General features: G+C 35.3%; 3 protein-coding genes across 7 annotated transcripts; all 3 read left to right on the top strand.

Annotated features, from left to right (window-relative positions):
- Positions 1 to 21689: 21689 nt before the first annotated feature.
- Positions 21690 to 29137, top strand: LOC122303837 (peroxisome biogenesis protein 22-like). Of its 3 annotated transcripts, none has more exons than XM_043115815.1 (8): positions 21702 to 22065; positions 24097 to 24336; positions 24433 to 24480; positions 26461 to 26517; positions 26603 to 26704; positions 27636 to 27701; positions 28514 to 28615; positions 28739 to 29137. In XM_043115815.1, the coding sequence occupies exons 1-8, from the start codon at positions 21961 to 21963 to the stop codon at positions 28841 to 28843; spliced, it is 825 nt and encodes a 274-aa protein (XP_042971749.1). In that variant the 5' UTR covers positions 21702 to 21960; the 3' UTR covers positions 28844 to 29137. The 3 variants fall into 3 exon arrangements, with proteins under 3 accessions (XP_042971751.1, XP_042971749.1, XP_042971750.1); XM_043115816.1 differs by having other exon boundaries at positions 21709 to 22065; positions 24100 to 24336; XM_043115817.1 differs by lacking the exon at positions 26603 to 26704 and having other exon boundaries at positions 21690 to 22065.
- Positions 29138 to 34403: 5266 nt separating this feature from the next.
- Positions 34404 to 34793, top strand: LOC122304626 (uncharacterized mitochondrial protein AtMg00820-like). Its single transcript, XM_043116885.1, has one exon. It carries the CDS (start codon positions 34404 to 34406, stop codon positions 34791 to 34793), a length of 390 nt encoding a protein of 129 aa, XP_042972819.1.
- Positions 34794 to 46502: 11709 nt separating this feature from the next.
- Positions 46503 to 60901, top strand: LOC122303836 (histone-lysine N-methyltransferase ATXR2). 3 transcript variants are annotated; one of them, XM_043115813.1, is made up of 15 exons: positions 46503 to 46687; positions 46929 to 47004; positions 47585 to 47670; positions 47764 to 48131; positions 48875 to 48987; positions 54838 to 54869; positions 55028 to 55179; positions 55987 to 56074; positions 57365 to 57413; positions 57562 to 57616; positions 57727 to 57796; positions 57892 to 57961; positions 58577 to 58653; positions 60417 to 60473; positions 60598 to 60901. In XM_043115813.1, the coding sequence occupies exons 1-15, from the start codon at positions 46610 to 46612 to the stop codon at positions 60706 to 60708; spliced, it is 1482 nt and encodes a 493-aa protein (XP_042971747.1). In that variant the 5' UTR covers positions 46503 to 46609; the 3' UTR covers positions 60709 to 60901. The 3 variants fall into 3 exon arrangements, with proteins under 3 accessions (XP_042971747.1, XP_042971748.1, XP_042971746.1); XM_043115812.1 differs by having other exon boundaries at positions 46504 to 46693; XM_043115814.1 differs by lacking the exons at positions 46929 to 47004; positions 47764 to 48131 and having other exon boundaries at positions 46503 to 46693.
- The last annotated feature ends 11188 nt before the right edge of the window (positions 60902 to 72089 follow it).

Below are 72089 nucleotides of genomic sequence, written 5' to 3'. Positions count from 1 at the left end.
TTTGCTTCAGTCTAAACTCTTATCTATCTTTTCGTTTATAATTTAATCTTAAAAAAGGAAGTTTAAAGTGTTTTCTTATTTGTCTATGCAGATCGATGCAACACCCAGCTTAAGAGTCCACAGCTAGCCAAAACCAAGTAAGACTAGGATTTGGTTATCCTATTACGTACGTACGTTTTAACTTTATAAATTCAACTATTTTTTCATACAATTTTAATTAATTAGTAGGGACCATCTTCAAATTTTCCTCAAAATTAGCTAGATATATGGAAAGCAACAACATGACCATACCTATGGAATATTCCTACTATCTTGAACCCGACGATGGTTCCCATTTACCCAAGGATGAGTTGGTGGTCGACCTCGTGGTGAAACCTCAGCACACAGAATAGGAGTGTTTGAATGAATTTCGAGTGTCTCACAGGCTGTTGGAGTCCTAGGAGTTGTCAAAAACCGTCATTCCCCATCTGCTTTCCTACACGACCATCCCAAAGATGTATCACCATTGCCCTAAATTCATCCTAGTTGTTTCGGAGTATGTTAGCTCACTGCCCAGTTGCACACACCGTGTGCATGTCTAATGTGGTTTTTGACATTGCAGAAACACTCAAGTTTCTTTGGTTTACAGTTTTATAAGAGATCAGGAGTAGAGCACTAGTATTGGGGAGGAGATGAAACTTGAAGTTGAGGCCCTTTGGATTGCACCATCTGCTTACAAGAGCTAAAGGCTGGCACTGCAGCTACAACTATGTTGCCATGCTCACCCGTCTTCCATCCCAGCTGTGTTCTTAGGTGGTTTCTTCAAAGTGATAATTGTCCCTTGTGTCGCTTTTAGGTTCGACGTTGCAATTGCAAGTTCTGATCAGTAAATGATCCTCTTTAATTACTCAATCAAATTGTATTGCCCACTCCAAAGAGAAAATAGATGCAACATAAAAGTTTGTGCGAGATCCATTACATTGCCTAAAAATCTTATACAAATAGTATTAATGACTTTAAAATTCATGTGATGTACGTATCTATCTCTTCTGAATTTTTGAATCTTTATTCATCAATTTTATCTTTGTTACAAAGTTAATATTAGTTCTTTCACTTTATCTATTTTATCAATTCATCTGATTGAACAATGATGCTTTGTGTAGCATGTTTAATTAGTTAAAGAATCCAGCAACATCTAAGTCATGGAATAGTAAAAATGTGACATTCAACTATATTAGCTAAGTTTCTCAAGCCCAAGTGATAAAGGGTTAGAATTGCATAATTAAGTTGTTTAAATGAGTGATTTATTTTATCAAATAAGGATTGAACACTTGATTATGCATCAAATTCTAATATTGAATGTCAAATTAATTGATGCCAATATTTTTGCACATCAAAGTCTCATATTTGCCCTTGAAATACTTAAACTATAATATCATTTCATTTATATATTGTAGGGCATTTATGGAAGGAAAGAATGAATGGGACCTATGAGAAAAAAAAAGAAAAGTTAACTATGGTTTTATGGAATCTCATCTAATAGAGATCAAATGCACACATTCGGACACCATGCAAGGGACTCACATACACACATGCAATATACATGCAAAACACTCACTTGGGCATCACATGGACAGCACACAGCTGGACCCACAGTAGCTCACACATGCAGAAAAGTGCAAAAACCAGCAAAACATTCGGACATATGCAGAACACAATGCACATGCAACAAACCATTCACTCGGATGTGCAGCAGCTACTACAGCAATGAACCTGCAGCAAGGACAAGCACACATGCACATGCAGCAGACCATTCACTCGGATGTGCAGCAGCTACTACAGCAATGAAGCTGCAGCAAGGACAAGCACACATGCACATGCAGAACAGAAAGCATCATTCGGACAGCAGCTACTATAGCAAAACACATGGACAGCACACATGCAGAACAGAAAGCATCATTCGGACAGCAGCTACTACAGCAAAACACATGGACAGCACACATGCAGAACAGAAAGCATCAATCGGACAACATCACATGGACAACAACTCACACTTGCAGCAGACACTCGGACATGCTTTGACAGAACATGCACATGCAGCAGTAGATTTGTTCCCTCTTTTTCGAGTAGCTGGTGCAGCAGAAGATCAATAGCATCACATGGACAGCAGCCAATCACACATTCAGCAACACAGCAGACAGCAGCCACACGTGCAGCAGCAGAGAGTTTATTAACTTCTTTCTTTTGTTTTAGAAGCTGGAGCAGCAGGAGATCACATGGGATCATGGAAGGCAAGCTGTTCATTTCAGCTTTCTTGCTTCTGCACATGAAAGGTCACCACGGCATCAAATGAGCAGCTCACAAGACACACGGCTATAAAAGGAAAGAAGGCTGAAATTAAAAATAAAAAAAAAAAAAAAAAGGAAGGGAGTTCGGTAGCTTAGTTTAGGAGCTCTTAAGTTTTTTCTTTCTTTCATTTCGTAGAGTAGCTTAGCTTAGATTTTATTTTCTTTCATTTGTTTTCTTTTTCGTTTAAGCTAGGAGTTGAGTAGCTTAGTTTGTATTTTTATTTTCTTTCCTTTGTTTTAGTTTTTGTGCAGCAAGTTTATTTTTCTTGCACTTTCTTTTGTTTTTTTTTTATTCGGCTACAACAGTAGCTTAGCTTGGAGTTTATTACTTTCTTTCATTTTCATTCGGTGTTGCAGCAGTTTTATTTTTATTTCATTTTCATTTCAGACAGTATCTTTATTTTTATTCGGCTGTTTCTTCGTTTTATTTTTCATGTTTGCTCTTCATTCTATTTTCTGCAATTTACGTTTCAGTTTTTATTTTAGTATTTGTTCTCCTGCGGGCAGTGGCAACATCTTTAGGATTTATCTCATTTGGATATTTTCTCAGGTTTTGTCATGACTCAACATAGATTTATTTTTATCGCTAGAAACATAATGTGTAGCTAATTTTTGAAGCTTGGGTTGTGGAACGAAGCTTGATTTGTTTTGGATTCTAGATCGATGTAATATTATGTTGTTAATTGTTGATTTTACTACGTTACTAGTCAGATTTAAATTGAAAACAGATTATGGCTCTTGCTCTTGTTTTGTTGTTGACGTAAGGCACAACAAAAGCTTGAAAACTATCAAGGCCTCTCTCAGTTGTTTGTTAATGTGTGTTTGGCTAGTAAAGTAGAGAATCCCTTAGAAAAAAATATTGCAAAACTTGAGCATAACTTTTTATCTTCCGTTTATCAATGCCTTGACTGGATTGTTAATCGAGAAAATTATCTAGAATCTGAAATAAAGAGAGTCTCATACTCGACCCAAGTGTTCGTTAATTTGTTTGTTTTAGAAACTCTAATTTCAACTTCAATTATCTTCTTACATTGCATTTGGATTTTATTTTCATCTCTCATACTTGATTCATTTGTTACTCACAAATCTCTTATACGCTTTGATAACACATTGTCCCTGTGGAATACGATCCTGGACTTATCCTTGATACAACTTGACACTTCTACACTTGGAAGCACATTTCACCACGAGTCACCAAGCCCTCTTCTGGAATTGGCTTACATATGTTTTATACATATATGATATCCACTTTGTCTTGGACTTGTCTTCAAAACCTCCCCAAAGAACAACACTACAACTAAAAAGTTCTTTTGGGTTGAATGTGTTTTGGAACGAAATCAAAATCATCCCAAAAAATGAGTTTTAGGGATGAAATTTGATCCCAAAATACTAAAGATAATCGTTTACATTACGTTCAAATGGGTAATTTAGGGATAGAAAATGTTGTCCCTAAAGTTGATCATCATTCGAACAGGTATTCACTACAAGTAATATGACCATTTGCCGCACTTGTTTTGGTTGCAAAAAAAAAAAAGTAAAACTCTATGCAAATACTTTTTAGCGTCGGTTTTTAATCGTCAGCTGTTAAATGATATATTTGATTGTTTTTGAGTTTTGGCATCCATTTCCTAAAATGGATGCAAAAACTATGCCTTTCGCGTTGATGTTTATTGGACGCAAATTCCCAAAATGCGCTGCAAATAGTCATTTCAATTACTCATTATAATGGATGCGAATGCTCATGCATCCACAATAGCTCAAAGCAAAAAATCAAATATATCGACGCAATTAAAAGTCTTTTTTCAACCAATAGGTGGGGATGCAAATACTTAAGAATTTTCAAGTTTTTTTGCAACCAATACGTGGGGATGCAAATGATTAAGAATTTTCGAAAATATATATTCCTGACTTTTTGTAACCAATATGTGGGGATGCAAATGCTTAATTAAGACTTTATTGTATTACTTTTTGCATCAATGTTAGGTCCCTGCAAATACATAAAAACAACCACAAAATGCTTTTTGTGGCAGGCACATAGTATCTTTTGCAGCCAAAGGTATTTTGATGCTTTTTGTGTTGGAATGTCAATTTTTCGTGCTATTAATTTGTTTGTTATCACCCCCTGGCCTTTTATTGGTTTCTCTATTAGATCCAAATATTTACTAGTCAAATTGCCCCCTAATTAAACTCTGATATAATTAATGACTAATTATTATATACCTATGATGTATAAACTGGTATATACATATATATAGCATGGCTCGTTCAACTGATATACCATGCAGCCAAACTATATATAATGGTGCAAATTAACCTGGAGATAAACCAAATCAACCCAAAAGCACCATAGAAATAACTATTGAATTTAATGTGAAATTATACCTTGATTAACCCCCATTTCGCAGTCACATGATCACCATGTACACTGCATTCCCTCTATTTTCTAAGTATAGTATTCATGAAAAAAATAGACACTGCAAGCATCCCCATATACATTCACAGCAACATAAAAATCATCAAGACAAATCTAAAAATCTTCTAGAAGCTACAAATTGCTCACACATGTATGCATGTTCTGCTTTTTCATTCAGTCAAGTCAAACTCACATGTATGTATATATGTGTGTGTGTGTGTGTATATATATATATTCTAATTATATCTTAACATGCATTACATGTGATGAAAAACATCCACCAAGATTCCTAGCACTTGAAACATTCCATTACAAATACCACTCGTGATACTTAAAATGTACATATGTTATATATATGTTGCTGCAATCATCCAGTCAAGTGTCATTAGATACATTACTAAATTCCATGCTGTTACATGATTGGTATTTACAAACATAAATGTACTTGCCATGTACTGACTTAGTGGAAGGTAAACTCTAACTTCAAAGGGAATGTTGGGGAGTGGGTCACATTTCTTCAAATTTCTTCAAATTAATTCATACTACTTTCAGCATCTCTCTATCATCCTTAGTTCCACTAAACTTGGGCGTAGCATTTCAGGCCATCTACACCATCAACTTACAGCCATGCTTCTTTTAGGGCAGTAGTCAATTAATATGCAAATATAAGCAAACACATCTTCAGCATATGCTCTGTCTTACATCAACCCACTGGTGTGCCATTTCTGCATCAACATACATTACTCACATGCATTTCCCTAACAATTTATAAAACCATGCACACAATTTGTGTCCATTTTGTGGTGCTAAATTTTAGAGGTCAACCATGCACAAAATATGACAATCAACTGTATAAAGCCACATGATATAGGACTTGTATTGACTAGTTTTAATTGCAACTACTCAGTGTCAGCTGCATTCAATAGCCACATTAATATACCTAGCCCATGTTCTATTGACCCAACACCCACCACACAATAAAGTAACTAATTTTGACCGCATTGACGGGACCATATACATGTTTCTAACTCGATAATTAATCTATGCACCACGCATATTAATCAGAAACTAGCACCAACACATTTACCATCATTGTTCTCTTTCTAATAAAATGTAATTACCATGCAAGATTATATAACCTACCATTTTGTTATAGGTTTAACTCATGACTCAGAGTCTGTAAATTTTGTCTAAAATCACAGTTATTCCAACAAGCAAACCTAGCTAAACTCTAATGGCATTACCTAATTATTCCTCCCAGCTTTAACATCCAACCTCGAGTCGAACCATATATATTCAGATCACCGTGTACTTGTAAAAGTCGATCAATTTTTATATGTTCACATAGCCACTAAGGTAGCAACCAATCCCAACTGAAGCCCTTGACAACTATGATAAAAACACTCTAGTTAATAAAAGGAATCTGACTTTGCATTTAAAGTTTCTGAAAACACTAAAGTTAGATACTTACATGAGCAGCCCCAACATCTACCATAATATAATTAGTATGTGTCCCCCTATCATGATAAAGGGACATGGAATTTACACTGCTGCATGATGTACAACTATACAAAAGACAACAACCCCCATACTTGCTATATAATCGTTACACTTCTACAAAATATTATGTCTAACCTCCCACATCCATTAACAAAATCCAAAAACCTTATTACTACCAAAAAGTCCCAAAAAATATTACTTTAAAATAGAAATGCTTTAGAGCATTCTCATTATAAAATTCAACTTTAAATAAATTTAACTAATAAAATACTTAAAACACTCAATATATAATATTAATTATTAATTTAATTAGAATATAATTATTAATATTATTAATATTTAATATTATTAATTTGATTAGAATATAATTATTATTAATATTTTAATTAGTAGAACTATCAAATGTGATAAAAATAAAAATTAAAAAATTATTAAATTATTAATATTTTATTATCATATAAAGAATAAATAGATAATCCAATATGGAAGCAGGCCAATGCTCATACTCTGTTGAAGTTTAGATATATATATTTTTTTTTTATCTTGATTTTTCGCCTCTCTCTAATCTTGTATTTTCTTTTTTCAGATAAATAAGCTACTGACTTTTTTCTTTTTTATTTTTATTTTAATAATTATGTCATGTGCATTCCGGGGCTAATGCACAAGGGTCGTCCCCTATTATATCTATATATATTTATATGATAATACCAGCAATTATTTTTTCAATCAATTAGCTGAAACCAATACCTCTTCTCCTTCCCTTTGGAATTAGACAAATAGCGACGACGTAAACATGGCAATGGAATCCAAGTACTATACTGAACCCGATAATGGTTCCCCTTTATCTAAGGATGAATTGATGCTCAACTTCCATGTGGTGAAACTGCAGCACCCAGACAAGGAGAGCTTGGTTGTATTTTGAGTGCGGCGCAGACTGTTGGAGTCCAAGGAGTCCTCCAAAACCGTCGTACCCCATCTGCTTTTCAACACGAATATCTCACAATTCTTTCACGATTGTCCTGTATTTATCGATGCTATTTCGGAGTGTGTTGGTTCGCTGCCTAAGGAGACGCACTGCATGTATGTCTACAATATGGTCTTGGATATCGCTGAAACAAGTGAGTTTCATTCGATGTTTTATTTTACGTCTGAGGAGCTAAGCACTAGGGACGAGGCCATCCACCGGCTGTCGTTGGCATATCTCAATTTGGACAATCAAGTGCTAAAGAAGGTGGAACTTGAAGACCCCTTTAGATTGTGTCATCTACTTACAAGAGTTGCAGGCTAAGACTAAAGTGGCTTTGTTGCCATGCTCACACGTCTACCATCTCGGCTACATTCTTCCTGGTTTCTTCGCGATGATAATTGCTCCTTGTATCACTTCCGAGTTGTACATTGCAATCTCAATTCTTGGTACATGGATTGTCCAGAGCGCACCCTTTACCCTAGGAAAGCAGAAAAAACCACCCAAGAGGATGGAAGAGGCAGCTGCCACTTCAGGTGTCCAAGAGACACCTTCATTTTTAGTGGCCAGTAGGCATGAGAAGTGATGAATGGGGTGATGCAGACGAGTGCGACTGAGATCTAGGACAGCAGGGTCCGAGGGACCTCACTGTGTGGGTTAGGCATGGTTGTGAGGAGTGGAGATTTCCATGGTCAAGCTCTATTTTTTATCAACTAAACATAGGGGAACTATACGTGTATGGTCATAGCTGAGTGCATGGCTATAACTAAGAGCCAGACGGAACTTCACGTGGATGGTGGTCTGGGTTGGGGTGATGGTGACTACAGCATGGAACTGTCGACGCCTCTGGGTTGTAGGAGTAAATTTGTGGTGTTTGAGTCTAGTTATTTTTCCAATTTTATGTTTTGGCATTTTGATAATAAGGCTGCAGTGACCAACGGAGTGCACCATGATCAGTCGCGAGCCCTAGGCAGTCCAGATGGAGAGACGTCGCAATCTAGCTGAAGAGCAGTTGTAGTCCGTTTGGTGGTTGCAGCAGGAGATGGATAGAACGTGGGTTTCCAAAGAAGTTGAATATTGAGGGAGGGCGCTACACAGAGAGGGAGCAGCAGGAAAAAGAAAGAAAAAATAAGAAGGGGTGGTGAGATGAAACCCTAAGGGCCTTCCCACTTGTAAATTGGTTAGTGTTTTTTTGTTTGGGCTAGGCCCAAGATGTTTTCTTTCAGTCCATGCGTTTTTAGTTGTTTCTATGTATTGTGTTTTGGAGTGGTTTTTATGTATTTTCATTTATTTAGTTTGTTTGAGATAGGATTAAGAAATATTGTCTCTAGGATTTAAGGTCCGTAGAGTTTATACTTCACTCCATGGGAGGGGGAGTTGTGTGGGCTGTCTTAGACGATGGTCTAAGATAGAGTTGTGTCTCTCAAATGGTTAGTTTGGAGGACTGTCTCTCAAACTATTAGTCTGGAGGCGTTAGACAAGATTCTATCAGCCGCAAAGAAATTTGTGGGTTGGAAAACAAGAAAATGTTAGAATTTGGCTTGTATTTTTCAAGTCAAAAGTTGTAATTGTCCATTTATTAAATAAAAGAAACAATGTTTTACTTTCAAAAAGAAAGTATAGAGTGATAAATATAGCGTTAAATGCTCACGTAAGATTCATATTGATAACTCAAAAATCATATACGAGTTGCATTAAATGCTCAATCTGTTTGTTCCATCCATCTTCTTTAATTTTCTTTAAAATTGTTGTTAGTTCTTTCAGTTTAGTTGTGATCTTCTCCATTGATCTAATTGAAAAATGATTTAATGACTTGTTGCAATAAGAATTTTATTTAAATTTTATGTCTCACACACCCATCTTAATAGAGTTTAGAATAGTTCAAAACTTATCAATTAATAGATGAGTTATAATGGGATAAGAAAATTCCTAAAAGATAAGATTAAAACTCTATATCTCTAATTATAGTCAGACACAAATTCTGAGATTTTTTGATGGTCAGAAATCTATAAATAGGAATGAGAGATTTAAGGGTTCTCGCTTATAACATTATTGTACCTCTAGCCATCAAGAGATACTTAGAGGTGAAGTTGTTAAGGTGATCCTTCTCTCATAGTCAGATTAATTTTTTCATCAATCTGATAGAGAAATATACATGTTTATTTATCATTGTTTTATTATTGTAGATCATAGAAAATTAAATATCCGATTATTAATGTTCATGTTAAAATATTTAACATGTGGTATCAGAGAAAGGTTATAAATTTTTTATAATCTCGATAAAATATACAATGAATATGTGCTGTCATGTATTGTGATTTTATCATATTGCGAAAGACTAGATATATTGTTCTTTTACGATTTGAGAAAGAAATTTTATGACGGTGTTTTTCTTTTACATCTATTCTATAAAAGACCCACACAATCAAAATATGAACATGTATTTCGGTGTTATTGTTTTCTATGCTTTGCCATATTGAGTCTGTGCTTAAGGAAGAGAAACTCCCTCACATATTGATGCATCTCCTTCTAATCATACTTGGGTTTTATTTTCACTTTCCCCTGTTGTATTGTGCATTGTTGAAAATCTCTATTCATTTTTAATATTGTATTGCAATGGGAAGGGATGCTGAGGGGTGGAGAAACACCACGTAGCCACTGGCTATGGGTAGAGTAACGTGTGTGGTGGTCGATGGCTCCACATTCGGCGGTGTAAAGGAGGTTGCCGGCGGCACAGTGGGACTATGAAGTCTTGAATGGTGCCGCCCTTGCCTGTTTAAGCTCCCATTGGCTGAAGGGACGTCAGCATTTTGAGAAGGCTGAGAACCTCCTCGTCAGCGTCCCTGTAACGGCAGCAAAGGGCTCTAAAGCCCACTACTGTGGCGATTTCCTTGTAGAAACAAAAAAAAAAAAACAAACGTTAATAGAGGTGAACCTCAACGGCGGGAGGAGGCTGGGGATGCCATGTTATCTTCTCCTCGCTAGCAACATCCACCGTTGAAATGCCATGCCAGGCTAGGGAGGTGAGACGCTGCTTGTCAAGGGAACAAGAAATAATATAGTGCAGCACTATGTTTGAGGAAGAAGAACAAGTATGAACCTTTGGGTTTCTATAATGGGCTTGGGTTGTGGGCTAAGGGCTTTGGCCCAGTCCAACTGGTTTTTGCATTAGCTTCTTTTTTTTTCCTGATGTGTAAAGTGTTTGGGCTCTGGCCCAGCCTAAGAGAAAGAGTGAAATGAGCCACTGTAATGGCCCAACCCATTTAAAATTATTAAAATAAAAAGGGAAACCGAGCCCACTGTACAGGCTTGACCAGTTATTGTTAACAGATCAAACCCCTGCTTGTTCTTGAATCGGGTTTTCGACCTGACTAACTAAACCGGTTAGGTCTAGACCCGGACCAGTCAGAATACAAAATAATATTATATTATATTATTATTTTAATATTATTTTTAAAAAAAAAATTCTTGAAATAGTATTCTCTTTTATATACATGTTATTATTATTAAATACATATATGAATTGTATATTTTGGCTCTTATTATCATGCCATATATATATATATATATATATATATATATTATCAAATATGGAGAAAATGATTTACATCAAAATTAAAGAAAAGATTGGTTGCCCAAAGGTACAAGATTTTCTTAAATTTTGATAAAAAATCTTTAAATTCCATAGTAAGATGGATATGATGGAATGAACAATTTTGTGTGTTAAGATCTACTCTTAAAGGAGGGTCTTGATAACACTACTAGTTCATCCATTCAATTAAGGTTCGAGTGAACACTTTGTATGTCAGACTTTACTCTCAAAGGAGAATTCTGATGATACAGCTAGTTCATCTACAAAGTTTCAAATTGGAGGGAACACTTTCTGTGTAAGAGTTTACTCCCAAATGAGAATTCTAATTATACAACTAGTTCATCCACATAATTTAATTTTAGAGGAAACACTTTGTGTATCAGAGTTTACTCCCAAAGGAGAATTCTGATGATACAGCTAGTTCATCCATTGAATTTAAAATCAGAAGGAACATTTTGTGTGTTGGTATTCATTCCCAAAGGAAGGACCTCGACGACACTATTAGTTCATTCAAAATAGTTTAAATTTTTAATAATGCATGGTTTAAATTCTGAACTTAAAACTGGAGGAAACATTTTGTGCGTTGAGATTCACTCCCCAAAGGAGGGATCTCGATAACACTATTAGTTAATTTATAATGGTTTAAATTCCGTTATTGTTTATAAGTGTCGAACTCAAAGTATTAATGTGATCAAAATGCTTTTCTTGCAGTAAGTATATGAATATAATTACAAGTTTCATGTATAGATTAGACTCTAATATAGAGAAACATGAGCATGTCAAATTTATAAGAAGAGTTTTAGACCCTGGTTTGTCCATTTTAAATTTAATATAAATTATTATTGAGAAAGTGACAAGGATAAAAAAAAAATACAATGTTTAAGAAGGCTGAATCAATTATTCACATATTAAACTATATGAATTTGTTAGTTTTGTATATAATGGTTTACTTTAGAGGCATTATTATTTCATTAAAATAATGAGATATGAACAAGTTAGTACATGGTTGTTAGCTAGATACAAATTTATTTTTCTAATTTGTATATTTTGGAAAATGAAGAAAATGATTGTGATGAAAATATAAGAATTGTGTCAATTAAAATTTGAAAAAAATAATGACACATGAAAGTTTAGGTGCCCTAAGATTTAGACATGATTCAAAGGGAAGAGTAAACATTTTTCTATATCAATTTCAAATCAAATCTTATATATGATTATACATACTTTTTGGATTAAATTTGAGTACAAATGTTCATAATTATTTTGTGTGTATAAGTTCCAAATCAAACTCTATAAATATTGATACTTATTTTAGTTGTTGAACTCGAGCACAAATATTCAAATTTCAATTTGTTTCAAAATGTCATTTATGTTGGTTCCATTTTTCCTTCTAATAATGTTTTATTTGCCATGCCTTCATAATAATGTTTTTGTTAAAAGTTTTTTTCACTTACGAGGTATGTACTAGAACCAAACGAAAAATGATTTATAAAACTTTTTACAATTTATGACATTGAATTTGAAACAAAATTTGTGACATAAAAGTTTGAAGAATATATTCAAGAAAAGTTATAAAGATTAGTAAATAAAATATTTTCCCCATTTAGGTTTTCTAATCTCAGAATATGTGTTGATTTGTATAAAAGGAAAGTAAATTAAACATATCAATAAAACATGCCACAAGAAATAGAGAGTTGCTTGAGATAATGCATATAGACGTATGTAAACCTTGTTATCTATAATATTTGATAGATAGAAGTATTTCATTATTTTTATAGATGATTTTTATGGTATGAATGTATCTATCTGCTACATGAGAAGTCTCAAGCCATTAGTAATTTTTGAGGTACTTCTCATGGGGAGGAATTGCAGTTAGATAGAAATGTGAAAATTATTGAATTAGATTTAAATAGTATCATAAGAGTTGGGTTATAATGGTTTAGAACTTAAATCGTGTTTTTAGTAATGCAGTCTTATTGATTTATTTTAAATTATGAATTGATTTAAGGCATATACTTGTATAAGTAGTCAAATTAAAATAATACTTTATAACCCAAATGAAAGAAAGTTGAATCCTATAATAGTTATTAGATACATTATCATTATTGATTACTAAAGGAGATTCAAGTGATCTAGAATGTATTGTTTCTATTTTGAATTTGAAAAATTGAAATGTTAAATTTCTTATGGTTGGCAAATCAGTCGCAGTATGGAAACTACAGATATGATTGTCGTGAAGTGCATTCTTGTATTTTTAAAAATTATTGTAGTTTCCTTTTATAATTATCTTAATGATAATATGGAATAACAAGCAAATGATCATCCACCTCATCAGAGAAACACCACTGAAGAATTGGCCATAGAGACATTAGAACAGATAACCTCATGTAATTTTCTTGATTTGCTATTTGGTTAAGCTACATGGTGTATTTTCAAAATTTGAAGTTGACATAGAAACAAATAAAAGTTCACATATGTTTTCACAAGTTTTAGAAATAAGTGATTCTATAAAAGATTTATGCATAAAAGAGTGATTGAAATCCATTAATAAATGTAAAGTCAATAATTTCATCTAATTGCCTAAAAGTATAAAAAGTTTAATGTAGATGGGTCTTGGAAACAAAACCCTAACTATAAATGGGTATTGGAGACAAAAACCTAACTTTAAAGGCAATGTTGAATGATATAAAGTCAAATTGTAATCATGGGTTTTATTCAGAAATGAGCATTGACTAGAGAAAGATTTTCTATTTAACCTGAAAGAACTCATTAAGGATCACTATGGCATTAGTAGCTCATTATGGTCTAAAGTTACATTAAATAGATGTGAAAATAATTGTAGAGTGAAAGTCTGCAGTCTACAAGAAATGAATAAAATGATTACTTAAAAATGTAACAGCTTTTTTAAAAATTGGTATCTGAAATTTGATAATACCAAAATTGTTTTGGATTTAAGAAAAATATTTATTGTTAATATATATACCCATAGGTCAGTAGGAGTATATTTGTATTTATGGTCATGCATGTATATAACTTTTTGGCAAGTATGAGTCATCATTAGTAGTATGACATTAAAGTTATGTCTCTAAATGAAATTTATAAATAAGATATCATTTATAATTGAGATTGAATTTAATACCAAGACCATAACTATTAGGATTGTCTCAGTATAGTTGCATAAAGTTTGGAAAGATTTTGCATGAAAAATTGCTGATAAATGGATACTTTAAAAATAAATGTGACATGCTCAATATTTTATAGTGTCCTAAAATTGATTAGGCTATTAAAGAAATTCTATATATGCATTTTAAAGTTGAATATTAGTTTTTCAGTCAGCACTTTTGGTTGTTACCAAAGTAACCTAAGAATGTTTGATCCAAAAGCTATGAAAAAAGTGCTAGGTTATTTGCAAGAAATTAAAGAATATATTGTTGTCTTAAGAAGAACTAATACTCTTAAGGTAACTGGATATTTAGACTCTATTTTGTGAGCTTACCCTATGATGAAAAATACAGTTATGGTTATGTATTTTGTTATCTAGTAGAGTTACTTTATGGAAAAGTATTAGTCAAATCTCTTACTAATTCATGTGCAATAGGATCTAGAGTTTGTGGTATACTTTGATGCCACAGTATATGATATCTAACTGGAAAAATTTATTTTAGGATTTCGAATTGTCAACTTATAGCCAAGCCACTAAGAATGTATGACAAGAATTCTTCAGAACATTTTTCTCCCAATGATGAGTATTTAATGAAATTTTAAATACCTTAGTGTTAAGGAAAAAGTACAGAAACAAATATGTCCATATTAATAATGTATTAATGATTATAATTTAAAGAACATGTTGAAAAGATGGGTTCTATGCTTATACCTACAATGTGAACATGTTACAGAGAAAATTGATATGCCGAGTATTTTATTACTGAACATTAAAAGATATCTATGATGGTTGTTTCCGTTTTCTTATCTTTCCACTTTATATGTATATTAAATGATGTAGATAAATGACGATAAGATAATGTCTACAATAGACATAAATTGGAACCCAATGCATCACAATATTAGCCTTAATTGTCACTTGGGGTATGATTATAAAACAAGGAACAATTCCACGTTGATGCATTTTTAGCCTTAATTGTCCCTTGGGGTATGATTATAATACTTTGGGCTATTTTAATCTAAAAAATCCCCGTGCCATGTCAGCGAAAAAAAAAAAGATATGGAATGTACAAGGAACGACGTTGTTTCTTATTATTATTTTTTAAAACTAAGTTATAAAATAGCACTATTTATCTCACTTAACTTAAATGACGTCATTTTTTGTAAGAATAAAATAAGAATATATATATTATATCGGTTGATTTTCAAAATTATGGACCTTCAGCCAATTAGTTCTCTGTTAGCTTCAGCCGATTCTAGAATCCAGCAACCAGTTCTAGTGGTTCTTGTTCACCCATAGTAGAAAGAGTGTATCCTCTTTAGCATCTCTTCAACTCTATATTCTCTATTGTATTGAGAGCTATGGGAGGGCATAAAAGACTATAAAATCACCAAATATAGTAGATTTTACTCCCTAATGGCCCGTAGACATAAACTTTTATATCAAACAACGTAAATTTCTGTTTTTCTCGTTATTTATATTTTAAATAATTTATTTATTATTTATTTCATGGAAAATCATTTGAACACTATATCAACGTCCAAGCCATCATCGTGGGTTATTTAACTATATTGTTGAGCTTTGGCCATGTTTGAAAAATGCTTTGGGACATTCTTTGTGCTTTGGCTATTTTAATCTAAAATATGTTGGATATTTGGTCAAAACAGGCCAAAGTATATGAATTATCCTATCAAAATTTCTTTAAATTACAAAAAATTACTTAAACAAAAAGAATATATCAATTTGGTAGGTTTTTGTTGACAATAAACACTAGGGGTAACAAAAACTAGTGAACGGGTAAATCAGACTGTCCAGTACCAGGTTTGATTTGGTTCGGTACTGGTTTCATTTTTCTCAAAACTGGTCAAAATCGGTTCTGTTCCGATTTCCCTTTTTCTAACACCGGACCGAGCCAGTTCATTTATATATATTTTTTAATTTTTTATATTGTCTAAAAGATTTTTATATGATTTTTTATATTTATATAATTATATATAGAATAATTTTTATTATATGATAAATTATTAATTAATATAGTATTAAATTTTAAAATCCGATATCACTATAGTCTATTATATTAATAATTATGTTAATACTATATCACTATATATTATAATATGCTATAATATATTATCACTATATTATTATATACTATATATTATATAATATATATAAAAAAAGGATCAAATAGGATTTGAACCAGTAAAATCGGAAGTACCGGTTTAAGAGTGTAATCGGTACGATATTAGTTTTTCAAATCTTAAAATCGATATATACCAATTCGATTATGAAATATGTTCAAAATCAAATAATGAGACAATTACACTCTTAATAAACACTTTGCTGGTATATAAATCTTCGCTTTTCATAAAAAAGATAATGGCACTTTGACTCTTTTTGCAAATACAATAGATTCAATAATAAATATTGTGTTTACCCATAAAGCTTATAAGTAGCATGTTTGAGACATTCTAAATCCTATACACATTTTTTTTTTTTTTGGGAAATCTATTCAATGTTATAAACCAACTTATATGACCACCTTTAGCCGTCATAATAGCTATCATAATTGACCGTACTTAGCCATCAATTTTGACGGCCCATAATCGTCATAATTGATCGTCCTTAGCTGTTAATTATGACCGCTCGTAACCATTATAATTGACCTTCCATAGCCGTCAATTATGACGGCCAAGACCGCCTTTATACTCCTACATATATAGGTATCATTCAAGATTTTCAATATGGAATAAGAAGTGCCTCTCTCTCACGTTCAAGATCTCTCTCTCTCTCTCTCTCTCTCTCTCTCTCTCTCTCTCTCTCTCTGTTTTTCGCTCGCTCTTTCTTTTATTAGTTTCATAGCACATTATCAGCACAAGGTTTTGTTGATTCTAAAGGTAGTGGCCTTCTACTTTAAGTAAGTTTTTCAATATATTATTTGCAATCTCCAAGGTGAGTATTAAAGATTATATTCCTTATTATTACTTGATGACATTCTATATTTATTCACATAGTTTACATTTCATTTATATCTATGATGAATTAAAATTTTTATAATTTACATTTCAGTTATATCTGTGGTCAATTTTTATTCACATAGTTTATATACAAGTTCTATTTATTTTTTTATACTTGCTATGAATTATTATTGATAAGATTCATCTTATAATAAAAATGAAGTATCCCTGAAAGATCACCCTAAACCAATAATTTTATTGAGTATCTCATAATAAAAGATATATTAATTCTGTGAGATAGTTTAAAGGAGTGATACGTGTACCAAAAGCTCATTATGATTAATGCACCTGAAGTTGCATAATTAAAATTGTGTAGAGAAAAGCCACTAAAGAATATCTGTTTAAAATGAATGCCTCGAATGTATTCCTGAAATAGCAATATCGAGTGCGAAAGTTTACAAGATATTCTAAATTTATATCTTGTCTTCTAGTGGCTGAGCAAAATAATGAGTTTTTGTTAAGAAATCGTGAGTCACGTCCTACTAGTTCCACACCATTCCCTAAAATGAATGGTATTAGATTTATATTATTCCCATAAGCGAATGGTGCATTTTTCAAAGAAACCAAGAGGTTGGACGTGGTAATAAATATTTTTATAGTACTTTTATGATTTCGGGCCAGAATCTTATATTGAAAAAATTAGTAGCTTTCTCTTTGAAATGATATTATACAACTATTAAATCAAATATTATGATGCATCAAAAGTGATATGATTCAAAATATTTATATTTTTCATGATTAACTCGATCATCCGAAATCAATTATGATAAGTCGAATAATTTTTATATGGATGTCTATAAAAGAACCAGAAGATTCTTTTACTATAAAGTCTTCCCACCATAAGCGGAAAAAAAAAATTTGCTTGAAGCAAATAAAATAAAATAATTCGATATTATCTTGATTATCATAGGTGAAATTGAAGTTCAGATGATAATTAATTTATGGATGCAATAAGATAAAAACGTCTCATATTCTAGCTACTAAACTCCCAACGAGGATTGACGTCCACATAGGACAATTAAGAAATTTAGCAGTTTAATGAATATAAGACATGTCTAAAAGTGTGAGAGATATATTGATACAAAAGATAAAATATCCCAAAAGAGAAAAGTATAAAGAAAATAAATTGGTGCTCTTGAAGAGGCCGTACCCACAAAACAAGCAATCAGATCCATCTAAACTTTCTGTACAAAATTCTCTCATAATAAAAACTCCTGAAGAGTATGATCCTGAAGAGTACCTCCTTAAGAGGTTTTTCATGAAATGTCTTCCTTTAAAGAGAGACAGGTATTTGAAAATAACGAGATCTAGATACATTTCATAAATATTAGAGAAATTCTGAATAGAAATAAAACCGTTGTCGACAATGTATTTTCATATAAGATAGCACTTGACATTACCAGAAGTAATAAAAAAAGTGAGCCAAGGACCGTCGAAGAATACCGACGTAAAAATATTAGCCAAAATAGAAAGAAATAATTCTTGCAGAATTGATATCACTAGTAAAATTTGATACATATGGATTTGTAGTCCAAACATCTAAAAGGTGATGCTTGTTGTATATCAGTGGGTATTTGTATAAAGCAAATGAAAATGTAATAAATAAATCACGAGTCGATTTCTCGCAGAAATAATATTGATATGCTTTTGAAATAGATGTAATTATATTAAGGTTTTTATTAGCTTAATAGTTATTAAGAGTTTGTGTATGCATGATTAACTGTATATTTATATGGATTACTAGATATGAAATGCATGAAACATATAGTTTTGAAGTACTTATTCTATCAAGTTTCAAAAATTCTTATATGATCTAAAACAATCTAAACGCGTGTGGAACAAGCCATTTTTCACATATTTTTAATATCTATATTAACTTTTATTGCAGTTTATATAGATGATTTAAATATTATTGAGGCTCCAGAAAAACTCATGAAAACTGCACATCTTTAAACTATAAATCTGAAACCTTTTCGACTTCAAGGAGGAGATGAATGAAATTATTAGTTCTGAAATACTATCTCTTAAATGCAATTAGTATTTCAGATTCATATTACGATTTTGTAAGAAATATGCATTATTAAAGGAGAAATAAAATAGAGTACATAGAACATCTACTAGAACATAGAAACACAATATTTGTAAAATATTATTTTATTATTTTGAAACAAAATTATAGAAATTTGAGACTCTTCACCTCATTCTTTAAACGATCTTGTTTTTAAAAAATTTGTATGGCATCCCTATCTAAAGGAGTAGGCAATCATAAAGAAGAGTTAAGCAAGGATTTTAAATTCATATTCTCTTACTTTATTGCTCATATTTTCATATTGGACTACAGAAGAAGTCGCTGAATGATAAAAATTATCTCATTGAGTTTGTCAACCTCACAAGTTTTGGATTGTAGTCGCTGAGAAAATGCGACAATGGTTGATGAGTATCGAGTACAGATTCACAAGCTCATAAATAGTATCATTATCTGACTTATTAGTCAGATCATTATTGTATTACATTATAGCACCTACGGTAGAAGTAGAAACAACTAGTGAACGAGGTGTAGAATACTTCATATATTTGTCACGAGAAGATTACTAGGCCATTACAGAGTAAGAATGCAAAAAGATATTGCAGAATAAGAATGTAGACTAATTACAAAATCGTGAAGAAGATGAGATGCGAATGAAAATAAGTTAAATATTTATTTTATAGAGAAACTTATGAAAGCAAGACAAAATTATATATATTGATAGAGGATACGCTATCAGTATCTCATAGCTATCAATATCTCATAGTTATATAGGATACGCTAAACACAAATATCTCATAGTTATTTACTAGGCCGTGAAATTAAAAATAGTTTGCCCCTACTCTCTTTGAAGTTGAACTTTTTCAGATATTCACGACGAGATTAAATGCAGTTTGTCCTTATTTTCTAAGTATTTGGATTTCTTCAAATATCCTTTGCTGTTGATCCTGAAGATCACAGACATACTATTTTAGTGCCTTATTCTTCTCATTCAATTTCTTGTTCTTACGACTCTTCGCAGAGAGATTCTAATGCAATTAAGATATTTGATTATTGAGTTAGTTGACCTTATTCACTTTAGCTAATAAACTCCGAGATATGGTCATAACAGACGCAAAATATTGAGCACTAAGAAATCTTGATTCTGAACAACATCAGAATAAATCCTTCTAGAAAAATAAATCTATACTCCTATCACAAGAGCAATATCCTCAAGAGTAAAAGAAAGTACAAAGCATCTCTATTACTTTACAGCGTCTCTCGTGAAGTATCTCTTTACAAGAGACAAGAGATGTAGCATCATAACCCTGCAGTACCTGACAGCTATAGAAGAGGTGTAAAATCCTGTGATGCTTGTCTGGTTTAAAAAGGTGGCCACCGTTTTTGTTGAATATGGAGGTTGGCAGCTTAATTTTGATGACTTCTCTACTAACTATATTATTTACAAATATTTCAGAAGAGCACAACTCCATAAGAGTAGTGAATTTAATGTTAAAACGATCTTAAATCAATCTAGTGAATTTGTGTACCAAAACATTACCAACTGTATTATTTAAAGAGTTGGTACATAATATTGAGATGTATCAACCAAAGACCTTTCACTATAAAGTCTTGAAAAACTTTTATATAGACAAAACTCATTTCCTAAGTACTCTAATGATTGTTCGATCAATTGATGTGCAGAAAGACCCATTTCGTCATTATAAAGACGATGAAGAAATTTTTGGTCCTGAAGTACCTTATATCAGTACAATTGGAACCCTGATATATCTTGTAAATTGCACTCGGTTTGATATTACATTTTCAGTTAATTTACTTGCAAGATATAATTCCACACCAACTCTAAGACATCGAAATGGTATTAAACATGTCATTCGTTACTTTCGAGGTATGATTGATTTGAGATTATTTTATCAACATGGACCAAGTCCATAATTAGTTGGATATATGGATGCAGGTTATTTTTCAGATCTACACAAAGAGATCATTGCAATTCATGAGAAGAAAAGTGAAATTGATATAAAAAAGATACGGTCAAGTGATAATCTGGCAGATTTATTCACTAAAGCATTACCAACTACAACATTACCAACTACAACATTTAAGAAGATTATGCAGAACATTGGAATGCGGAAACTTAAAGACCTATTATTATGCACTTTTTATGAGAAGTAATGTCTTGAAAACTTGTACTAATTGTACTTTTTTTCTTTCGCTAAGATTTTTTTCATTGGGTTTTCTTTTGCAAGGTTTTAATGAGACAATCCTAAGGTATTTGGCGGTACACATAAATACTGTACTCTTTTTCCTTATCATTGATTTTTTTTCTCATAGAGTTTTTCCTTGGCAAGGTTTTAACGAGACATATTCTTTATATATGATCATTCAAATTAAGAGTGTTATAAATCGACTTGTATGATTACTTTTAGCCGTCATAATTGACTTTACTTAGTCATTAATTATAAAGGTTCGTAATCGTCATAATTGACCTCCCGTAACTGTCAATTATGACCGTCCGTAACCGTTATAATTGATCATCTTTAACTGTTAATTATGACGGCCAAAATTATCTCTATATTTCTATATATATATATATATATTATTCAAGATTTTCAATATAAAATAAGAAAAACCTATCTCTCACGTTTAACATCTCTCTTTTGCTCCATCTGTTTTTTTCGTTAGTTTGATACCATTCAACACATTATTAATGAGCGAAGCACGAATTGATTGAAACGACTTACATAGTAATCTTTGATTATTTTACGATCTAATCAACGTAAACACCTTCCTTCTTTTTGTCGATTGTTGACGCAATTACGCAAAGTACAACCTCTCTCTCTCTCTCTCTCTCTCTCCAATGACAGGGTAAAGCGATGGTCCTAAGAAATTAAGCCCTCTCTCAGACTTTGGCTCTTCGAAACGGCGACATTTGTTTGGTTGTGTTTGGGTTCGGCCATGGCAGATTCCTCCAAACAAGAGGTGGTCCAGCTGATCAAGCGCTTCGGGGCTTATCTCACCATCAAGATTTCCAAGCTCCTCCCGATCTCCCTCCAAAACCTGGTTCATCCTTCCTTTCCTTTTCCAATTTCTGAGCTTTTTTTTTTTTTTATCTGAGATTCCTAGCGGATCTGGTGCTCGTTTCGTGTCAAGAATACATCGTTGATGCCAAGATTTATATTGTCATCTAATGTATTTGTTACTTTATGCTCTAATTTAAGTTTCATCTTTTATTTTTGCCGTTCGGTACATGTTTGAAACTTTGAGTATTCTGGGTTTAGATAGAAAACATTGGTGTTTAAACAAACAGCTATTAACAATTATAGCTATTTCTGACGATGAAATTTCCGATATTCTAGTGTCGTAGATTGCTCGAATAAAGGGCGTGTCTTCGCAATTTATATGAATTAAATTAAATTTGGAGTAGTTTTAGTGATAATTAGAAGCTTTACGCATTGGGTATCACCTTTGAATTTAAGCTTATGAAGCCTAATGTTCATTACTTGAGGTTGGAATTAGATACAAAACAAAATTTTCTTTCCCCCTGAAATTTGTTATGTTGGCACTTCTAAACAAAAAGTTTATTATGTTGGGTGGCATCATGTTTTTAATTATTGTATCAATACAAGTTTTTTTTATTTTTATTCTCCCTTTACATTGTTGTGGCGTTTCTAACGTGAAAGGAGTAATTTTGTTGCCCCCAACCTCACCGCCCAGCGGCCCCCCCCCCCGCCCCGGGGCTGGGTGTCCAAGCATTTTTTATAGGTAAAATAATGATTTATTAGTACTAAAAAACTTATCAAAAAATTATTAATACTAAAAGAAATAGTTTCCCTGTACATAGAAAATATATAAGAATTTCACCTAAGGAAAAACAAGCTATGCTGGTTAGGACCACTATCGATTGGAAGAGAGTGTTAAGAAAGGATGTCTTGAAACCTTGTGGCTTGGCTCAATTGATAAAGGCCTTGGTCTGGTGGTATACTCCATCTAGGTCTAAAGTTTGAATCCTTTTGGGTGCAAACAATTTCTAGGGGCTATTGAACTGAGGGAATTTCTCTCTGAATTACCCCAAGGTGCACTTGCAGGAAATTTCTTGCCGTCTGCTCCCCAAGGGATTAGTTGGGACTTTGTTCTCGGACGCACAATGCCAATCAAAAAAAAGAAAGAATGTCTTGAGTTCCAATGAATTATCGCAATCTTCAATACAGCAATAATCTCTCTCTTGGTACAGACCACAGTAAGCATGAAGGGGCCATCCTCCACAATAGCGTGCACAGGTGGCATTGAAACTGCCCTTTTTGACAGTTAATAGATCCACTCGACATGGATACAAAACAATGTGAACAGTTCCACCTCCCAATCATTAGCCTCCTTGACAAATTTAACACACCAAGGACTAGAAGTTTTGGTTATTTGATAGACAAATTTTGAATTGGTCTAGTCCTTGGTGTGTTAAATTTATGATTCTCCTTGACAAATTTAACACACCAAGAAGAGACACAAATTTAACCAAAGGATCCACTTGCCTTGGTCGAGCAACCTCCCCAAGCTCTACCATACTTTTGAGTCTAAAATTGTTCTCCACAAAGTTGAAAAATTACTTTGACTGGAAAAATTACTCCTGAAAAAGTTGAAAGAATTTTCCTTTTGGTTCCCCGAGAAAGGTTTTTTATTCTTGTGGAATGCACTTTTTCTCCCAATGTGTAATATTTTTCCTAATTAAATTAATTCTTGAAAGACTACAAAAGCTACTACCTCCAAGGATTAAATCAGCTGCACAATCTGTAGTCCTTCCAAAAAGGAGGGAATTGAAGTCTATTGGACCTATAACCGTAAACTTGTAAGCTTAATGAAATGCTTTCAAAAGTATCTTGGTTACTAGCACTCTCTCAAAGGAAAGAAAGAGATACAGAAAAATGGGGATGACGTCTATGAGAAAAAATAAGCTTCGATAGGCTTTCCTTCTTAGTAATGTTACACAGCTCCTCACAATTCTTAGTTTTTATCCATGATTAGGAATTATCATAAACGGAGTTCTCCATTTTTATCTGTGATTAGGAATTATCATAAACACAACTTTCAACTATGTAGCAGGATTCACGATCTGTTGGGGCCATTGCGGGGCTTGCTGTTGCAATAGTCTTCACTTGGAGGCTTTTGAGATCACCTAGTCAACCTCAAAGAAGGCAACCCAAACGGCAAGCTGGTACACCCGGTAGTTCTGGTGCCAATACCAATTCAAATGCAAATCTGGTAGTTCCTGGTGTTTCTTCATCCTTGGAGGATTCAAGAGCACAAACTGTTGTTGACGAATTCTTTCTGTCAGGGAAGGTTAGTGACACTAGTGTAGAGTTATTTGCACCACACTTAAAATATATATTGCTCTTTGTTGAGATAATCTTAAGTTGCTATCTTCCTCCTTTTCAGCCAACTTTGGGGCAAATTGTGAGGCAGAAATTGAGTGAAGGAAGAAAGGTAATTGGCAGATGCTCTAGGATATTCTTGTAAGCTAACCAAGATCATGTTGTTTTGCTTATTACTTTATTGTTATTTACAGGAAGGGCTTAAGGATGTAGTAGTAATTCTCAAATTGCCACAAAGTTGAAACTAAAATCCTTAATAAAATATAGTTTGCTTTTTTAATTTTTGTCAATGTGACTATTGGTGATTTCTCTATGTTGAGTGAAGGTCTTCTACAATCTCAATGGTCATGCAGGACATAGCATGGATCTTCTTTGTATCAATGAAGTAAACAAATATAATAAGATAAATTCACATTGGTCACATACTATGCATGGTCTGTTCTAAAATAGCACTGGTTGCTGATAAGTTTCTGTTTCAGTCTCCAAGGTCTGATTCTTATGCTTTACAATTATTTCATACTTGGAATGATACTAAAGAATCTAACGGGGGGAAACAAGAATTATATATGAAAACTAGAATACTATCTGGAAAGATATTTAAATGCTAAATTCGACAGACTTTAGAGGCAGTTGACCAGGAATTCCACTCTGTAACAATTTGTCACAGGATGTTTCGATCGGTTCTAATGATGTTTTGATGTTTCTATTCCGGGTTTGGGTTCTGTAACCTGCTGAAGTTTTTGAAGGACGGTTCAGCTTTTGATGTTTCTATTCTGGGTCAGGTCCACAAAAATAAAGGACCTGACTGCCACAACTGTGGAGGGCATTGAGATCTTTGACACATGACCTCCTTGGCCCTGGAGATTTGACCTCCCTGGCTTTTTTGGGGCATTTCATAAGCGTTTTGTTAGAAAATTCAATGGAATGACCTATTTGATAACGGCTTAAACCTCAAGGATCCATTTGATAAGATCGAAAGATTAAGGAATCTTTTGATAATATATCAGAGAGTGATTTTGAATTTTTGATACTTTCTCTATTTAATATTAATTGAAAACCCAACAAGGTTTTGGATTATTCAGCAAAGCACAATGAATGGTTTTTATGTTTTCCTATCTAATATTTGGTTGTGGAAATAATGTGTAGATGTTAGCAAAGGGACACCCATGGACATTCAGAAGTTAAAGTAGTTCTTATTTACTTCAGACCATTCTCAACAAGATTTAACACCTACTTTTCAATAACCCAAGTTTGTAACTGAATCTAGTTTGGTCTAGTTTGGTGAACAGACTATGGTGTTAGATTGATGTTGAGAGCAAGAGTATGATGCTCTGATTGTTGAAATAATATTTACTTTTGGAAGTAGAGTGCCCATACATGTATATAGTGAGCTGCAGATTGGAATGCATGAAATGCAAAGTGGGATTCATGTCTGAACACACTAAATTTTTTTTGGATAGTTAATAAGAGAATTTTATTCCAAGTAAATAGGCATAGCCTAAGTACACAGGAAGTATACAAGAGAATACACATAAAAACAAGCTATAACAGAACACGACTAAAACAGACCATTACAAAAGTTCCCATCCCTTACAAGATTCTTCACCCAAAAACTTACAGAATCTTGTAAGGTCTTGAATCCCTTGATGCATCCATATTTTTTATTCCAGCTAAAGCTCCCATGTGAAACGTGAGTACACTTTAAAGTTAGGCTGCTCTTGTTGTTCTGGATGTGTGAAGTTTGATTTTTTCTTTCTTTTCTTTTTTTTTTTTTTTTTAATTCCATGTTGTAAAAACTAACCCAGCATTCTTTATTGTTCTGGATGCGTGAAGTTCACCCTGCTATCATTCTACCATCATTTTATATCTAGATGCCAACACCCACAAGATCAGCTTTTTCTCTATTTTAAGTGGTTGGGAGCCTCCTGTTCTACTCCCTGATTACAGTGCTTCTCAGCTCTCTACTGGTTGTTATGAAAATTAACTTCAAGCAGAGTTTTAACTGCAATAAATTCTGGTTTGCTAGTATTCAATACTTTCTGAATAATTTTTTTCTTTTTGCTTATTCACTTTGCGACTGTTATTTATGCAGGTAACCTGCCGTTTACTTGGAGTAATTCTAGAGGAAAGTAGTCCAGAGGAGATTCAGGTGGTGTAACTCTCTGTTTAGTGAACTTTGTTCTTGTAAAAGCAATCTGGAAAAGGATTGATGTTGTTTTCCATGGTCATGGCAGAAACAAGCAACCGTTAGGTCCCCTGTGCTGGAAGTACTGCTGGAAATCACAAAGTTTTGTGATCTATATCTCATGGAAACAGTTTTGGATGATGAAAGCGAAGTGCGTGGGTCCTGTTAACTATTTCATTGTGATGGTTACCCATAATTTTTCTGAGAATGTGTTGTGCCATGTGATGTGCTTAATAGTGCCAGTATGCAAGTTTTCCATTGCTTAACCATATTTACTCATTGCGCTCTTACCCTTGTACTTTTCTGCACAGTTTAGCATGTTCAGCATTTTTTAACTTAAATTTACAGTGCTGATACAATAACATAGGATTAATTTTTTCCCAAATCTAGAATATTAAAAAAGAAACATAGTATTTACTAATGTTTGTGGCTAACATTACTTGCCAAAAGAAGAAGTTGTGGCTGACACATTTTAGCTTGCTTCCCGTTTGCTTGGGGTTCATGTTCATGTTGTATGTTTATATTTCAAGGATTCTACAGTGTTATATTGCCATATTCTTTATCTTATCGAGAAATGATTTGTACAAGCCCCAAATAGATTAGCCCCATGCAAGCCCTTGTAAAAAAGTGGACCCCACCTTAAAAAAGTGTAAAAAAAACTATTATTTATTAGTGGACCCACTTTTTTTTTACGAAGGGCTTGTCTGTATGGAGCTTGTACCTAGCATTACTCTTTCTTTATCACCTAGGCTGACTTTTGGTCTGCAAATTTGTCCCATCTACGGATACAAGTATGGTCATGTTGACATACAAGAATCTAAGACCTAATTGTTTTCTTATAAAAAATAATGTAAGATCTAATAATTGGTTAATGTTTTGCGTTAAAGTCTCTAAAACTGATATTCTAGTATCAGCATGGTTGGGGTTCTGTTATGCTAGTTGCAGTTAACTTTTAGTGGCTTAAAATAAAGTTCATTCTGCCGACTGCTCTATTCCAGTGTTTTCTTGCATCTATATTATAGTTTATGATTTAGACATTAAATAATTCCGTTGTCATTTGTGCTATGAACTTTTGTCTACAGAGAAAGGTTCTTCTGGCTTTAGAAGATGCTGGGATTTTCACATCTGGTGGTTTGGTCAAAGACAAGGTAAATAAATGTGGTTTTTCTTGACATTAATGTGACCATTATCTATTGACAATCTTAGTTTAGTGCTGTGGACTTCCTGGGTATGCATTTACTATCCGTGCGTATGTCCATGCTAACTACACACCATGTATCTATGTACCAATGTACGTGCCCAATCTGTCTACCTTGATAACAAGAATGTCTTCAGCCTTCTGTGAAGTAGTGGGACACACCTTACAAAAAGAATAACGAACTGTCTCTCACTGGACAAGTTTGGCTCATTTATTTTATTTTGAATGACCTTGGCTGAAATCAGAATCTAGGAAAATTATGAGAAGGAGACCTGATACTCCAGGGCTGCTGATTGGTTTCGATTGAGATTGATTATACTTGGTGAGAAAACCCTTGGCGTGATCAACTGGGAGTATTACTGTAGAAAAACAACAGTGAGCCTAAATATGGGCATAATCTTGTCTAGAAAGATTAGAACTCTGCTACATGATCTTACGATTTGGCTTGTCAATTATATTGGCTAAGATTGCCAACAAGAGACTAGATGCGGCAATGATGTATCCTTGTTCTGGTTGTAGGAAGTTAGGAACAAAATTCGAGATCCATAGCCACTAGGGGACTCTGGAATTTTTTTCCCTTTTCTGATCGACGAAAGAACTCTGGATATAAATGAAGAAATTATGCTTTCTGATTAGCATTCACCATTTCAGATTACATGTTTCTTCTTATTTTTACTTGTACTTAAAAAGAAAAAATTCTTCTTATTGTTATTATGTTTCATATTTCTTCTAATGTCGTGATTCATGTGAAATGCATAGCAGGTTCTTTTCTGTAGTACAGAGATTGGTCGATCGTCTTTTGTACGGCAATTGGAACCCGACTGGCATATTGACTCAAATCCTGAAATCATCTCTCAGTTATCTGTACGTTATCTCCACTAGTCATCATTTTATAGTTGTTGATCTGCACTCATGTTCATAATGTTTTGGTGTCAATATACCTAGCCATCAAAATGTCTCTTCTAAATTTTATTGTCTCTGTTACAGAGATTCATCAAATATCAACTTCACATATCTCCTAACAGACCCGAACGGACTGCTCCAAATGTATTCAGCACCCCATCCTTGGAACAGTTCTTTGGATGTGTCTAAGTTCTAACTCTGAAAACCAGAAAAAGATGGTAATATATTTTGGAACTTTTGCTAGGTTGCCTTCTCTCCCCTATGGATTTTATTCATAACTTGGAGTTTCTGTTCGATAAAAGCTCGATGTTCTTTGTATCCTCATACGGCTGGTATTCAGATGAAAACTTGTATTTCCTTCCCAATGTTTTTAAGGGAGAGAAGTCTTCGTTGCTTGTAATTCGTGTAATAGATTTGGTCTACATCCGAACTTGATCATCGGAAATCTCATCAAATGGAAGGTCTTTGTAATTTTTTTTTTTTTTGGTGATAAAGGTCTTTGTATTTTAGTACAATAAACATAGGCGTTCCACAGTTATGGTTTTGCAATATTTTGTTCTTTTCTTTGTCATTGTAACCTAGGTAGAGGTAGGCCTGAAACGCAGCCTGGCACAACTGGGGTGCTTGACCTGCACACACACATTCAAGGCACCAGATCGAATCAACCTGATCTAAACAAAATGAAATTGGGTCGACGCCGTATGACCAAACCTTTACAACCAAAAAAAAAAAAAAAGAAAAAGAATTTACTTTCTACACATCGATTTACGTAATATTTCTATCATTTATCTTAGGATTTGATGAAAACAATAATATCATATTCTCGATCTCAAGAGAAGATCCAAAAAAGAAATGAAAAAGAGCTTGTGAATTGAAGATAATGAGGGTAAAGAACTGCATTTTAGCTCTTGGTCTTTTTCTTCGCCCTTGATTGTGATTTTGTGTTGTTTTTCAGGGGAGTGAGATGCATAATTCTTCTTTTTTGGGTTTTGTTGGGGCTTGAAAGTCCGTTTCATTCAAGATTTGGGTTACCTTCTTCGTTGAGTCTTCAATGGGAGAACAATGAAACGATGTTGAGAAAGAAACTAATCTAGTCCTTGGAAGTGCATTGGCCTTGGGGGATGAATCCTTGGGGTGGGTTACCCATGAGGTCAAGATTGGTGTGGAGGAGCTCCTCATAAGCATGGTTTATGATTTCAACTAGAGAGAGAGAAAATTGTATCGGGAATGAAAAGATAGAGAAACCGGCTTTTGATAGTCAGGTTCAAGTGACGACCAAACATTCATTGGATCTGATAGAGTTGAAACTGACTTTTGAGGTCAATTCGACTTTTTTAGGTTGGGTCTAATCAGGTCGCACGAGTTGATCGGCGCATCGGACTTCTTGCACAGGCCTAGGTAGAGGCAGATTGGCTAGTTTTACTTGGTTTCTTGAGCACATTGGAGGGGTTTCGGTGCTAACTTTATTAATATATTCTAATTAATTTCCCATAATAAATGTTGGCTTTATTTCTTAACCACTAATATATATATATATATATATTCTAAACCACCTAGTCTCCCATGAGATCGAAGGAATAAGATCCTCTCCAATTGCCATTGCCTAGTTTAGTGTCAAATATTTGCAGTGAAATACAACAACAACTTGCTCAATTCAATTCCAAGGGGGTAAAAATAGTGACAAGTATCTTTTAAAATCCCTTCAGCACCCTTGTATCCTATCGATACTAGTGGAATAGCCTATATATACATAATGGTAAAAGGGGCCCTCTATAATCAACTTGATCTTGTTGCTCTGAGCAACAAACATGGATGAACCATTTTAGTATGCATCCGGATGGCCCGCCTTTCGATTGAAAAATAATGTCGATGAAGACATGTAGGTGCACTATTACAAGTGGATATTGTCACTTTCCATGAATTTTCCATTTATCACTCAGCAATGGAACTTATTTCTTTTTTGGGGATTTGCGAATCAAATGATATTTTTGTTCTGATTTTTGCCTCTTCTTCTCCCTCTAAACTAAACTTTTTCTTTTCATAATGGTTAAGTTCTTCTTAGTAGTATCAATGATAAAAGTTGAACCCTAGATTCTCGTATTTCTTGAAAAAATGACTTGATTGATGGGACTTGCTATGCTACTCAGGAGATTGATATTAAAATGTTTCTTTTTAAGACGTATTGATTTGACCCCATAAGTGAGACTACCACCCCAAAGCATGTTGTCATCAAAAGCATAATCTCGTATTTCTTTTATAGAATCTCCTACTTGTCCCAGAGTAACTAGAAATATATTCTTTAACTATAAGGAATTTAGTCCAGATGTAGGATACCTATCTATAAGTTTTCACAACTCAATCATATATAATGGAATCATCAAAGATTTGACATTTTCAAACTATGTGTAACTTACTATAGGTTCAAGAAACAAAGAGAATGTGTGTACGAACAAGATATCCATCAACAAGAAGAAAGAAAATGATTGAGTAGAGGAACTTCTGAACATTTATCATTAGAATAATAATATCACATCTTTTAAATGTCATTCTTAATCATAATTATAGATCTAATGGATTTTAAGTGATTTTTAAAAGTCATTCTTAATGATAATTATAGATCTAATATGATACTCTCATCCTATCACAATATGCCATATAATTAAAATTTATTAAATAAGCATCATTTTAATTGACACGACATCTTATGATATGATGAAAGTACCACACATGTATTCTGAAAATACCTAATAGTTACTATAACAAGATTGAGAATGAAAAAAAAAAATTATCTTGTAAATAAATTTTATCAATTTATCATTAAAATATTTATTACACTACTAAAATAGAAGGAATAATAATAAGCTTAGATTTTTCTTATAACTATTTTACCATTTATTGCAAATAGCGTAAAGTTATATAAAATTGAGATTTTCTTTAAGGGTGCCATATTGAAGAACAACTCTTACCAGACTCCAAGGATGTTGACTCAAGACTTGTTGAAGTTGTTCCTATTACGTAGGAGTAGGATATGGTGATCCTGTAATCAAATATTTGAATTTTAAGTATTATAGCCATCTTGTGTAAATCAAGTATTTGAATTTTGAATACTTGACAATAGCCTAATGACAACAGTAATTTAGGCTTTCTGTTTTTCACCAGTATTGTATATAAACTCATCCATGTACATGTTTATGATATAGTGAAAAATACTTTAGTATTACCTCTATCTTGTTATTCTACATGGTATCAGCTTTAGCCACTTGACCTACGTATCTCCATGTCCTCTCCTTCCTCAACTATGTCAGACCCCTCTTTCTCTGTTATTTCCCCTCTTGTCACTCCACCAACTATTAATGTCACTAAGTTGTCCTGTGATAACTATCATGTCTGGAAAGCTCAACTTATCCCTTTCTTCCGTGGCCAAGGTCTCTTCGGGTATATTGATGGCTCCATCCGCACCCCTTCTAAATACATTGATTTCACCAACCCTGACTCTAATGAAATTTCTCTTGTACCAAACCCTGTCTATGAAAATTGGCTTCGGCAAGATGCTATTATTCTCGCTGTTCTCTTCTTTACCATTATTGAAACCATCTTGGTTCAGGTTGTCTCTAACACAACCTCTGCTAGTGTCTGGCAAGCACTTGAAACATCCTTCTCCTCTCAATCACGGGCCCGCATAATTCAGTTATGCACGGATCTTGCCAATGCCCGCAAAGGTGCTCTTTCTACTACTGACTATTTTAGGCAGATTAAATGTGCCACTTATGAACTTGCCATTGCTGGGCACTCACTTACATGTGATGAGTTCGTCACGTACCTTCTTTCCAGTCTTGGACATGACTATGACCCTTTTGTGACTACTATCTCTGCTCGCAAGGATCCTGTTACCTTGGAGGAGTTTTACTCTCTTCTCCTCACTAAAGAATCCCGCTTGTCTCTTAATACTCAACCGCTACCACCTGCATCTGTCAATGTTGCTACACGACAGAATTCCCAAAATTATTCATGTGGTCGTGGTGGATATTGAGGCAGTGGTGTGGTTTTCGTGGGAGTTCTCAACAATTTCCTCCTTCTGGTTATAGCCAATCCACCCGTAATGCTATTATCTGTCAAGTCTGTGGTAAGTTCGACCACACCACGAAAAAATGTTTTCATAGGTTTGACATAACATATGCTACAAATTCTGATCAGCGCAATGCACTAGCCTTGGTAGCCTTAAGCTCTTCACAGGTCGAACCTGATTGGCACCCTAACACTAGCACCACCCATCATCTCACCAACAACATAGCCAATCTCAATCTACGAAGTAAAGATTATGATGGTCTTGATCAAATTCATGTAAGCAATCGTGCAAGTTTGCAAATTTCCAAAATCGGTTCCTCTTTATTTCTACTTCTGCTAAACCATTCATTTTAAATCAAGTTTTACTTGTTCCTGACATTAAAAAAAATCTAGTTTCAATCCAACAATTCTGCAAAGACAATAATGTTTATTTTATCTTTCACCATGATTTTTTTGATGTTAAGGATTACTTGGGGAGACTCCTTCATCGAGGGTTGTTTAGAGACGGACTCTATTTTTTCTCTCGCTTTGCAGCCTCTCTTCACCCTCGCTATTTTCTGCCATTTGTGCTTCCTACTAGTTATGGCATCAATGTCTTAGTCATGTTTCTACTCCTGTCGTCAACCAAGCCGTGTCAGATTTCACTCTTCCTCTTTCCAATAAAGACTCTTTGATGTGCTCAGATTGCCAACATGCCAAGAGCTGCTCGCTACCCTTTCGATCACATCATCATCCATCCAAGTTTCCTCTTGATTTGGTTTATAGTGATATATGGGGGCCAGCATCTGTTCTTTCAAATTCTGGTTGCCGCTATTATGTCTCATTTTTAGATGATTGTACAAAATTTTTGTGGCTTTTTCCCCTTAAATTAAAAATCTGATGTCGAGTCTATTTTTATTTAGTTTCAATCCTATGTTGAACGCCTTTTTGAGTGCAAAATTAAAATGTTTCAATCCGATTGGGGCGGTGAGTTTCTTAAATTAACCAATCATTTCAAAAATACTGGTATTCAACACCGAATAGCCTGTCCCCATACTCATCAACAAATGGGTGCCATTGAACGGCGTCATAAATAAATTGTTGAGGTTGGTTTATCACTTCTTTCCCATTCACATCTACCCCAACAATTTTGGGAAGATACCTTTGTTACAGCCGTTTATTTGATAAATCGACTCCCTACTCCCATCTTACAAAATAAATCACCTTACCAAATGGTTTATCACTCTAAACCTGACTATCATTTTCTTAAAGTTTTTGGATGTGCATGTTGGCCTTACCTACGTCCATTTAATAAACACAAAATTGATTTCTACTAAAAAAACGTGTATTTTCATAGGTTACAGTCTCAACCATCATGGTTACAAGTGTCTTGATCTCGCAAGTGGAAAAATATATGTCTCTCGTCACATAATTTTTGATGAAAAATCCTTCCCGTATACACAGCCACCTACAATCAAGTCCACACCCAAGTCCAATACAGTTGCTCGGTCCAATACAGTTGCCATCTACAGGTACCTTGCAAACATCATCGCAGCCTCCAACAATTTGTTCAGCGCCATCAACATCCAATCATCCATATGATGAGGCTCCTTCCTCCAGGCCACTTCCTCCTTAGAATGCATGTCAGCCAATACACCACAAGACTACCAGTGCAGTCCAACCAAACTCTACTAATACGCATGCCATGACTACTAGATCCAAGAATAATATTCGTAAGCCTAAGCATGTACCAGATGGCAGTATCGTGCACCCTCTTCCCAGAGCTCTACTTGCTGCCATTGCAGAAGATAACAGTGAGCCTTCTTACTACACTAAAGCCTCAAAACACAGTCATTGGCGTAATGCAATGAAACTGGAGTTTGATGCTTTACTTAAAAATCAAACTTGGGACTTAGTTCCTCCTAATCCGCATGCTAATGTCGTGGGCTGCAGATGGATCTTTAAGATCAAACAACATGCCGGTGGAGTTGTTCAGCGCTATAAGGCACGACTGGTGGCCAAGGGCTATCATCAACAACATGGTATTGATTTCCATGAAACTTACAGCCCTGTCATTAAACCTGCAACTGTATGACTTGTTCTCTCTATTGCGATTTCTAGAGGTTGGTGTCTTCGCCAAATTGATATACAAAATGTCTTTCTCCACGGTTCACTACAATAAGAGGTTTTCATGGTTCAACCTCCAGGCTTTCAACATCCGCAGTATCCTCATTATCTTTGTCGACTTAAAAGTTCCTTGTATGGACTGCGTCAAGCTCCAAGATAGTGGTTTGCTCAACTAACCGATGCTCTACTATGGCTTGGGTTTGTTGACAGTAAGGCTAACTCCTCATTATTTATCTATCGCTCTCAATCTCAGATAATATTTTTCCTCATCTACGTAGATGATATCATTATTATAGGATCCGATCCTCAACTAATCAACACCTTGATCACTACTTTACATAAAGAATTCGCAGTCAAAGATTTGGTGCAGCTATCTTTTATCTAGGCGTCGAGGCTTTACACTCTACTGATGGCCTATACTTAACTCAACGTAAATATATAGTCAAACTATTGAAACGGTCCAAAATGGATAAATGCAAACCATGTGTCATATCTACTACTTCACATATCTCAGTCACTGATGAAGGTGATTTTGAAGATCCGTTTCTGTATTGGAGTATAGTTGGAGGATTGCAATATTTATCCTTCACGTGGCCTGATATCGCTTACTCAGTTCATTGAGTCAGCAAGTTTATGCATAATCCAAAAGTGTCTCATTGGCAAACAGTGAAAAGAATTATGAGGTTCTTGAAGCAAACGATTTCACAATGACTTTTTATTTCACGTCACACCTCACTTCGATTTCAAGCATTTTCGGATGCTGACTGGGTGGGTGATCGTGACTATCAACGTTCCGTAGGAGCTTACTGCATATTTCTTGGCCATAATTTAGTGTCTTGGAGATGCAAGCAACAGAGTACGGTGGCCTGAAGCAGTACTGAGGCAGAATACAAATCACTCGCAAATGCTGTAGCTGAACTACTGTGGTTGCAATCCCTCATGGTAGAACTTGGTATTCACCTGTGTTATGGTGCGACAACATTGGGGCAACTTATTTAAGTGCCAATCTTGTGTTCCATGCACAAACAAAGCACATCGAAATAGATTTTCATTTCATTCGTGATCTTGTCGCCAACAACAAGCTTTTAGTTCGGTTCATCAACAGCCGAGACCAACTCGCTGACCTCCTCACCAAACCACTAGCAGCTTCTCATTTCAAATTGTTAAGTTTTAATCTCAGTGTCTGAAATCTTTCCCTGTGATTGAGGGGGGCGTAGTGAAGAACAACTCTTACAAGACTCCAAGGATGATGACTCAAGACTTGCTAAAGTTGTTCCTATTACGTAGGAGTAGGATATGGTGATCCTGTAATCAAATATTTGAATTTTAAGTATTATAGTCATTTCGTGTAAATCAAGTATTTGAATTTTGAATACTTGACAATAGCCTAATAACAGCAGTAATTTAGGCTTTCTGTTTTTCACCAGTAGTGTATGTAAACTCATCCATATACATAGGGTTGTAAATGAACCAGTCTGTTTGATAGTCCGCTCATTACTCGCTCAGTTAAACTCGAATCGAATTTGACTCGAAAAAAAAAACTCGTTTGTAAAAACAGATACCTACTCGATTTGTAAATGACACATACTCGACTTAACTCAACTAAGGCTCGTTTAGGCTCATTTGTTTATGCTTGAGTCGACTTGTTAGCCCGACTCGATTAAAACTCATTCATATATTGATAAATATATACATACACCTATGTATATATACATATACATGTATATATATGTATTATATTAATAATATAATATGTAATCTAATTACTTATGTCTATATAGTAAAAATACTTCATAGGTATATTTTATAATTTGTATAATAATTATTCAATAAAATTTAATAATTTCATATACTAATATGTGGGAACTATATATGAAATAGATATATGCTATCATATTAAGTATATGTATTAATAATATATATAGGTAGGCATATAATATATTTTTATTTTGGATAAATATCAACTAGTTAGATATTAATTATTTATAAATTTTTTAAAATTTTATAGTTCAATAGAGGTTCTACTTATTGTATAAATTTAATATTAGTTCTTTTATTTTATTTATTTTATTTATTAATTATTAAATCTTATTAAAAAAAAAACCCAATTCAAGCTCGAGCTCGAGCTCGAACAAAGAATAAAAAAAATCTCGAGCTTGAGCTCGAGTATTTTGAGTCGAGCCGAACTCGACAAGCTAAAGACTGGCTTGACTCGGTTCGATTACAGCCCTACATATACACATTTATGATTTAGTGAAAAATACTTCAATATTACCTCTATCTTATTATTCTATATGCCACTACATGCCTGGAGAGAGTACTAATTTATAAAAATAATAATAATAAGAAGAAGAAACGCACCCATCAACGCACTCTTTCAGTATATTTCTGTCTGTTCAGCATTATTCTTTCTTTAATAAAATAAATTTATACTTGTATAAAAAATATTTTTAATAAAGTGACGTAATTATATTAATTGGTTAAAAAATATTTTATGAAAGAGTTGAGATTTAACATGCAATACAATAATTGCAGGAAAAATGATCAAAGAGGATTGTTTAACCCGTAATATAGTTGAGATTTAAAGATCTTATATTATATATTATATTAGAATCATTGAGGAGTACACAATATATTTCATAGCATATGTTTTAAAATGAAAGTATTTTTATAAAACTTTTTTACATTTATAAGGTATTTTATAAAAATACTTCTCACTTTAAAAATAGTTGTGAAAAGTTCAAGTTTTAATAAACAACAGACTATCATCAACAAAAAATAGATATGAAACACAAACCACACCTCGAGCAATAGGAACACCATGAATAATATGTTTACTTTCAACATTGCTAACCAAACAACTGAGAACTTTAGAACATGATAGAAAAAGATAATGACTCAATGGGTCACCTCGTCGCAATCTTTTAGATGGATAAAATCTCTCTTAAGGCCCCCCCCCCCATCCACCAAAATAGAGTAAGAGACAATACACTCCATTATAAGAGATATCTAATGTCCATTGAGGCCTACCTTCTTCATCACCATTTGTAAAATACTCTATTCAACTCGATCATATACTTACTCAGATCCAAATTAACAGCCATATAAGACTCATTACCATGTACTTAACAATGCGTGATATGGATAACCTCAAAAGCAGCAATGATATTATCAAAAATTAGACAACCAGGAATAAAAGCACTCCATGTTGGGGAAATAGTACAGTGTATATTATTTTTTAAGTCTATTAGCCAAGACCTTAGATAAGATCTTATACAAGACATTGCACATCCTAGTAAGCTTAAAATCTGAATATTTTACAGCATCTATCTTTTGGAATCAATACAATGAATGTATGATTGATAGAACCAAGAGGTAAATGCTCATTCAAACACTTTAGCAAAATAGAAATTACCTCGGGCCCACAATATCCCAATGATCTTGATAAAAAGATGCTGCATATCTATATGGTTTAGGTGATTTCAAATGATGCATTTGAAATAAAAGCTTGGGTGATCTCCTCTACTGTGAAAGGCTTGTCTAAATCCTGATTCATAACAATTGTAATTTTGAGCACAAGCACACTAGAACACTTGCTACTAGCATTAGGATTTGAACTTTTGAAAAGATTGTGAAAATATCTATGAAAAACTTCCTTAACACAGTGTAAGTTATGCTAAATATAACCATGTTCATGTTCCACCTTGAAAAGATTTTATTTCCCACACAAAACACAATGTGTGATCTTGTATTATATAAAGTAAACAGTACAATCATTACATTAAACACAAGTATTACAATGATGAAATCTATACACTAATTTTGCTAACATTCCAAAACTACTCCAGATCTTGATGCACGGTTTACAGCTATCATGACTTTCCTTGTGGTGATTGTGTTGAATTAGTTGACTGGAGGGCTCCAGTTGTATCCTTAACACCCTCCCCCCCTCTACCTTAACAAGTTGACTGGGGCAGGCAGGGTACACAATGAGCTTGGAGTGGAAAAAGGTGAATTGGGATCGAGAGAGGCTTTTGGTAAAAACATCTGCAAGCTGGAGATTTGAGGAAATGAAGGAGACACTGAGGGGTCCAACAACCACTTTTTCAATAACAAAGTGATAATAAAGGGCAATGTTTGGAGTGAGTTTGAGTGACAAGATTAAAGGACATGAAGATAGCACTCTGATTATCAAAGAGAAGTGTGGTAGGAGATGGAGGATGAATCTTGAGTTTTGAAAATAAATTGAGCAACCAAGTAACTTTTGAACCTGTTTGAGCAAGAGCTCTATATTCATACTTGGCAATGGATCTTGACATTGTGAGCTATTCTTTTGCACTCCAAGAGATCAAATTTGAGCCAAGACAGATGACGTAACCTGAAGTTGATCGACAAGTGTCAAGGCATCCTGCCCAATCTGCATCTGAGTATGCCACAAGTGGAATTGAACGTTGTGAAGAGAGGTTAAAACCAAAGGTTATTGTGCCTTTGACATATCTAAGGATTCTTTTGACAACTCTATAGCGATCATCAGTCGGTGCATGCATGAACTGGAAAACTGTATTGACAACATAAGAGAGAACGAGTCTTGTAATGGTGAGATATTGAAAAACACTAACCAAGGATCGATACAAGGTAGGATCAGAAAATGCTAAACTTGTACTATCAGCTTCTGACCAACAACCATTGGAATAGAAACTAGTTTGCAATCTACCATGTATGCATGTTGAAGAAAATTATACACATATTTAGTTTAAGAGAGAAAAAGGCAAGAAGAAAGGGACTAGAGTTCAACGTCTAGAAAATAATGGAGTGTGCCAAGAACCTTGATGCAATAAGTATGACTGAGTTGACTAATTAAAATTTCAAGAAGCTTGTTGTTGTTGTTGGTGATTGCAATATCATCTACATAGAGAAGTAGATAAATAATGCCTGCTAGATGGTGATAAACAAAAAGTGAAGAGTCAGCTCAACTACATTTAAAACCAAACTGATTAGAAAGTTGCAAAACTTCTTAAACCAGGCATGTGAGTCTTAATTTAATTCATAAAGAGCCTTGTGGAGGCGACAGACATGAGAAGAATGTTTAGGGTTGATATAACCAGGGGGTTGCTCCATGTATATTTCTTCAAAGAGTGAGCTATGGAGGAATGCATTCTTAACATCGAGTTGTCTTAGGTGCCAATGAAATGATGCAGTAAGAGACAAGACAATGCATGCAGTTGAAGCTTTGACCACGAGACTAAAAGCTTCATGAAAATCCTAACCAAATAATTGTGTATAACCTTTGGCAACTAAGCAAGCTTTGTAATGCTCGATAGTGCAATTAGAATGAAGCTTAGTGTGAAAGACCCATCCACAACCAACTACACTCTTATTGGAAGGTTGAGGTATCAATGTCCAAGTTTGGTTTTAGTGCAGAGCACGTATTTCCTTATTCATTGCAACTATCCACTTAAGATGCTTTGAAGTTATCTTAAATCATTTAGGTTCTTTGATGGCAAGTAGAGAATGTAGGAAATAAGATGGAGAATGTAGTTGCAGTGCATGATAAGCTTTAGGCTTTGTGATACCTGCTTTAGCCCTTGTGACCATTGATGAATGTTAGTGTTCAAGGATGGTATTGGTAAGGGGTCAGAGACTTCAAGTGGCACAAGAGTTGCAAAGGAAGTTTTAGCAATGGAGGAAACAGTGAGAGTATTATCTGAGGAAGAGTAGCAAATTAGTGAATTAAGAGCACAAGAAAGGCAAGCTAGCAATGTAGATGGTGGAGTAAAAATAAATGGAGAAGGGGTATCAGAAGAATGGATGATTGGTGCAGTAGAAAATGGTGATTCAAAAAAGGTAACAAAGTCATGAACAGAGGAGGGATGAGATGGTTGAGTTTCAATAAAAGGAAAATTTGTCTCATCAAATGTAACATGACTAGAGACATATACACGCTGTCTATTTCAAGCAAGACAAAATTTTGTGAGAATTATAATCACGTAGACAAAAGTATGAAACATGGAGTAAGAAGGGGTTTTACCATAAAGGAGCTCATATGGAAATCGACCATTGAGAAGATGAGTTAGGAGTCGATTGATTGTGAAGACTGAAGTGGAGAATGCCTCAACCCATAGAGAGGCCATAGAGAGGCAAGAGCATGAGAATGAAACAAAAGAGTAAGACATATTTCTGTGATATGACGATGTTTGCATTCAGCCTTTCCATTTTGTGTAGGTGTGTATGGACAAGAAAAATGTTTTTGTATGCCATGATCATCTAAGTAAGATTTAAATTGATTATTAGTGAACTCGGTTCTACCATCACATTGAAACGATTTAATTTTAGAAGAGAATTGATTTTCAACAACTTTGTGAAACCAAAGGAAAACTGTGAAGAAATCAGCTTTGGTTTTGAAAGGATAAAACCATGTGAATCAAGTGTGATCATCAATGAAAATGGCATAAAAATGAAAACCATTGATGGAGGTTATGGGAGATGGTCCCTAAAGGTCACAGTGAATTAATTCAAGAATGTTAGGGAGGCGAATTTCACTTAGATATAATGGAAGTATATGAATTTTGCCTTGTTGACAACTTGAACATAGACCAGGGTTTGGCAAGACAAAAGTAAGAGATAAATGACCAGTTTTATTCAAAATACTGAATACATTGTTTGAGACATCCCCTAAACAGGCATGTAATATAGAAAAAGAGGCACGCAATTTATTGTTGGTAAAACTAGTCATAAAGGTTCGATGTCATTGGTCAAGAATGTAAAGGCTATCAACACATCTACCTGCTCCCAACTCTAGTCCCGTGGCAAGATCTTGTATAATGAAACCAGAGTGAACAAATTTAATTGAGCAATGATTGTTAGTATTGAGCTTACTAATGGAAATAAGATTGTTGGTGATATGTGGAACAACAAGAACATCATGTAAAGAAAGAGAAGGGGTAGGTTTAAGGGAAGCAATAGTGTATAATAGAGAGAATATCAACATTTCCAACTATAACTTGATCATTGCCTGAGTATGAAGTAGATTGATTGAGTTGTATGGAATCATTGGTCATATGGGAGGAGGCACCACTATCAGTATACGAATCTGAGTTACAAGGTTCATGTGATGTACTGCAGCATTGGACCAGTTTTACCACATATTTGACATGTTGTTCTAGGTTGATTTGAAGTAGAAGAGGATTTTGAAGTGATGGCTTTGCTATTGTAGTGTTGGCAAGCACCATTATTTTGATTATTACGAGTACTACCTCTTGAATGGTGTCCACCACGATGACTAGTACAACCCCCTCGTTGAGCAGTAAAGGCCACAACATTTGTAGTATTATCAGTAAAAGACTTAACAAAGAAGTCATGACTCTTAACTTTGGGAATGATATCCTTAAAGTAAGGCAATGATGTGTGAGACAACATAGTGGTAGAGAAAGTAGAAAATTCAGAACCTAGACCATGTAGGAAACAATGAACTTTGTCTGTGTAATCAATATGACAACCCATGGTAGCAAGTTGATCACAAAGAGTCTTGAAGGCTCAAGAATATTCATTTGCAGTACGAGTACCTTTCTTCATCAATTGAAGATCATCCTTGAAGCGTAATTCTCTTGCTTTGGATTTGTGAGAGAAAGAGTGCTCAAGAGCAATCCACGTATCATGAGAGGTTGTTAGGCCAAGGACTGCACTCATTGCCTCTTCAAAAAGTGAGGAATACAGTAGACTAAGAATCAATTGGTCAGTTTGCTTCTAGGAGAGATATTGAGGATTCAGAACATAGACATTATCTTGGGATATGGTAGGTGAGGGTGGTGAGATTGTTCTATCAATATAGCCAAGTAAGTTTTGATTAGTAAGTAAAGGAAGAAACTGACTTTTCCAAAGCTGATAATTGGTGGAGGTGAGTTTGATAGAGATCATATGAATCATTGTATTGATTACATTTAACACAAAGATTACAATACTAAAATATATACACTAATCTTGCTAACATTCTAAAACTACACCAGATCTTGATACAGGATTTGCAGCTGTCATGACTTTCCTTGTATATGTAATTATGCTGAGTTAGTTGACTAGAGGGCTCTAGTTGTGTCCTTAGCACACCTGAATTATCAAATTTTATTTCCTCCTTTAGTTAGCACACAAATGAAAAATCTTAATATTGTAATCCCCACCTTTAAGCCAATCTTACTTTGTCCGTTGTTTCCATTTGATATTAGAATTTTCTAACTCACTGTTAATTTCCTTTTTAATATGTGTTATTAGAGTAAGTTGTGTAGTGGCTTACTTTAATAACAATAAGGACAACTCTGTTTGCAAAAATTCAACCGAGAACTTTCCAACATTAAGTTAGCTATATCCCAAGTTCTAAGTGCTTTTTGACACATATGTAGTCTTTAAATAAGGACTTCAAGAATACCATCAACCAGGGTTGTCCCATTCCAAGAAGAAATCACATTCTGCAACCTTAACTTCCAGTGAGCTTTATATCGTCATATTTTACTCTTATAATTCAAACTGGAATTAATGTCAGAAAAGGTAAAATATAAAGGATTATGATTAGATGTAGAACTCATAAAAAAATGTACTGGTTGTCACCCAATCTTGATTCACCATTGCACAATCTAAATGTTTAGCCTGCACAATCTAAATGTTTAGCATTCACAAATTTCAAACTACCGCCAATTTTTTTAGCATGCTAAGCTAGTTAAATAAAATCTCCAATACTAACCAAGGTTGGTGACAAGAAACTCGAATGTCTTAACAGTCCCTAACTTTCACTTTGATAAGCCACATCAGCATGACCATAGAACCTTGTCAACATCCACTTAAAGGTGTTTCCTACCTTTGATACTTCTACATGTATGTGGTGCATAGAATAATTTATAAGATCAAATATAAAATCATCTGACTAGAATAAAGCCAAACCACCACTTGCACCAATACCCTTTACCTCAAGCAGATTAGAGAAACCCAATTTAAGCTTAACTCCTTCTAGTATCTGTCTCTATAATTTTGTTTCAATTAGAAGCAAAATTGACGGCCTCTTAACCCTTACCAACTGGCAAAGGCTACAAACTGATCGATTGTTCTAAGCCCTCCATAGTTCCAACTAATGAGACTCATGATTCCCTACGGTGCTGTGTAACATCCTCCACCGATATAGTAGTGTCAAATCCAACATTCTTCAAAAGAAATTGCCTAGATCTAGTATGATGTTGTTTATGAATCTTATTTGGCTTTAGGCACACAGATGCTATTAATCCTAGACTCCTTCCACCATTCAAAGCTAATGAAGCAACAAACAGGGGAGGATTTTCCTTTCCAACACGAGCTTGTTTTTTCCATGTTTTTTCTGCAGCTACAAGATCACTACTTGATTGAAAACAAGCCTTAGCCGATTGAATCCCTTTGCTCCCATGACCTTCAACATTTCCCATAGCCAAAACATCAACTATTTCATCAAAGGAACCAATAACATTCGACTCTAAAGCATCCCCTGTACTCCCATCACCTTTAGTAAATCCCATCACCGAATCATCCTTGGTTGCCTTAGAGGAAACAAGTACATTAGGCTCTAAAGTATCCCTATGAGTAACTGCATGATTACACAGTTTGAATTTATTAGATATGATGATAGGACTACACAAAAAAATGCTTCCCCCTTCTTTTGCCATAACTGTCTTATGTTGTAGAACCTCTGATAGTTGAGGAATTGGGGAGGATACTGGATTGACTCAATCGAGGGCTGATGCACCAGTAGTTAAGGGAGCATGAATCCAAGAACCATATTAATCTTTAGAGGAGATACCATGCAGTGTTATTTTGGTAGATACCATCCCTCTATTTCAGCAATGACACAAATGAGGATACAAGGAAGATCATTATTGATATTGCTAGGATTCACGGGTCTAACAGCTTTGAACATTATTACTGATATCATGTGAAGGCATTCATATTTATTACTGATCGAGTTTGGTATAAAATTAGTAATTGGAAGCCCAAGTTCCTCTCCCAGGCAGGCAATGAAGTTTTGTTGAAAGCAGTTATTCAAGTCATCCCAACCTATAACATGAGCATTTTCCTATTACAAAAAATTCTATGTTCACAGCTTAATAAAATTATGCAGAGGTTTTATTGAGGTCATCAAGAGAGTGTTTCTAAAATTCATTAGATGAGGGGGGAGAATATGAGATTTTCTAAGACTTCAGGTGGATTGGGATTTAGAGACTTGGGTTGTTTTAATAAATCTCTATTGGCAAAACAATTATGAAGGCTTATGAATAATCCTTTTCTCTCTTTCAGATATGATTTTATGGGCTAAATACTTTTCAGAATGAACTCCATTTTCTGCTGGTTTATCTCACAAATGTTCTTATCTAAGGAGTTTGTTATCAACCAAGGATCTTTTTTTAGATGGTTTGTTTTGGAGGGTTGGAAATGGGAAAATTATAGGTATTTTGATGGACAAATAGTGGCCTAAAAAACATATTTTATGGTTCAGTCTTTTTCTTAGAAGCTTGCTGCAAGTGCCACAGTGGAGGCTCTAATCAACCCCCACACCAGAGATTGGGATTTTCAGTTGGTACATCACAACTTTAAAATTGATGAGGCTGAGTTGATAATAAATATACCCCTACGTCATTTGTTGTCAGAAGATAAAATCATTTGGAGAGGCACTTCTTCAGGTTACTTCACTGTGAAGAATGCTTATCATATGAAAAATGAAAGAGCTATGCAAAATATGGGTGGTTCTTCATCTTCTCATACTATGGAAGCATTCTGGAGGAATATTTGGTCTTATACTATACCTAACAATGTCAAAACTTTTATTTGGAAGGCATGTAACAACCTGCTACCTAAATGTTTGAATCTTTATAAACAAAAGGTGTTGGAGAACCAAAATTGTCCTGTTTTTCATTTGGAAGTTGAAACTACAGAACATATTGTAGGAGTATTCTTCTACATAGGATGTGTGGGGTAGCTGTTGTATGGCCCTTCAAAAATCCTCTTTGAAACACCTAAACTTTCAGCAGTTAAGTATACACTTCCAGCAAAGGCTTTTTGAAGAATATATGGCCCTAATGATGTGTATAGCCCACAACATATGGCTTAGGAGAAACTCTTTAGTCTTTAGATCTTCCTTTGATCATCGTTTACATTTATTAGCTCAATCACTTCATCAACTTGCAAAATTCAAGGATGTGCAACATCAACACAATGTTGTTCAGGCTCAATTAACACCACCTTTTAAATGATAAATGCCATCTAGAGGTTTTGTTAAAGTTAATTGGGATATAGCTATTTCAAAGGTGAGTGATAAGATTGGTACATGATTAGTGGTTAGAGATGAAATAGGTGAATTTTTGGATTCTAAGCAATCTTCTCAATTTTTATGTTTTTCTCCAAAAGATGGTGAAGCTTTGAGAGCCTTTCTCACGGTATGATTTTGCAGGGATTTGTGATTTACATGTGTAGTTTTTTAAGGGTATGCTTCCCAAATTGTTGCTGCTGCTAACAATGAAATAGAGGGTTTCTGTAGCTGTGGCCACATAATCTTAGATATTAGACATTTGGTAAATATATTTCAAACTCGGACTATTATTTTTTTAAAAGAGATATTAATGAAATATTTTTTATGTGTTTAAATTTTAAATTGATCTTTAAAAAAAAAAAAAAAAAAAAAAGCGGCGCCGTTACAAATGCAATTGGAGAACTCGGTGCTCTTCTACTCTGCTTGAAGGCCGCGCAGCTCAGAGGCAAACAGTCTTTGCTGTATCGTTTCAAATGGAGACAATCTGCCCAATAGACACTGCGCTTGCCAGTGAAATCTCTCACCTTCTCACATCTCCTTCGCCTCTCCAAGTTCAGGCAACCTCTCTCTCTCTCTCTCTCTCTCTCTCTCTCAATAACAACTTCAACAGAAGAAAAGCTTAATTTGATTCATAAAACCTTGCTAGTTTATTCTTCCATGGTTTTTGTGCGGAGATAAGTGAAACTGATTTAAAAGAAACCGAGGAATGCTGAATAAAATAATCAGTTAGTGTTCCTCTGTCACTTTTGTTGTTACATCTGTTATTATTTTTAATAAATATCTGTTCCTCAGGAGTATTTCGATAACCTTATATCGACGAGAAAATGCCATGGTATCAAAGTGAAACCAAATGGAGAATTTGGAAAGGGTAAATCTTTATGTGTTTTTGCTTCACTTGCACTTAGACAGTTAGCCTATGTAATGTGGCCGTTTGAATCACTGATATACCCGCTTGCGCGTCTTGTAATTGAATTTGAAGTAGACGAGCATTTGGTCTGTCATTAGTTCAATGTCCATTACCAACTAGTTAAGGTGTATTATTGATGAATTTGATGCTCTCGAGTTGTGAATATAGAAATCGAGAGAAAACCCTATAAAGCTTCTGTATATTATCAACACAATAAACGGTCGTTGTCTGATTCTGACAAAACGTAACTTACTCTCTAACTCGCAGTGCTCAATAATGAAGTTCTGTTCCTAAAGTTTATTGAGTTTTGCTCCTTAGAGACGACTAGAAAGTTGAAACTAGTGAGCTTTGTGAATGCATATTAGCAAAATGTTGGATATAACACTTTTCCTTATAGATTTTATAAAAACAGAATCATTAAAACTACGCAACAATAAAATGTATTGGGAAGTTTCCTCAGCAAACTTTGAACAGCTTGCTTCCAATCTTTATCCTCCTTGTTGTAATGGCTATTTTTATCACATCGTCTAATGTGCTGAAGGTGTCTATGCTGACTTGGACTTCAAGAAAGGGGAACTTGTTTTTAAAGACCAATTGCTTGTGGGTGCCCAACATTGTTCAAACAAGGTTGCGTATATTAAGTGCTCATTTACTAATTTTCATCCATTTTTTTGTCCCCTTAAGGTTAGCTCATCTTGTGCATTCTGTTTTGCATTGCAGATTGACTGTTTAGTGTGTAGCTTCTGTTTTTGTTTTATTGGATCGATAGAACTTCAAATTGGAAGGAGACTTTATTTGCAAGGTCTAGGTGTTTCTATGAATCATGAATCTGATATGGAGACCTTTAAACACATATCAAAAGATTGCAGCAAAACTGATTCCTACGATGGAGAATATGATTCCCTTTTGGAAAACCATGACAACTTGGAAAATTGTGCTTCTAGCAGTTCCAAACAGATATTCACTTTCCCCAAAGATGTTGTAGAATCATTAATGAATGGTGAACTGATTTTGCCTTACTCCAAACAGTTCTCCTTGCCTCCACCTGTTCCATGTGCTGGTGGATGTGGAGAAGCTTATTACTGCAGGTAACAGATTCCTTGCATGATGAAAAGGCTTTCTTGGTGATCCATTTTTCTTTTACCACCAGCTGTTAAATAGGTTGTGTTCTAGCCATAACTACCTTAGACTTAAGCACAAATGAATGCCTGAAGAGCTTCTAATAATTTTATGAGAACTTTTCTCTTTCTGAAATCAAACTTGTTAGCTTTTTTTTTTTGTTTACAAGTAAATTGCACTTGTTAGCTTTAGTGACTCGTTGATGCTTTAGTGACTCCTTGATGCTTAATTTTCCATTTATCGACAATCAACATTCTCTGCACTTATTTTTTTCATTTATGTATTTATACTATAAAAAAGACTATAAGAAAGACATGGGGCAGCACTTTTCTAGCACAGGAATCTATTTTTTATATCATTTTAAAAACAGACCAGAAAAAGAAAATTTGGTACATGATAGGTGCCATGCTGTTACATTCACAACTTGCATGTTTGTTGAGCTATACAACATGGCAAAAGGGCACAAGGAGGGACATTCATGTTTCATAACTGGAGTACTAAACCCACTGATGCAAAGCTAAGCAGTGAATAAACCCAATTTTACCTGTTGAAAAGGTAAATAAATGAATAAACCTGTTTTGACCATATGAAACTATTCTGAGATTGCAGGTTTCCTATCTAAGCTTCCTTGGAACACATGCGATTGTTCATTCTTCTCTGTAGCTGTCAAGTATGGATTAATAAATTTTGATTTTCTTGTCAATATTTGTAGCAAATCATGTGCAGAGGCCGATTGGGAACTGTCTCATTCCTTACTTTGCATTGGGGAGAGGTCAAAATCATCATGTCGGGAGGCACTTATAAAGTTTATGCAGCATGCTAACGGTAGGGCTCTTAACATCCTTATTCATGCTAATGGAAGATTGTCTGTATTACAAATAATGGCCGAAGCCCAAGAGAGTAAAGTATTGTAAAAAAAAAATCATTTTAGCTCATCCAAAGAACACTCCATGTCTTCAAAGAATCTCTTGTTTCTCTCCAGCCACAAACACCACATAATGCAATGAGGGATAATTCTCCATGCAACAACGATGTGGGCATTTCCCCTAATTCCTGTCCAGCACCTTAGAATATCCCTAACTCTTCTAGGCATAACCCATGCCATCCAAGTCCAATTAAAGATCTCATTCCATAAACACGGGGCCACCTCACAATGTAACAAAAGATGATCCACTGATTCCCCCATCTTTCTTGCACAGAAAGCATCAATCTAAAATGATGAAACCACATTTTATTAGATTATCCGAGGCAAGAATCTGCCCAAGAGATGCAGTCCATACAAAGAAAGCAATCCTAGGAGGTACCTTGCACTTCCAAATAGCCTTCCAAGGAAAACTATGATCATTAGAAAATCCCGAGAGAGCCTTGTAGAAGGAGCACACCGAGAGTTTTTTATTTCCACTTGGATTCCAAATCATCCTATCCTCCATCTCATTGCCAATCAACATTACATACGAGTCAAAGAAATCAGCAAACATATTCAACTCCCAATCTTGAGCCACTCTCAAAAAACTTACATTCCAATGGACAGCACCATTAGATAATACCAATAAATCAGCCACAACAGCCTCTTTGTCACAAGAAATTTGGTAGAGCATGGGATACACCTACTTTAGAGCCCTTTCACCACACCAGACATCATGCCAAATATAAACGATACTACCTCTTCCAATTAGAATCTGAAAAACTTGGAGAAGCTTCGCCATCCAGCTCTAATGTTTTTCCACAATCCCACACCATGTGTCTCCCTAACTTCATCAGAACACCAAACCCCCGAATACTCCCATACTTAGAATCTATGACTTCTATGACATCTCCACAACCATTTCCCCAAGAGTGCTTTGTTGAAACCCTCGTTTTATTCACCCCCAACCCACCGCAAGTTATCGGTGAGCAAACATTATCCCAACCGGCTAGGTGGAACTTAGTTTGCTCTCCAATGCCTCCCCAATGAAAGTTATGAAAATTTTTCTCGATACAAGAGGCCACACTTGCAGGTGGCGGAAATAGGGATAGAAAATAAGTAGGGAGGTTAGGTAAAGTGCTCTTGATGAGAGTTAATCTTCCACCCTTGCAAAAATATATCCACTTTCACCCAACCAATTTTCTTTCAACACCCCATCCCAAATAGATTTTGTCTTGAAAGCAGCCCTCAACGGAAGATGAAGGTATTTCACCGGCAGCAAAGTAAGCTTACAGCCCAAGATATTCGCCAAGCCCTGAATATTGTTCACACTACTCACAAGAACCATTTTAGACTAAGAGAGATTTACCTTCAGGCTTGAAACCGCTTCAAAACAAAGTAATACACTCAAGTACTGCATATGATCACGATCTAGCTCACAAAAAGTAGCGTGTCATCAACAAATAGAACGTGAGATATATTAACACCTCCTGCATAAAATCCAGCAAGGAATCCTCCATTAACAGCCGCTCTCAACATACGACTCAATGCTTCCATAACAATGACAACAGCAAAGGGGAGAGGGGATCTCCTTGTCTTAATCCCCCTAGAGCTGTTAAAGAATCCTTCCGGTGCTCCAGTCACCAAAACCGAATAACGAACTGTAGTTTACAATGCCTAATCCAAGAAATCCATCTATCCCCAAAACCACACATCCCAAGTCAATAACACAGAAAATCCCAATTAACATAGTAATAAGCCTTTTCCATGTCTAGCTTGCACAAGAGCTTGCGTGTACCGTCCTTGATTCTACAATCTAGGCAATCAACACTGAATCCAAAATTTGTCTCCCCCTCACAAAAACATTTTGAGATTTTGATATAATACTACTTATAACAGTACTCATGCGATTGGCAAGCACATTTGAGATAATGTTATACACCCCATTAATAAGACAAATAGGCTGAAAATCTTTCACCTCCATTGCCCCAACTTTCTTAGGGATAAGAGCAATAAAAGACACATTAATGCTTTTTTTGAATTTACCAAAGGTGTATAGCTCCTGAAAAACCTGTATAATATCCTCCCCCACCACATCCCAACGACCATGATAAAAGGCCATTGAGAACCCATCCAGACCTACGGCTTTATCCTTAGCCATCCCATGAATCACCCGAAGAACCATCTCCGCTTCAAAAGGTCTCTACAACCACATAGAGCTTAACTGATCAATAGTCTCAAATGGCATACCCTCAAGTTTGGGTCTTCAAGGGGATTTATCAAAAAGGTCTTTGTAGAAATTGAAAATGTAGTTCTTTAATAGCATCATAATCAGAGCAAACATGTCCCTCAACCTGAAGCACCTTGATAACATTATTCCTACGATGAGAATTAGCCACCCGGTGGAGAAATTTAGTACATCAATCCCCTTCCTTAACCAAAGGGCATGTGACTTTTGTCTTCACGAAATTTCCTCCATAAGTAGCACCTTTTTCATAAGTGATAGCTAATTTTCTACAAGAGTCCTCAGAAAGAGGAGCGCTCACCTCCCTTTCCTCAAAATCCTTTAATTCCTCCATAAGGGGCTGCTTTTTACTATTAATGTGCCCAAAGACTTCAGCATTCCACCTCTTCAAATCCCTCTTCAACGCTTTCAATTTCCCAGCCAATATAAAGTCCCTCTAAAGAATACGAGGACCACCACAACTTGACTTTCTTCACAAAACCCTCAACTTTCTGCCATATATTTTCAAACTTAATGTATCAATTACCCTCGTGAATGCCCACACAATCCAGTACAAGGGGAAAATGGTCGGAGCAAACTCTATCCAGTCTCTTATGTAGCAAGGTAGAGTAATGTGCCTCCCATGAAGGAGACACCAAAATCTGTCCAAACGAGAGTAAACCCAATTATTAAATGAAGTGTGCACACCACCAACAAGTTGTAAATCCACCAGATCCATATCGAAGATAAATTCAGAAAACTCATTCATTGTCAGGCTATACCAGACTTCTCTTGATCTTTCAGTAGGGAATTGAGGGATGTTAAAGTCACCACCAATACACCACGGTAAGTTCCACCAACCACCCAAACCAGAAAGCTCCTCCCATAAAACCTTCCTATATGTGTCCACATTTGGCCCATACACCAGCAAAAGCCCAACAAAAACCTTCCTCCACCACCCTTGATAGACTCAACCACCCTCAAGTCCCACAAAATAAGGATACCCCTGGATGCTCCCTCAGAAGCAAGATACACCCATCTCACAAATGGATAGCCCCAAATGCTAGTGATCATGCTATGATCCATGAACTCCATCTGGGTTTCTTGCAAACAAACAATATCCAACTTCCAGTAGCGTAAAAGATTCTTCACCTGCAGTCGCTTATTGGGATCATTAAGATCCCGAATATTCCAAGAAAAAATTCTAGGATTAATGGGGAGAAACAACATTTCCCTTGGATCTTCCTTTGTTGATACTCCCTTCCTGTCCGTCATAATTGATTGAACAAGTGAGACGCTTCAGCTTCCTCTTTTTCCTAGAAGCGGATTTAGGGGATTGAAAACGACCACCTCAATAGTGATAAGTAATGCCTTGAATTGCTTCAAGAACCCATCACAAGAAATCCCCACACAATCCTAAATATCCTTTACTTTCCAAGCCACCCAATCCAATGGTGAGCCTCCCTTTGTAAGCAAGAGAGACAAGGTGTATAATGGCTCTGGATCCACCTTAGCCTCCTAGTACACCAACTGAAGAGTATAATTCACGTCCTTTGACTCAAACAAGAAATCAAGAGGCATTGACTTCTCCTCACCAATTTCCATACCATTCTCTACCCTAGCTACTGCCCCTTGAACTGGTTGAAGCTGCCCATAGACCTTTGCCGGAGAGAAAACCACCTGAGCTTCTTCCCTGCTACCATGGGCCCTGTCTGCGTAGGTTGTGCCAGATATCCCACGTCTACAGGTGAGAAAATGTTGAGATTCATCTCTGGATCAACTGTCGGCAACTCTACGATCACCTTTTGAGCTACAATCAATGATTCCTTGGCCACTCGCAATCCCGATGGGTTGATTGGCTTGTGAACTATGGTCCTCAGCACCTTGGCTCCTTCATCACCTTCTTGCGGTTCCTCCGTCGCCGTCGATGAACTCCTTGGTACCACCGTCACCTTCTCGCAAGTCCGATGGGTGACTCGTAGATCTAATGGGTACCTTGGCACCTTCTCCAACGAGGTTGACTGACTCCCACCAATAGAAGGCCCAGCCTCTCTAGTCTCCACCCTCCCTGACTCTCCACACGGGCTAGGTTCCATCCCTATGCTCTTCTTTCTTTTGCCCCACTTTCTGAAGCCCAACAGAATGGTCTATTTGATTTAGACCTAGGCTAGCCTCTTTTAGGCTTGGTTTGGATAGCAAAATCCTCCCAATTCATCCCATCTCATCTCATCTCATCCTATCTCATCACATCTCATTTTAATATGCAAACACCACAAACACAAACACTTTTCAATTTTAAATGTTCAACTTTTCCAACAAATCATTACCTAATCGTTAAAAATTTCTCAAACTTAAAATGAAAAATACAAAAAACAATTCAAATTTTTCGAATTACAAAACAAAAATAATATTTGAACTTTATAATATTTTTATTCAACTTTTTCTCTTTCTTTTCCCAAAACTCTATAAAACATATTGACTTAAATCATTTCATTATTATTCACAGATTATCTCATCTCATCTAACTATGCAAACGAGGCCTTAATTGCCTTATCGGACAGCCCATTTGCTTAGAGCCTAGCCCAGACTCCTTTAATTGCCCACTTGTTATAACAAACTCCTTTAATTGCCCAATCCACTCACATCACTTCCCAGGCCCATCTTATAGTCCTCCTCAACGCACCGTAGTAGAGCATCAACCTTCTCTTGCATGGCTGATAATTGCATTTTCACGTCTAGCAAGGTACAGTGCACATCCTCCTTTGCCAGACCCACGACAAGCTTGCCTCCTCCACCTATCCATTGTGCACTTGTTGTCCCAGAGGTAGGTGGAACCTTTCCACCCCTGTCGACACCGTCTACTGCACCAAAGCAGTGTGTCGGCACCTTTTGCTGCATCAGAACCTCCCTAAATGAATGACTCTATGGGTGGTTCACCGTCACCAATGGCCTCCGCACTACCCCTCTCCTTTGCCATGAAACTCTTGCCCACCCTCCATAACGGCCTCCCATAGTACATCAGCCATTCTCCTCCAGCCCTTACCTCTCAACTCTTCAAGTATGAAAATGAAACTTCGTTGGCTACCACCACCGTACTCCACTAGAGCAATGTAACGGTCATGAACATTTGAACACCTCTACACGATGAAGCTCCCGGTACCCTCCCTTGAGGCTGTGTAAAAGTCCTTCTTTTCACCCATCACATAATCCTCTAGTGTTTTGGCAAAACAGTAGGAATTCCCAACCTCATCTCCTTCATCACCCTCCTACTCCTCTCAGTAATGAACTAGAACTTCCCATCCCTCGACAAGGCAAACGCCTTTGATTCTATCACCAAGTGTTTTAGAAACCCCATAATCCCCCTAATCTCACTCAAAAGCACTCGACTCAGCAGTAATATCACCGTTGCAACCCAAAGAACCTCATCAGTAACAAGGTTTATGTAGAGAAAAACCAATCCTTAGGGAGAGAGTTTGATAATTATACACTTTTCAGTATTTATTTTGTTTCTGCTCTCTCTAAAAGATTTATCTTCTTTTTTCCCCAGAAACAAACGATATTTTTCTCGTTGCTGCGAAGGTATATTAGTAATTTTATCAATTGCCTTTGATCTTCCTGGTTATCTTCACCGAATTGTATTTTTGTATGAGCATTGCATAGAATTAACCTAGCTACTTCATATGTGCCACTTCCCAAGAAGTTGGAATATAACCTTATACCTTAGATTTTATTCTCAGGTTATCTCTTCCACCATACTAAGGTATAGGAAACTGAAAGCAACTCATCTCAAAGAAGACAATAAGTGTGCCAAACCTAATGTTTCGGACCATTCTGATATATCTTTACTGTTGGAGGCATGGAAGCCAGTTTCAATGGGACACAAGAGAAGGTAGTTGTGAAGCATGTTTCCTTTCTAATATTTTATCCTGAAAGAAAGATATTTAGGACAACACATTGCTTGTAGACATTATTAGTGAAGAATGTATTTAAATATCAGAGAATCATAATCCCCCTCGGAGATTCGTGATGCTTGCCCTAGGAATTTGCAGTTTCTATAGTATATACAATATACCATTGGATGCATGGCTCCTATGTTAGTTCAGTATTACATTTTCTCTTTGTGTGGAACTGAACCTTTTTTTTTTTTTTTTTTTTGTGGACCTGAGAGGCTCCAGGACATGAATTAAGAGTTGTATAATAAGATTGTGGTAGAGTATCACAATTCCACTTGCAGACTCTTGCTTTCTAATTAGTCACATTAAATCAGATTACATAAAGAGATTGAAGTATTCTTTTGGGGAAAAAAACTTACACATTGTCAAGGAATTTTTTGAAAGTAACTTTGGATATCTATTGAGCTAACAAATGTAGAATTTTCTTGCTCTGCTATCATTATAGGATTTGCTTGATCTTTTTGTAATATCCCATCCACAAAAAAGATGCTTGGCAAAAAGTTAGATGTCTTATGAATATTTATATTTGATTTGTTACAGCATAGCCTGACGTTTTGGTCAGAGATATTTTTTTTTTTTATAAGTGATTTTTGGTCAGAGATATTATTGTTCTAAATTTTAATTTCTGTTTTCTTTGGCATAGCCTTTTTGGTGTCTCTCCTTTTTTGTATTGTTATGACTGCATAGGAAGATACTTTTGTTATTTGAAGTATATTGCTAGAATCACTCAGATCTGTGTATAGGTGGTGGGACTGCATTGCATTGCCAGACGATGTTGATTCTTCTGATGAATCTGCTTTCAGGATGCAGATAAGAGAGCTGGCATTCACGGTAAAACTTCCTTGCATAGCTTGGTGTATGTTACGTGTGAACATTCTCAATTTATATCACGTGATTTGGTTGCATCCATAGACAGTAATCACCTAGGGCATCAAATGGAGAGACAGTAAAGGAAAACAATAATCAATATATTGAATCAGCACAACCTTCAATAATTTGAATTTCAAAAAATGAATAAATAAATAAATAATAAAGGAGTAATCTCGAAAATACCTGTAGCTGCACAATCAGTCTATCCATAACTAGATCACATGCCTCAATTGGTCCTCAAGCAAAGGTTTTCATGACATAACCCTTCAGGTCAGAACGACTCAAAATACCCTCTAATAAGCTCTTCCAAAAATGCTCCTGTCTTTGGATAACTACCCTGCATGTCAGAAACTCTGTTACTAGATCAGAATCTGCCCACCAAGGTCATAAAGTCCCGTTGTTCAATACCTTTCTCTCCCACCTCAATATATGTGCATTTCTAGGTCCTACCCAAGATGGCTCTGAGGATCCAGTCTATTGGACCATTTTAATTTGAGTTTGGTTGAGGAAGTAGCTTTCTAGATCAGATGGATAGGGAACTTTGAGTCTAGAATTGTTCAGGTCACTTGGGGGACATTTGGATTCACGATTTTCAGAAGCTTCTTCATATATTTTTCCCTTTCAATCTAAAGTCAAGAAAAAAATTTCAATCTCTCTTAAAGAAGAGAGAGAAAAAAAAATCATCTAATCATTTACCTTGGCTTTTATGACAAATGAAAAAACAAACACAAAAACCTAAAGAAGTTTGACAATACCCAATACAAAGCACATCTAAACAAATTTTCATCCAAAATACTTTTCAATTCTCTCTCTCCGTTTTGACAAAACCAAATACAAAAGACATCTCAAAATTTTTTTCAAAAATTCTAAAAAATTAGAGAAATTTTCATGCACCAAACGATTTAAACTTTGGATTAAACCATACTGACCAGTGGTTCATAAATACTTAGAGCACTTGTGATCTGAAAATATTAATAGTTATCTGACTTTAGAAGTGACATTGCATAGCATCATTCCTATGAAATGGAATCCTTATGACTAAGTCCTATCACTTTGTCCAAAAGGTAAACTTTATTGAGAACACAAGCTTAATGCACTGATTAGGCTTTGTTTCATGAACACACCATATAATAGTGGGGAACTCTTTCCAGTGGAGTTCCAAATAGTAAATGCTCATCTTTAATTAGAAATTATAGTGCGACCTATTATGCTGAATCCTAAATATTCAAATTGTATCTTGTATCCTTTCAGTCACTACAACTTCTCAAGGCAGCCATATTTGACAAGGAATGTGAGCCATGTATCCTTTTAAATGTAGAGTCTATATATTTTTGCTTTTCATTGTAACTATGCTTATCTACCAATGTTCAGCCAGCTCCCTTTTAGATAACTGACCCAACATTCATTATTTGTGACACTCACAAGTTGAAGGCCTTAACTCTACCAAGTGTTTTCCCTGGAGACCTATGGGCACATTATTGGCATGTTTGAGCTGAATAATCTGTAAGAGTCATGCTCTCCCAAGGCTGTTTCTCTCAATATTCCAGCCACTTACATGCAGTGCTTCGAAATGATGCAGCGTGTGACACTATTTAATTTAATTTATGTTTCAGTGATTTGGTTGTAGCATCCCCAGTGGAAGATTACTTTTTATACATCGATGATCTTCCATATACTGAAAAGGTTAGAATTATGACCTTGTAGCTACTTTTTGTTCTTTATTTTTATTTTTAATGAAACATAAAATTGTAATGTCATTACCTTATCACTGATGACAGCAAGAAGCAGAGCAAGTTACGCAACCATTTCTTGATGCTCTTGGAGATGACTATTCAGTTTGTTGCCAGGGTAAGATGATATTAAATGCAGAATCTGTCGATATGTTCAAAAAAGTTCGTTACTTTCTCTTGCTTGTTATCCTTCTTATTTTTATTTTCCGTTTTATAATTTGTTTGTAACTTTGTATTCTTATTCTTTAAGAACCATAGCAAGATAATATGCTTCTGCAAAAGGTGTTGAACTAATCTATCCTGGCTTCTAAATGTTATTTGGCAGATTACTTCAGAATTGGTTTTTCAACAACTCCTGGATTTTGATCGTAGTATCATATTTCCTTCAACGTTAAGCAATTAGAAAAATTATAGGCTTTGATATGTCCTCTGAAAAAAGTGTCTTACACAGACAGGAACAGAACAATGCATTGAACTGCATTCCTTGTCAAAAATAAAATCCATTAGCATTATTACATGGAATTGATACCTACTTTAATGCATTGGTTTTTCTGCAATCTATATAAGCTTATAGTTGAGGTTTATGATTCCCCTAAGATGATGTTTTCTATCCTGTAGGAATTTTTATATCTAAGTCAAATAAGATTAGCTAAAGCTACTCAGATATTTTAATATCGTGGTGCTCGGGGTGGGGGTTTAAATGTGTTGACTAACTTAATTTTATTTATTTTAGGCACCGGCTTTTTTCCTTTGCAAAGTTGTATGAACCATTCCTGTTGTCCTAATGCGAAAGCATTTAAACGAGAAGAGGTATGTAAACCAGAGGTTACTTTTTTGTAGCTTATGAGAGTTTGCAAATTCTGGTTCTTTTCTTCTTTCAATTTTCTGGTTGTAGCTTTTACAGATATGCCTGTTTTAGATATAAATTTATACAGAAAATGAAGCTTGTTTTGTCTCTAAGTTCTAACTGTCCAGCTAACATGCTGTCATGTGGGGGCCAATGAATTAACATCTTAAACTTCCGAGAATTAGTTATTTTATTCATTTGTTATTGGCATCCATGTTCTGTCTATCTCTTTTCTCCTAGAATTGTTCAATCTGATCCTGTATACAATGGAAGTACACACCCCAGCAACCTCCAAACAACCTGGATTGTTTGTGTATTACTCTTGTTTTTTATGCTGAATTTCATTTAGGTCAGATGTTGCAGGATTATGATCCGGGCTGGTTCAGGTTAAGCTCCCAGGATTAGTACGAACATTTGTGTTTAGACAAGTCTATCACAGGCACAAATGCCTAACCAAAAAAAAAGAATACCTTCTCCAACCTATTTAAGACCAGCAAAGAGATATGGCCAACATGTTAATGTTTTCTCTCTGTATTTTCTAAAATTCATATTTTATTTCACCTAGCTGGTTTCTAGGGGTGTAAAAATAAACCGAAAAACCGGAAAACTAGCTTGGAAACCGGTCCGGTCCAATTTTCAACCGGTTCGGTCCAAAATCAATTCCTGCATTTTAAAAACCGGTCAAATCCGGTCTGGAATCGGTTTTAAGTTTTCCAATACCGGACCGGACCGGTTCACATATTATATAGATATTTTATTAATTTTTAATATTATATATAATATATTTTATATATAATTATGTATGAAATAATATATTATAATTTATACATAACATTTTAATCTTAAACATGAATATTTATTTGATCATATGTTTTAAATATAAAATATATATATTAAATACATTTTATTGCTTAATAAATTCTCAATATATTTCTTTTGATAAATATATTAATAATACTAATATAATTAATATATTAAAACCGAAAAACTGGACCGAACAGGACCGGAATCAGTAAAACTGGACGTACCGGTTTAGGAGGGTAAACGGTGCATAATCAGTTTTTTAAAATGCAAAACCGGTACATACTAGTTCGGTCCTAAATTTTGTCCAAAACCGGACCGGACCGGACCGGACCGACCCCTTACACCCCTATTGGTTTCTGACAAGTTGAATTAGTGAAAGGCATCTTTAATTATGTTGGGACCTAGTCAGCTATAAATACTTCAATAACACAAATTAGACTTGATTGAGCAACATGTTAACAGCCAGCCCATCCTTTTTTAATCATCGAGGTGGGAGCAATCTAGTTTATAGACAACACATGCTTAAATCATGCCATAGCATCCCCGTTTATGTGACACTCATGGGCTGGACATTAGTATGTGTAGAATTAAGAAACCAACGAGGAGGATGCGTGATTATTGCATGTCTACAATTATAGACTTGGGTTATACTTTTTTTTTTTATCGGCAAAATAAGATTTGGGGTATTTTATTATAGCATTCAAGTGGTAGATTGAGAAATGAGTTGTTTCATTGATCAAGAAATGTTAAGTCCACTGTGCAAGTATAGTCATGCTAGAAATTGACTTCATGCGCAAATGTACATTGGAAGCATATGAACAAATCAAACATGGTTCAGCAAAGTCCATGGTAGTTAGCAAGAAAGTTCAGTTTCCCTTCATGATTGCGTGCCTCTGTCATTCATGTTTGTTCTCCATTGCAGGATAGAGATGGTCAAGCGACATTAATTGCACTCGGTCCCATCAGCAAAGGAGAAGAGGTAATTCATTTAAGAAACCAAGCGCTGTTACCACTCCTGCAATCAATTTAAAGTTACGTGAAATGGAAACCCCCATCTGTATACTTTTGTGCAAGAACTATTTAACATTTTGGAGTATTTTCAGGTTACCATTTCGTATGTAGATGAGGACCTTCCATTGGAAGAGAGGCAGGCATTGCTTGCTGATTATGGTTTCAAATGCAAGTGCCCCAAGTGTTTACAAGAAGAGACATGATCAAGACATTCCCAAATTTCAATCCTAGGATTCAGTCTTGACACTTGTACTGGAAACAATATTAAATCCTAGGATTCAGTCTCGAATATTTATTTAAAAAATTTTAAAGAATATATACTATGATAAAGATCAAAATGCTTACTTGCATATTATTCCACATGAAATATATGTAACTTAGGAGATAAGGCCACAATTTCCATGGTTATAATTTTTAGAAGTTAAAATTTTAATGGGAAAGATGTTTTCAAAAACTTTCAAGGAAAATTTACACAGTAAATAGATGCAAATTCCTCCCATTTTAAGTTAGAAATAATAGCGTGGAATCCATGTACTTAAGGTTTCTTTTGTTTTTGTAATTAAGATATCTTTTGTTTTTGTAATTAAGATGAGATGAGTTAAGAAAAAAAGTTGAACATTGAATAAAATATTGTTAGAATATATTTTTTTAATATTATTTTTGTTCTGAGATTTGAAAAGTTGAATTGTTTATTTTATTTTATGCGTGAATTTAGGAAAGCTATAATGATTAAATGAGTTAATTGATAAGTGTTGTGAAAACAAATGAGGAAAGTGTTTGCCCAAACAGCCATTGGGGGTGTATAAAACTCCACCTCATCAACTCCTTAACCAGTTATACATCAATGAAATTGGAATTCTGATAAAACCAAGGCAGAGGAGGAGGCAAAGGCAGTTGTTTTTCCTGACGACTCCAACTTCAAATCCACCATACAACCCGGCTCTGATTGCCGCCTTTGACAAAGTCATTATATTTGTTATATATATAAATATACACACTAGCAGTTGGGTTACATGCGAGGCACGTTTGCCTTGTATTACTATAAAAATAAATAAATAAATAAATTATTCTAAAATATAAACATCGAGTGTATAAGAAGAAAACTTAATGATAAGGTAAACAAGGATAATATAGCTCATTCCAGTTTGAAACTACTAATTCAAACAGCAATAAATTTAAATAAACCATAGGTCCAAGCAAGTTTAGAAAATAAAAGATTCGAATTCATATTACAGTATCTTCCTTAAACAACTTAAATATCACGGAATTGTTTTCTTCACCATTGAAATGGTGGTTAAAAGTTTTCGGGGTTATACAACTAGAGATGGTATGTTCTTCTCATTCAGAATTTATGGAGACAACAATAAAGTTTTTGTGTCACTGCTATTGGAGTTGATCTACATCTACACCCAACTATATGATCCATTTTTTTTTTTCCTAAACACTGTTGCAATGCTTTGGATATATGGTAAATGTTCCTACATAAAATGAATTTGGAGTTGAAGCTTGGTTATCAAAGATTTAAGAGCATATTAATATAGAACATATAAAGTATGGTAAATAAATACAAATGTAGTACTTGGGTCTAATAATAATCCTTTCAATACTTAAAAAGATCCGGAAAAAAACAATATAGTAGCTATATATGGAATTTTGTACATCAAAGAGTTGGAACCTCTGAATGATTCCAATGTTTGATGGATTAGAGAAGGAAGAAGAAAAGTACTGAATCAGCATAAAGAAAATGCACAAGAATTGAAATCAAATGGAAACAAAAAGTATGGATGCTTTATAGTTGATGCTTAGCCTATATTATCGTGAATTTCCAAGTTTCATAAATCAAATGGGAAAAATTTAGAAAAAAGTAGAAGACAAAATTAGATAAAATAAAAAGTAGATGAAGAGGCTAACAGAGGTGCACATGCAGAAAGAAAATCACAAAAGTAAGGATAAAACCGAAATAAGACCCAACCACACAGGGGCATAGATTAAAGAAAAAAAAAAAAGTATCAAGTATAAATCACTATTCATTCCTATTCACCTCACATAGCTGCTTTTAAGATATAAGAGAAATGATTTCTTCCAAAAGAAGATGCATAAATATTTATAAAAAAAGTAATTAAAAAAAGATATGTAGAAATAAAATGAAGATGCATAAATATTGTGATGACCCGCTTTTGAGTGTTTTTTTTCGCTGAAATGGTTGTTTTATTTTAATTAATATTTTAGTTATTTATTTTAATTTATTTGCGTTTTAAAATTATTTTTAATTTAATTGATGTTTTGTTTTATTTCTTTTAGTTGTTTTGTGGGTTTTAATCTCTTTTTGGCAGTTTAGTTTTGTTTCCCGGAATGAGGATTGGACCTCATCTTTTCCCTACATCTCTTTTCCTTTTTCTCTTCTTTTTTTCCTTTTTCTTTTTTTTTCTTTTTCCTTCTTTCTTTTTTTCCTTTCTTTTCTTTTTTCTTTCTTTCTTTTTTTTTTCCTTCTTCCCGCTCGAGCAACCCCCCCGGTTTCTCTCTCTTCTCTCTCCCTCACGCCGGAGGCTTCTCACCGTCGACCCATCGCCGTCCGGCCACCGTGGGCGACACCACCCCCACCGTTCGGTTCGTCTCCCTCCGGCGCACCACCCCACCGAACCTCAGCCCCATCCGGCCGGCCGTTTGGCCGGAAAACGCCCAACAAAGCTGCACGGCTTTTGCCCCGATCCGCCGCCGTCGCTCCACCTCCGGCAACCATTTCTTCACCACTTCATCACCGGTCCCTTGCCGTCCTAACCCACCCATTTCCGGCCTCCAACGACCACCGGAACAGCTCCCACGAGCTAGCTTTCCTTTTTGGAAAATTCGGCCTCTTTCCGGCGATTCCGCCGCCATCCACGGCCAACCACCACTTCCAATAGCTTCACAACCATCCCTAGACCATTCCCTATCAATCCCAAGCCCTAGTTTGTCCCCGTTCAAAAGTGGGTTTTTCACAACCCACGGCCACAGTAAATTTTCACTGTGACGTTGCTTTTCCGGCGCCGTTTGCAACGCCGCGTGTTTTCTAAAATTGCCATATAGCGCTGTAAGTATTTTCCAAACCCTATTTTCAGATTTAAATATATATTGCTCTTTCAATTAATTAATCTGCTGGTTGGTTGATTCCGGACTGAGTCCGAGGAGTTCGGGGGTAGGGTGGATGGAGGACGGAGTTGCTTGATTTATTGTTTTATGGTTGATTGTTTGTTTTGGAGCATTGATAATTGCATTTGCATGGTGCATGCACGGGTATTTTATTTTATTTGAGAAACCCTGTTTTGCTGGCGTGATTGGATTTTCGGGTGCGTGTGTCTCACGAGCCCAAGCCGGGATGGGTTATTATCTCGGCGGAGCTCCTCTGGTCACTCGGGAGTGGATAATACTGAGTGACGTCCCCTGAGTTGTCGCTGGGCGACGACGGGAGCGGGGTTAGAGGATGGCCCGGCCAGGTACGCGCGGGGCGCGAGTCTGGGCATCGCTCTACTCACCGACTCCGTGGCCCTTCGCTGGTGAGGGCTAGAGGATGGCCTGGCCAGGTACGCGCGGGGCGCGAGTCTGGGCATCGCTCGTTTAGGTGTCACATGCGCGGACCTTACCTGCGGTGTGGTACATAGCCAGGGTGTGCGGATGATCCCTAGGGGAGATCGTGGTGCATGCATAACCGGTTTGTTTTTATGGTTTTCGGATGCGGGCCATTTTTTGGGAAAATGGCGAGTTTGGTTTTGAGGCTTTTGATCAATTTTCTGGGAAAATGGTGGTTTAGGTCATTATCTGGGATAATGGTGAGGCGTGGTTTTTAAGAATATGTTTTTATTGGGCCAAATGGATTTTTTGGCGTGCGTGCAAAAAATGTGGTTTTGCGGGACATGTGCATTGGCTTTCCTTGCATCCATGTTGTTTGAGTTCTATGTGTTTTTATCTGGTGGTGTTTGGGTTTTACTTACCTGCGGTACCATTTTTGGTTCCGTAGCTTTTGGTGCAGAGTTCGAGGAGGAGGAGGAGGAGGCTGATCCCGAGGATGCGGCTCCGCCGGGTTGCTGATGCTATGTTTTATATTTGTTTAAAACTGTATTTGTGTTTTTGTAATATTTTATCTATGTACGTTTTAAACAGCTTGTATTACATTGAGAACAATTCTGGTACTTAGTTATGACTTTTGTTATCCGCTGCGTGTTCTTCCGTGCACATTTGTTGCTTCTGCATACACTTGGCACCGTCGATGGGATGGTGACTCGGGTTGTCACCATCCGGACGTCTCGATTTCCCCGTGTTCGGGCGTGGGGATTTGGGGGCGTCACAAATATTTAAAAAAAAAAAAGATGTAGAAAAAAACCACAACAAGATCTAGAAAGAACCAAATGCATACCAGTGGCAAAAACAAAGAAGAATAATCCTCCAACACCATGCACGGTAAGCATTCTTTCTTCCTCTTTGGCACCCCAGTCTCAAAGCTCCCGCAATCAATGCTAAAAACCCACAATAGACAACTCTGCCTTCCATCCCACCTATCAAACATACAAAGCATCCCCTTGGCGGACAACACCACACCACGAAATAGTAGGACGAACCGGATATGTGACACCTAACAAAGAAGAACCAAAATTGTCACTTAAAGAACAAAATAAATCAGGAAATGAACAAGGGACATGAAAGACACAAACTAACATTCAGTTATAAAGGGACTAGATGGCACTGTGCGAACAAGAAATGAATATATAGGAGAAGTCGATCAAGCATTACACACCAATTAGGGGCAAAAATGTAACAAACTCAATCAAGCATGGGCATCACCAGAAAAAGGAAATCAGATAACACATGAATAGGGGCAAAATGTAATAACAGTAGCTAACAGAAGTGGACATACAAAAAGTAAATCACAAAAGTAAGGACAAAGTCGTAACAAGACCAACCACAGGGGGCATAGATGGAAGAAAAAAAAATGGGCAAAAATGTAATAAGTGGCTGACATAAGTGCACATACGAAAAGTAAATCACAAAAGTAAGGACAAAACCGTAATAAGACCCAACCACACAGGGGCATAGATGGAAGATAAAAAAGTGTCAAACACAAATTACTATTCATTCCTGCTTACCTCACATAGTCGCTTTTAAGATATAAGAGAAATTATTTATTCAAAAAGAAGGTGAAAAAATATTTATTAAAAAAAAAAAGGATGCAGAAATAAAATGAAGATGTAGAAATATTTTAAAAAAAAGATGCATAAAAAAAATCACAACAAGATCTAGAAAGAACCCAAGTGCGTAGCAGTGGCCAAAACAAAGAAGAACAACCCTCAAACACCACGCACTGTAGGAATTCTTTCTTCCTCTTTGGCACCCGAGTCTCAAAGTTCTGCAATCGATGCAAAAACCCCACAACAGACAACTCTGTCTTCCATCCCTCCTATCAACCATACAAAACATCCCCTCGGTTGACAACATTGTACCACGAAACAGTAGGACGAACCGGATGTGTGATACCGAATGAAGAATAATCAAAATCATCACTGAAATTACCAAATAAATTATGAAAACAAAGGGACACCAAAAACATAGACTAATATTCGGTGATAGAGGGACGAGATGGCACTATGTGAACAAGACACGAATCGATGGGAGAAGTCAATCACACATTACACACCAATCAATGGCAAAAATATAACAAAACTCAATCAAGCAAGGGCATCACCGAAACAAAGGAATCAGATAACACATGAAGCAAAAGTGAAAATGTAATAACTGTAGTTGACAGAAGGGACATGCGAAAAGTAAATCATAAAAGTAAGGACAAAACTGTAATAAGACCCAATAACACGAGGACAAAACTGTAATAAGACCCAATAACACGAGGGCCATAGATGAAAGAAAAAAAGGGGGCAAAAATGTAATAAGTGACTAATAGAAGTTCACATGTGGAAAGTAGATCACAAAAGCAAGGAAAAAATCGTAATATGACCCAACCACACAGGGGCATAGATGGAAGACAAAAAGTGTCAAACACAAATCACTATTTATTCATGCTCACCTCACATAGTCGCTTTTAAGATATTAGAAAAATTATATCTTCCAAAAGAAAATGTAGAAATGTATATAAATATTTATTAAAAAAAAAAAAACAAGATGCAGAAACAAAATGAATATGTAAAAATATTTATTAAAAAATGGCATCCCAGGAGGCATCTCACACTCTCTTTCTTCTTTTCCCTTTCAAATTCTTCTGTTTACTCTAAACTTAATCTTGAAAATTGGAAGTGAAAAGAAAACTCTTTTTCTCAGTATTTTTAGGTTTTATCTAAACGTTGGGAAGCCCAAAAGATAAAATGCCAAGAAATTGGGATTTTCTTTGTTCCATCAATTGTTCTATTCTCTCCATTATCTGAGGAAACAGAATATATTGTCTACTGATTTATTTGGTAATACTCTTGCAACTAGATTAATATAGGTTTCTGAGATGTTTCGCTTTTGTTTCTGAGATTTGATTTTTCTATATGGTCTTGGTTCATTTTTGTCACTGTGAAATTTCTTTGTATAGTTAAAGAACGAATTGAAATTAACTTTTGTAAATCTTGATTGCCGTATGAAGTTGAGTGACAATGAGATATGGGAGTTCGAAGAAAAGTAAGGTTTAAGAAATGCCACTTCTCTCAATTTGTACATTTTCCCCCCTTTTTCTAGAGTAATGAGATTCATAACTCTGTGTTATTTAGTAAAGCTTTCATGGCCCAAGACATTGGTCAAGAAGTGGTTCAACATCAAGAGCAAAGCTAAGGACTTTCACATAGACGGTGTCCTTTATGAATGTGATAATGGTTGATTAGTTATGTCGATTTTTTGCACGATTTGGATGTGATTCTGGCTCTAGAGTCTGGATTTGGAAATATTAACTTTTATATCAACAACAAAAATGGGATTTTCTCAACAATAAATGACTTGCTTTAACATTCTTCTAAACCCTTAACACAATTAGTGTGATACCCCGTTTTTACGTGTATTTTCACTGAAGGAGTATTTTAATTTAATTAAAATATTAGTTCTTTTATTTTAAATTATCGTATTTTAATTGGATTTACTTAGTTGTGAAATTTATTTTGTAGAGCTTTCTTAATATTAATTATCGTTTTGAATTTAAATTGCTGTGTAATTTATTTTAGTTTGTTTTTATATTTAAGATTATGTTGTTAGTTTTTACTAGTTATTTATTATATTTTAGCTTGATGTGGTGTTTAAATTATTTTATTTGTTTTATAGCTTTTAAAGTTGTTTTCGTCAGATCAGTTTTGGACTCCAAAGGTGAAGACTGGACCTCATTTATTTTTTCTATCTTTTTTTTTTCTCTTTTTCTTTTTCTCCTTTCTTTTTCTCTCTCTTTTTCTTTCTTTTTCTTTGGTTTCCTTCCCACGCGCGAAGCCTCCCTACCCATTTTCACCATTTTCGTTGCTCTGCCCAGAACTGCCATTCGCTGGCGACGTGTACAACACCACCCACTCAAAAATCTTAGCCTCTAGCCGGCGCACCTCCCCACCAAATTTCACCTCCATCCGAGCCACTGTAAGCCGCCAGCAGCTCCTTCAAGCCGCGGCGTTTTTGTGCTCCAGTGCCACCATCGTTCCACCTCCGGCCACCACCTCTTCACCACATCATCACTGACCTCCTGCCATCCTAAACCACCTATTTCAAGCTCTGATCCGTTGCCGGAGTAGCCCCACGAGCTCAACTTCATTTTGGCCGTTTTTCACTTCCACCGCCATTTTCACCGCCACCCACAGCCAACTCTCACTTCCACTAGCTTCATCAACACCTCTAAGCCATTCTCTATCAATCTCAAGTCTTGGCTTGTCCCCATTCAAAAGTGGGTATTTTACAACCCACAGCCACAGTGTTTACACTGTTACGTTTTTTTTTTTTTTGGCCCTTTTTAGCTCGTTGATCCTTCAGAAATTATTATATAGCGCTGTAAGTATTTTCTAAAACTTTATTTTAGATTTAAATATATTATTACTTTTACAATAAATTCATTGACTGTTTAGTTATTCTGAATTGAGTCCGAAGAGTCGAGGGTCGGATGAATTTGAGGATGGAGTTGTTTGGTTATCGTTGATGTTGAGTTTATTAGATAAATTATGTCTTGAGGTGTGAATTACATGGTGCATTCATGTGCATGTATTAAATTGAGATAAACTGGTTTTATCAGTGTAAATAGATTTTCGGGCGCGTGTGTATTACGACCCCAAGCCAAGATGGGGCATTATCTCGATGGAGCTTCTCTAGTCACTTAGGAGTGTAATATACTGAGTGACGTCCCAGCGACAACGGGAGCGGGCGAGATGGTAACGCTCTCGTACCGACTTCGAGGTCCCTCTGCTGGCGGGGGCTAGAGGATGCTTGGTTATGTACGCACTGGGCGCGGAACTGGACATCGCTCGTTATGAAATCACACGCATGGTCGTTACCCATGGTGTGACAAAGGAGCCAGGGTGTGTGAATGACCCCTAGGGGAGGTTGTGGTGCATTCGGATAAATTGGATTTGGGCCAATGTGACTTTTGGCGTGAGTTGGAAAGGAAATATTTTTGGAGCCAAATGAGACTTTTGGCATGCGTGCAAAAATGTGTATTTATGGGACATGTGCATTTGACATCCTTTTATGCATATTGTTGAGTTTAATATATATTTTTTTATCTTGTGGCATTTGGATTATTACTTACCTGCAACACCATTTTGGTATCGTAGATTTTGATACAGATGTTGAGGAGGAGAATGAGGCTAAGCCCGAGGAGGCGGCTCAGCCAAAGTTTTGATTTGGAGTTGTTTATGTCAAAACTTATCTCTTCTAGTTTTCATGTCTTGTAATTTGGTTTTGAAACAATATTTGAGACTTGTAATATTTTATTATATGTGATTTAAACGAGTTTGTATTTAAGCAAAAATTCTGATACTTAGTTATAAGACTTTTATTATCCGTTGCGTGATTTTATTGTACACTTATTGCATGTACACACACTTGGCACTTGGCGATGGGATGTGTGACCCGTGTTGTCATCATCTCGACGCTTCGATTTCACGTATCCGTACGTGGGAGTTGGGGGCGTCACAGGTGGTATCAGAGCGGTTTGACTCTGGGTAAAACCATATATCCCATAGGTGGAGTACTAGAATGTTTTAAAAGCTTGTGTTGAAATTATTTTGTTTATTTAATTTGAATTATTTTATTTAACTTGATTCGATTTTATTTGATTTGAAATTATTTTATTTTGCTTTGTTTCATCTTGTCCGGAGTTGGAAAGTGGGTTAAGGGTTACGCTATGGCAGGAAGATGATACGATTGACAATACTATTAGGTATGAATATTTAGCATAGTAGGCTGGAATTTTTATCGATGTGGCTTGCTTTTATAATATCGAGACTTGAAGGGAATGATATGATTTAGGCGATCTTTGTGGAGTAGGAACTCAAGTCATAATAGGAGGGGGAATTAGCTTTAAGTCGTTTAAAATGATTGAGGTCTTAGGTTTTGTAGAATTTATGTAATGAGTCTTTAGAGTAGGAGATTGTAAGTTCAACTAATATCAAGAATAAATTTATGAGAATTTCATTAAGGTTTAAGGTTTTGTGGACTCTAGGAAATGATTTGTTATCAATTAATGTTTTAGATTTTGAAAGTTTTGAGAGGCGATTGTTTTATTATCGGATCTAAGGTCTTTAATCTTGTTGATTTCAGAGAATGATCTTTAAATGATCTAATATTTTAGAATGACTTGATGGACTACTTTATAGTAAGACTTGAGTTTTAGATACGTAGATTTAGTATGCTAATTCGATCTACCCTGGACTTTGATTAGTCTGTAACCATTACCATAGGGGTGATCAGAGTTAAGTTTTTGATATGAAAATTTTCGAGAAGCGTATTTTATGAGGTTTAGGAGTATTGCTCTAGTTCAAAAAATGGTTATTATTATCTTAAAGTTATAGTATTCATTTGTGTAGATGGAGGTTTCAAACCTTTTAGAGTGCAATGATGATCCTAGATAGAGTGCGCATACTTGGGTTAGATGGCTATTTTGCTTATTTAAGCTTGGGCGGGAAAATTTTGTGGTTTAGTTGAATCCATAAGGACAAAGGCAAGAGCCATGAATGAACGGAGGTAACAACTAATAAGAGCGCAAGAAATCTAAGGTTAAAATTCTATAGGATTTACGGAATGAGTTTATGGAACATGAGATGGTAGGTTCAACGAGCATTTGATGAGTTGATTAAATTGAAAGTTTTAGATTTTGCCTAAAGCAATTTGAAGACATTTTGTGAGTTAATTTGTCTACAGCCATTAAGGCATCAATTCGTCTAATTTAATTAATCGATGTGTAGATTTTCAAGAAGAGATTTTCTCTATGATACTCGAAGGTAATGTTTTTGATGACTCATGAAGAGGTTGTTTTTTTTTTTTTTTTTTTTTTTTAAGTTTTGGAAAATTTATGGTTTAGAAGATGCTTATTCTTGAGTTGGGGGTTATAGGGTTGGTAGATTTTAGGAATGATTCTTTTCAGGTTTCAGGATTAAGGTGGTGTAGGTTAGGAAATAATTTTGTCGATCCTAAAAATATAGGTCCATCCGGGGTGTTGGAGATGGTAGTTTATGTGTTGGTATTAAATGAGTATGTTAATTTGAGTGTTGGTATTTTAGTATTTTTGGGTTTGAGGCTGTATATTCGGCCGAATTTTAGGAATGGATTTTGGCATATTTAAGGATATAAGTTGAGCAGATTCAGGAATGACTTTTGTTAATTTGAGGATATAAGTCTAGATGATGGAAATGGTAGCAGTGGATCACTTGTACGTTGGATGATTATTGGTTTTGGCTAAGAGTGCATGAGATCGATGCGTAGTAGTGCTGAGTGTGTATGGGTTTTGGAGAGTGCTGGTCTTAGTCTCACTTATTTTTGGTTTGGTGGGACCTGAAGAGGGATCTATGTAAGAATATTAAATTCAAGAGACATTTTGGCTTTGAGTTTTTAGTAAGATGATCGAAGTGTACAGTCGAAGTGGGTTACTTAATAGAATGATGGTAGGCAATGATTGTTGTGATTATTCTCAAGAATTAATTGTGACTTGAGTTCACTTAGGAATTTAAATTTGGGAGCTATATTTAGTGTCCAGTCGGAAGAATTATAGACATTATTATTTAATTTGAAGAGTGTTTGTTGGGTCACCATGTATGGTGTATGATGAAATCTTGGAGGTTGGAACTTAGGCATCAACGGTGAATAACATAAATAGATTTAGAGATTTAGAAGGTAATATGGTTTTAGGATTCAAGAGTGTTGTTGTGCAATAATTTTGGAGGATTGAAGATTTGAGTAGTATGGCCTACCTTGAGGTTTAATTGGGATGTGCAATTGAAGAAACTAGTCATGTAGATACTGGCTTATGGAAGTAGATATAGGTGGGCAAGTCACCAAGAATGTTTCAATAATGTTTTGGTGAGTTTTATGGTGGTTCGCATTAAGATTAGTCATTGTCAGGTTATATGATATTCAGAATTTAGGTGATGAACTTTTAAATATAGAT

This window comes from Carya illinoinensis, chromosome 3, assembly GCF_018687715.1.
Source record: "Carya illinoinensis cultivar Pawnee chromosome 3, C.illinoinensisPawnee_v1, whole genome shotgun sequence".
NCBI lineage: Eukaryota > Viridiplantae > Streptophyta > Magnoliopsida > Fagales > Juglandaceae > Carya > Carya illinoinensis.
The sequence above is the reverse complement of the archived record's forward strand: the minus strand, read 5'-3'. Positions and strand labels throughout refer to the sequence as shown.

What these genes read in the sequence shown, in the direction of transcription:
- LOC122304626 (XM_043116885.1), top strand. Translation starts at nt 34,404, where the DNA reads ATGACTACTAGATCCAAGAATAATATTCGTAAGCCTAAGCATGTACCA.
- LOC122303837 (XM_043115815.1), top strand. Translation starts at nt 21,961, where the DNA reads ATGGCAGATTCCTCCAAACAAGAGGTGGTCCAGCTGATCAAGCGCTTC. An exon ending in AATTCTTTCTGTCAGGGAAG is followed by an intron (nt 24,337 to 24,432) that starts GTTAGTGACACT and finishes CCTCCTTTTCAG; the next exon opens with CCAACTTTGGGGCAAATTGT. An exon ending in GTGGTTTGGTCAAAGACAAG is followed by an intron (nt 27,702 to 28,513) that starts GTAAATAAATGT and finishes AATGCATAGCAG; the next exon opens with GTTCTTTTCTGTAGTACAGA.
- LOC122303836 (XM_043115812.1), top strand. Translation starts at nt 46,610, where the DNA reads ATGGAGACAATCTGCCCAATAGACACTGCGCTTGCCAGTGAAATCTCT. An exon ending in AAATGGAGAATTTGGAAAGG is followed by an intron (nt 47,005 to 47,584) that starts GTAAATCTTTAT and finishes AATGTGCTGAAG; the next exon opens with GTGTCTATGCTGACTTGGAC. An exon ending in GTTTATGCAGCATGCTAACG is followed by an intron (nt 48,988 to 54,837) that starts GTAGGGCTCTTA and finishes TTTTTTCCCCAG; the next exon opens with AAACAAACGATATTTTTCTC.